The sequence below is a fragment of the Cavia porcellus genome, unplaced genomic scaffold (genome assembly GCF_034190915.1).
Source record: "Cavia porcellus strain 051 isolate PalLab524CR breed Dunkin Hartley unplaced genomic scaffold, mCavPor4.1 scaffold_1, whole genome shotgun sequence".
NCBI lineage: Eukaryota > Metazoa > Chordata > Mammalia > Rodentia > Caviidae > Cavia > Cavia porcellus.
In genome coordinates, this window is record NW_026947484.1 from 124,555,132 (window position 1) to 124,627,220 (window position 72,089).

Here is a 72,089-nt window from a genome sequence, read left to right on the forward strand (position 1 = left end):
CTTCAGTTTTGGCCGTGCTTATGAGACTCCTTCATGCTGAGGGATTGTGTCTAAGAGTAGTCCCTTTGGGCCTCCTTGGAGTTTGAATTAGATATTGACTCTGAGTGATCTTTCATCCTTTGTGCCATGCCATGGTCACAAACTGTGACAGGAAAGAAGCCTTTCCTTTTTGTCTATAGTCAGCAGGAATTACTTCTTTCCAACTTTTAATGAGCAAGTTTTAATGGTGTCGAGAGTAGACAGAAGGTAGTCACATCAGCCAGGGTCTGGCAGGACTCTGTTTAAGTACAGTTGGATAATTTGTTGTATTTGGCCTAGATTAATAAGATATTGTAAAAGTCTCACAGTTTCTGGGCCTACTATCATATCAAAAGGTAGATAATGCCTCCCATATAGTGTCTCAAATACACTCATATTCAAACCAGTTTTGGGGGTGTTGCAAACCTTCTTGAGGGGTACTGGCAACAACTGGAGCCAAGATTCACATGTATTTTCGCAATGTTTTTCCAGAGCTCACTTGAGGTTTTTATTGGTTCTGTAAATCTTTCTAGAAGACTGAGATCTCCATGTACAATGGAGATGATACTTTATTTCTAAATCATTTGCCATTATCTGAGTTATTTGAGAAATAAAAGAAGATACACTGTAACTCTTAAAGGACTAAATTCAAATCAGGGAATAATTTCCTTGAGGAGCACTTTGAATAACTCCATAGCCTTTGCTGAACATGTAGAAAAAGCCTCAGTTCAGCTCGTAAAATTGTAAGTTACTGCCAATATCTGTTTAAAGCCTCCATATGGTGGTGTATGGGTAAAGTCAGATTACCAATTTCCAAAAGGTATATCCCTTTCTTCTGTACAGGTTCTCAGAAGAGTTGTTTGAGGTTGGCAGAGTTGTTATAAGCACAGAATGGGCAAGATTTACAGATGTGTCAAGAGATTACCACCGGTCCTGTTATAGGCAGCTGAGTTAGTTAGAAACTATAGGCAGTGAGACAAGACGAGGTCCTTGAAGGAGCTGGTGCAGAAGCCCAGATATCTTGCAACTGTGGTGGAGACAGACACCTCCTTCTGTGGGCCAAGACTCAAGACAAAAGTTCAAACAAATACATCCATACTGATATTCTAAATAGTTCCTTATCACTCTGAGGAAGTCAGGAGTCACCGTTCCATTCCTTAGGGAAGAGCCACTGCTAAGAATGCCTACTTTCTACGTAACTCATTTCCCCATTTGTCCAAAATTTAATCAATTTTACCTGAACATTTAATCTTATTGGTTCACCACAGTTCTGTTGCACCTTATGCCCATCTGTCTTGTGAGTTTCTAGTTTCCCCACTGGAACCCGTTTTACCCTGTGATTTTACTCTATAAAAGTCACTAGAAAGACAGAGTTCCTGGCAACTCTTTGGGGATCCCCCCCTCTCTCCTTCTCCATCTCCCTCTCTTGCTCTCTCTGACAGAAGCTTTCTTTCTTAATATATTTTGTTCTTAACCTCTGTTGTTCCTAAAATTCATTCTTTGATTTTAGAGAACATGAACTCATGCCAGACACAGTAAATTGCGAGTTTATTGTCCTATATCATTACTAGTCCTGTGAAAATTCAAGTAACTATTTGCTATATAAGGACCTCTTCCCATGTAGAAAGAATAACAAAGAGTTTATATAGAGCTCCATCATTTCCCTTCAGGAAAGACAATTTATTTTCTGAACACCACGATAGTCCCTTTATGATTTCCCCTTGTCCTAAGGCCCATTTACCTTTCTGTGGGTACAGACTGGTTTTAATGACCTCACATAAATTGGAAAAACTTTAGCATGTTGAGGGGTTATAAGGCTACTTTTTTATTTCAAAAAGAAAGCAAAACAGAGAAAAGGGTAGAAATGATACAGAATTTCAAAAAACAACATTAAGAAATCATCATTAGTTGATATATTACATATTGCCATCTCAGAAGTGTTATTCAAGTTACAAAATCAAAGCATAAAAAAGGACAACAAAATTATGACAGTACAAACCATTCTGTTTTATGAACTATAAAAAACTTAGTAGTATGGTTATCTATCTCACACACTTAAACATATATTCAGTTATATGTGTATACCTACAGATTGTTCTTTCCTTTCCTCTGATGAAGATATATAAATGGCAAATTAATACATGAAGAAATGTTCACCATCATTGGTCATTTGTGAAATGCAAATTAAAACAGTATTGAGATTTCATCTCATTCTAGAAAGAATAGCTGCCATCAAGAAATCAACTAATAACAAATGTTGGCAGGGCTGCGGGGAAAAGCGAAACTTCTCCACTGTTGGTGGGAGTGTACACTGGTGCAGCCACTGTGGAAATCAGTATGGTGATTCCTCAAAAAACTAGGATTGCAAGTTCAACCCAACCCAACGATTCTTCTCCTGGGTACTTTTCCAGAAAAATTGAAAAGTTCATGTCACAGTAATATATGTGCACCCATGTTTATAGCAGCATAATTTGTAATAGCTAAATCTTTGAAACAACCAAAATGCCCATTAACTGCAGAATGGATAGAAAAGATGTGGTATTTTTATACAATGTAACATTACTCATCCATAAAAAGGATGATCTTTGGCTTTTATAGGTAAATGGAGGCAACTGGAAATTATCCTCATAAGTGAAACAAATCAGACTCATATTTGTAAATATTGTATTGTCTCTCTAGTGTAAAAATAATAAAAAATGAAAGAGTAATAATATTCAAAATGTATAATAGATATTGTAATAATGAAAGGGAAAGTAAGTGCGCTAAAGGACATAATTGTATGTAAGTTTAAGTGTGTAAGATAGCCATATAACTAGGTTTTTGTTGGATCACTGAACAGAATGGTTTACACTGTCAGTTTGTCCACTTTGTATGCTTTGATTTTGTAACTTGAACAACTATTTCTAAGATGACAATATGTAATTTATTTCTTATTATATTATTAATATATTTTTTGAAACTGCATTATTTCTAACCTTTTTGTCAGTTTGCTTTTTTCTCTAAATAAAAAAATATAAACTTGTACATATATATCCATAAGATTTGTTTGAGGAATCACCATACTTATTTCCACAGTGGCTTCACCAGTCTACACTCCCACCAACAGTGGAGAAGTGTTGCTTTTTCCCCACAGCCCTGCCAACATATGCTATCAGTTGATTTCTTGATGGCAACCATTCTTTCTGGAGAGAGATGAAATCTCAGTGCTGTTTTAATTTGCATTTCTCAAATGACCAGTGATGGTAAACATTTCTTCATGTATTTATTACACTTTTGTATATGTTCCCTTGAGAAATTGTGTTCATCTCAGATGTCCATTTTTGGAGAGGGTCTTTGAATTAGGGGGGTTTGATGTTTTTCAATTCTTTATATGTTCCAGATATAAGTCCTTTGTCTAAGGGAATATTGGCTAAAGTTCTTTCCCATTCTGTTTACTTTTCACTGTGTTGGTGATTTCTTTTGAAGTGCAAAGACTTTTTAATAATGCGAGATACCAGGTTTTGATTCTTTGAAGTATTTTCTATGAGGCTTGGGTTTTATTTATGAATTCTCTGCCTACAACCATGTATTCAAGATTTCTATCTATTTTGTTTTTCAATAGATTTAGTGTTTCTGTTTTAATATTTAGATCTTTTATTCATTTTGACTTTAGTTTAGTGTATGGTGATAGACATAGGTCTAGTTTAGTCTCAGCATGTGGAAAACCAATTTTTCCAACATCTTTTATTAAAGAGGATATCCTTTTTCCAGTGAACATTTAGGCCCTTTGTCAAATATAAGGTGGTTGAGCATCTTTGTAGTTGCGTTTGCATCTCCTAATCTGTTCCATTGATATTCAGGTCTATTTCTTAGCCAGTACCATGTTGATTTTATCACTGTAGCTTTGTAGTACAATTTCAAGTCAGAAATTGAAATGTCTCCTGCCTTGCCTTTGGTGCCCAAAATCACCTTTGTTATTCTAGGTTTCTTCTGTTTCCAAATGAATTTTTGGAGTCTTTTCTCTAGATCTGTAAGGCATGTTAATGGTATTTTCACTGGGATTGCATTGAATCTGTATAACAATCTTGGGAGTATGGCCATTTTCACAATGTTGGTTCTTCCTAACCAGTAGCAAGGAGTATCCTTCCATTTTCTAATATTCTCTTCAAGTTCCTTGTTTTGAATAATATAATTTTCATGATATAGTTCTTTTACATTTTAGTTAGGTTGAATCCTAAGTGTTTCATTTTTTTAGATGCTATTGTGAAAGGCACTATTTCCATAATTTCTATCTCAGTGAGATTTTTGTGTGTGTACAGGAATGCTATGGATTATTGAGTGTTGACTTTGTATCCGGCTATGCTACTGAATTTTTTTATTACCTCTAATAGTCTTTTAATGGAGTTTTTTGGGTCCCTATATAAAGTATCTTGTCATCAGCAAATAGTGATGTTATCTTCCTCCTTTCTTATCATTATTCCTTTTATTGATCTCTCTTGTCTGATTTTTCTGGCTAATATTTCCACAACTATATTGAATAGGAATGGTGATAGTGGACATTTTTGTCTTGTTCCTGATTTTAGAATGAAAGCTTTCGTTTTTGTCCATTTAGTATAATGTTGGCTATGTTTGTGTATTAGTCAGGGTTTTACTAGAGAGAATAGGTATAACATGAGATATACAGATGTAAAAGAAACAACAAATTTGGCTTATGATGATCAGTTACAGAGTCCACTGAGGAAGTGTGCAGAGGCTGTCTACACACTGGAGGCCAAAGGATTCAATCCAAGGTCTGGAGTTCACCCTAGTGTCTTGTGCAAGTCCACACTAGCAGGTTGATGGGTCTGTGACAGAGGCTGAAGTGTCTATGATGAAAGGCTGAAGAATCTACATGGGAAGCCAGGAGATGATGTCCAAACTAAAGGCCTGCAGACTGGAGCTTTAAACTAGTTCCAGATACACACAGACATGCGTATAAAGGCTCCTAACATGCTGTAACTGTCCTTTGTACAAATGGAAATGCAATAATTTCCCTACCAGAATACACACTGTAACTTTTCTTTGGTTGATGGTTACTCTTATCAGTTTATAACCTTAATATAACACAAGTTTAACAATTCCCCAAAAAACAGCATTAAATCTAACATTATGTTACATTAAAATCACATTTGAGGAGAAATAGTAATCATAATCATCTTTTCTGTAACTGATCACGGGGTCATAGCTGATATTTAGAACTTCCTTCTTCCACTACCCATTCTGTATTCTCTTGGCCTTCAGCAAGCACCTCAGCATGTCTAAGTTCTTTCCCTGGGGGAGTGACCCATATCTTCATTCCTGAAGGTTCTGGACCACTTGTTACCTTTCTGGATTAGGTTGCTGTAATTTTCCACTAACCTTAATGACAGAGGATGGTAGTACTAAAAGGCGTCTAAGGAATCTCCTGCACTCTACATATATTCTTCTTTTCTTCCATTGTGGAGTAGTAATCCAACTTCCCCTTGGTAGTCTGGGTCAGTCACCCCGGCCAAAACTGTGACTCACTTTTTAGCTTATTTCCTCAGAGGCATTAAGAGACCAAAATGACCAGGAGGAAGTCTTAGCTTCCAGTTCAGTGGTACCATTGTTGTGCTTCCTGGTATAAGCCTTCCATCCTCCTGAACCAAAACTTCTAGGCCAGCCAAATGTGAAGTCATGGGGACAGGAAGCAAAAATTTTTCTAGCGGATCACTATGGGTAATGGTGAGTGGCACCATTCCTAATTCCACCCCTTAATTCCCGGAACCATGAATCCTGGCTATGGGAGACACAGTGCCATATAATGGATGTTGATTTAAAGCATATACAGCTTGTTGAAGTACCTTACCTCAGCCTTGCAAACTGTTGCCACCTAGCTGGCACTGTAAGGCCATTCCATCTTTCTATCAATCCAGTTGCTTCTGGATGGTAAGCGACATGGCAGGACCAGTGAATTTCATGAGCATGAGCCCACTATCTCACTTCTTTAGTTGTAAAATGTGTTCCTCGGTCAGGGGCAATGCTATGTGGAATTCCATGATGGTGGATACGGCATTCTGTGATTCCATGGATGGTAGCTTTAGCAGAAGCATCATGTACAGCAAAGGCAAAGCTATATTCAGAATACATATCTATGCCAGTGAGGACAAAGTGCAGTCCCTTTCATGATGGAAGTGGTCCAATATAATCAACCTGCCAGCAAGTTGCAGGTTGATCACCTCAGGGAATACTGCCATATCGGTGACTCAGTATTGGTCTCTGCTGCTGCCATACTGGGCATTCAGCAGTAGCTGTAGCTAGATCAGCCTTGGTGAGTGGGAGTCCATGCATATCCTCCATCCCTACACCCATGGACACTCTGTTCGTAGGCTCATTGGGCAATGACTGGGGTGGCTGAAGAAGGAAGTTGGCCACTGTCCAGAGAATGAGTTATCTTATTCATTTGATTATTAAAGTGGTCTTCTGCTGATACATTTGGTGAGCATTTACATGGGAAACACATATTTTTACATCTTTTCCCCATATAAAGAGGTCTATCCATATACCTTTTCCCCAAATATCTTTGTCACCAATTTTCCAATTATGTTCCTTCCAAATTTTTGACCATCTGGCTAGACCATTGGCTACAGCCCATGAATCAGTATACAGTCTCACATCTGGCCATTTCTTCTTCCAGGAAAAATGTACTACCAAGTGCACTGCTCAAAGTTCTGCCCACTGTGATGATTTTCCTTCACCACTGTCTTTTAAGGATATTCCAGAAAGGAGCTGTAATGCTACAGCTATCCACTTGGGGGTGGTGCCTGTATAACGTGCAGAGCCATCCATAAACCAGGCCCTAGCCTTCTTGTCCTCTGACAACTGATCATATAGTACACCCCACAAGGCCATAGTTGCATGCTGGGTAACTGAAGGCACCATAGCAGGTATAGGAGCCATAAGGATCTGGGCAATGTCATCATGTAATTTACTTGTAACTTCCAGGCCTGCCCTGGCTAGGTCATGAATATACCGCTTCTATTCAATGATAGACTGTTGCTGTGCACATCCAACTTTATGACTTGGTAGGTCAGATAATACCCATGCCATGATTGGCAACTCAGGTCACATGGTGACTTGGTGTCCCATAGTCAAGCATTCAGGTTCCACTAGGGCCTAGTAGCAGGGCAACAGCTGTTTCTCAAAGAAAGAGTATTTGTCTGCAGATGATGGCAAAGTGTTACTCTGAAATCCCTAAAGGTCTCTGCTGTAATTCACAATGGGGGCCTGCCAGTGACTCCAGCCAGCATCTTTATTTGTTACTGACACCTCAAGTATCGTTGGATCTTTTGGATCATATGGTCCCTATGGAAGAGCAGCCTTGACTTGTACAGCCTTTTCCTGTTCTGAGCCCCACTCAAAATGAGCAGTTTTCTGAGTCACTCGGTAAATGGGATGGAGTAAGACACCTAAATGAGGAATGTGTTGCCTCCAAAATCCAAATAGGCCCACTGAGCATTGTGCCTCCTTTTTGGTTGTAGGGGAATCCAGATGCAACAATTTATATTTTACCTTAGAAGGGATATCTCTACATGCTCCACACCACTGGATTCCCAGAAATTTCACTGAGGTAGAAAGACCTTGAATTTTTGTTGGATTTATTTCCCATCCTCTGGCTCTCAAATGCCTTACTAACAACTCCAGTGTTGTTGTTACCTTCTGTTCACTAGGTCCCATCAGCATAACATCATCAATGTAATGGACCGGTGTGATATCCTGTGGCAGAGAAAAGCTATCACGATCCCTTCAAACCAAATTGTGATGTAGGGCCGGCGAGTTAATATACCCCTGAGGTAAGACAGTGAAGGTATATTGCTGGCCTTGTCAGATAAAAGCAAATTGTTTCTGATGATCCTTATGGATAGGTATGGAGAAAAAGGTATTTGCCAAAGCGATAGCTGCATACCAAGTTTGCCAGGAGATGTTAATCAGTTCAAGCAAGGAAACCACATCTGGTACTGCAGCTGTGATTGAAGTCACCACCTGATTCAGTTTATGGTAATCTGTGGTCATTCTCTAAGACCCATCTGTCTTTTGCACAGGCCAAATGGGGGAATTAAATGGAGATGTGGTGAGCACCACCACCCCTGCATCCTTCATGTCCTTGATCATGGCAGTAATCTCTTGGATCCCTCCAGGAGTGTGATACTGCTTCTGGTTTATTATTTTACCAGGCAAAGACAACTCTAGTGGCTTCCACTTGGCCTTCCAAACATGATAGCCCTCACATTACAGATTGGGTAACCAATGTGAGGATTCTGTCAAGTACTAAGTACATCAATCCCAATTATACATTCTGGAACAGGGGAAATAACTACAGGGTGTATCTGAGGACATATTGGACCCACTGTAAGTCGGACCTTTGCTAAAACTCCATTGATCACCTGGCCTCCATAGGCCTCCACTTTTACTGGAGGGCCACAGTGATGTTTTGGATCCCCTGGAATCAGTGTTAGTTCAGAACCAGTGTCCAGTTGTCTGAGAAATGTCTGATCATTTCCTTTCCCACAGAGGACAGTTACTTAGACAAAAGGCCTTAGGTCCTTCTGAGGAAGGATGGGAGTAAGACTAACAGTGTAAACTTTTGACTCATCAGAATCCTTTTCCAAGGGGACCAGGCCTCCCCATCATTCAAGGGGTTCTGGGTCTGTAAACTGGCTCAGATCTGGGAAATGGTTTAGGGGCCATGATTCTCTATTACCATGATTTGATGTAAGGTTCTGTTTATTTGCCTGTAAATTTTTTTGATTATATAAATCTAGTAAAATTTTTGTAGGCTTCCTGTCTATTTCACTTCTAGGAACACCATGGCTAATCAGCCAATGCCAGAGATTTGCATGTGTCAAATTATTCTGGTCATTGTTCCATTTCTGCTGTCCCTTTTGGTAATTATGTGGACCCTGCTTTTGGAGATTATGTGTTGCCACTTGACCTCTGCCACTCCAAGCCCATTGCCCTTAAATGTCCTAGTTGAGTAACCTAGGTCCCCACTGTAAGGTCTGGCATGCAAAGAAGAGCAATAACAGGGCCCTCCAGGGATGCTGGTTCTCCCCTCACAAATCTGTTTCTCAAGGTGCTTGTGAAGGGTATGTTTTCTGGATCATCCCAATGTGGAGGATTAGGTTTAACTTGACAGATCCACACTAGCATTCCCATTTCCCTGACCCTTTGAATCCCCTCATCAATAGTAAACTATGGAATATCAGGCATCTCCAACTCAGTCACAGTAGGCCATCTTTTGATACATATGTCTGCCAACCATCCAAATAAACTATTAACTTTCTTCACTCCATGAGTTATGATGTTAAATTCAGAATCCCTACTTAATGAGCCCATGTCAACAAATTCAGCCTGATCCAGGTGTACTTTTTTGCCACCATTATCCCACACTCATAAAATCCAGTCCCATGCTTGCTCCTCAGGCCTCTGCCTATAAGAGTTGGAAAACTCAAGAAGCTCTTTGGGAGTATAGTGAACCTCTTCATGGGTCACACTGGATATCATCTCACCTTTAGGAGATTTTTGTGATTTGAGCCTGGTTATGGGCCTGGAGGCAAAAATGGGTGTTGAGGGTAGGTCCTGAGAAGCATCAGCATAATCTTGTTTTGTCAGCACAGTATTAGCTTCCAGAAGTATACTAGAACCCTCCAACACAGCAGAGGGTAGAGATGGTGATGCCTTTGCCACTTCAAGTGGGGAAATCTCTCCTTCAGGCAAGATAACTTCATAAGCATACTGAAATTCAGTATCTTTAATTTTGTCAGAATCCTCTCATATATCTCCATCCAATTTATAGGATCCTATTCTTTTCCAACAGTGCCTTCACCTTTGATTCAGATACTTTTCAAGGCTGAGCATTAAATTTCTAGTGCAACCAATCAAATTATGAGGGACTGTGTTTGGGTTTCTGCAATCTCAGCCTTGCAGCTAAAAGAGAGGAAACTTTCACTCATGATACACTGAGAAACTTTTAAATTTCTTATCTGTTTCTGGAGATGGGATTTTTCCTTCATTAGTTTTTCTAAAGAGGCTAAGTCCAACCATCCAGCATCATTATATTGTCTACTCTGCCAAAGATATTCAAAATTAGTTTTTACAGAGTCACTAAATTTCTGACATCTCACAACTGGTGCATTAGGATAATCAAATGAATCTATGAGACATATGATTTTAAACAGTTCATACCAAGGATTATCAGTATATTCCACAGAAGTACAAGCGGAGGCCTTGGTGTCTTCAGGTCTCACCAAATTGCAGAACCAACTCCAGGAACCTCTAACACTATTAAAGAATGCCATTATTCTAATTCTGTTTCTCTAGGATCAGTACTAAAATCTGTATTAGTCAGGATTTTACTAGAGAGAGCAGATATAACATGAGGTATACAGATGTAAAAGAAACAACAAGATTGGCTTACGATGGTCAGCTACAGAGTCCAATGAGGAAGTGTGCAGACGGTGTCTATACACCAAGGTCTGGAGTTCACCCTAGCATCTTGTGCAAGTCCACACCAGCAGGCTGATGGATCTGCAACAGAAGGCCAAAGGCTCAAATAATGAAAGGCTGAAGAGTCTACACTGGAAGCCAGGGGATGACATCCAAACCACAGGGGAAGACTGGAGTTTCTCCCAAGAATAGAATGCATTTACCCTTCCTGCTTCCCTTTTATACCTTCATGTGATAAGACACCCTAGGGTGGGTCTTCCACACCCTTGTGTGTAGAGTTGCTAAGCCCATTTAGTTAAACTTCTGAATGTCTCAAATTGACACAATCAATCAACCACTACTGTTTGTCATAGATGGCCATTATGAGACTGAGGTAGATACCATCTAATCTGAGTTTCTGTAGGGTTCTTATCATGAACAAGTGTTGGACATTATCACAAGCTTTTTCTGTGGCTATTGAGTTGATTTTGTGGTTTTTATTTCTGGCTCTGTTAACGTGGTGTATTACATTTATTGATTTGCATCTGTTAAACCATTCCTGCATTCCCGGAATAAATCCCACTTGGTTGTGATATATAACTTTCTTGACTTGCTGCTTTCTGTTTGTCAGTATTTTATTGAGAATCTTTGCATCAATGTTCATTAGTGAGATTGGCCTATAGTTCTTTTTGGTTGGGTCTTTCTCTGGTTTTGATGTCAGAGTAATATTTGCCTCCAGGAATGAGTTAATGTGGATTGTTTCCCTTTCAATTTCATTGAACAGTTTAAGGACTATTGGCATTATATATTCTAAGTTCCTTGTAGAATCCATCTGTGAATCCATCAGGACCTGAGTTTTTCTTTTTCTTTTTCTTTCTTTCTTTCTTTTTTTTTTTTTTTTTTGTCTTTTTCGTTTTTATCGGTACCAGGGATCGAACTCACAACTGCCTGCTTGCAAGGCAGGCGCTTATGCCGCTGAGCTAAATCCCCGGCCCCCCTGAGTTTTTCTTTATTGGTAAGTTTTTGATCACATTTTCAATTTCAGTAGTTGATATTGAAAAGTCAATCACTGATATTAAAAATTATTACATCTTTTTGATTGGGCTTTGGTAGTTCATATGTTTCTAGAAATCTGTCCATTTCCTCTGTGAGTAGAGATTTTCAAAGTAGGTGTCTATGATCTTTTGAATTTCCATGGGATCTGTAGTAATTTCTCTCTTTTCAGTCCTTATTGCATGAATTTGAGCTTTTCTTTCTTTTTATTGGTAGGGCTGGCTAGAGATTTATGAATTTCGTTTATTCTCTCAAAAAACCAGCTCTTCGATTCATTAATTCTTTGTATTTTTTTGTTTCAATTGCATTAGTTCTATTTTGATTTTTATAATTTCCATTTGTCTATAGACTTTGGTTTCAACTTCTTCTTCCTTTCCTAGAACTTGACATGTAGCATTAAGTTGTTTATTTGTCTTTGTTGCATTTTCTTCATATGACAATTTAGTGTTATATATTTCATAGGACTGATTTTCATTGCATCGCACAGGTTTTGATATGTTGTATCTGCACTTTCATTGAATTGTATGTATTGCTTTACTCCTTTAATTTCAACTGTAACTCACTGGTTGATCAGAGGGTTGTTAGTTTATATATATATATATAATCATGTATATAGGCAGGTTTTGCAATTTCTTTTGCCATTAATTTCCAATTTCAGTGCACTATTGTCAGATAATATGCATGGGATAAATTCAATCCCTTTGCATTTAGTTAAGAATGTTTTATGGATTAGTATGTAGTCTATTTTGGAGAATGCACAGTGAACAAGAATGCATATTCTGATGTGACTTGATAGAACATGCTGTACAAGTCTACTAAATTGATGGGTTCACAAGTGTGATTCAGTTCTGTTATTTGTTTGCTGATCTTCTGTCTAGTTGATCTTTCTCTTTGTGTCAATGGAGTGGTAAGGTCCCCCATTACAATTGTGCCCTTGTGTATTTGGTTTTTCATGTCCATTAGTATTTCTCTTATATAGTTGGGTGCTTCTGTATTTGGCGGATATATATTTATAATTTCTAGTTCTTCCTCTGGAATTTTTCCACTAATGAGTATGTAGTGACCTTCTTTATTTCTTTTAATCATTTTAGGTTGGAATTTCACATCATCTGAAAATAGAATAGGTATCCCTGTGTTTTCTGAATTCATGTTGCACGGAATACTGTTTTCCATCCTTTGACTTGTAATCTATGAGTTTCCTTTTGAGTCAGATGTGCTTCTTGTTTACAACAAAGTGTGAGATCCTGTTTCTTGATCCATTCTGTCAATCTATTTCTTTGGATAGGTGAACTGAGGCCATTTACATTGATGGATATAACTGATATATGCTGGCTCATCTTTGTCATGTTCCTGTTGTTGGTTGTCTACTTTTCCCCCTTGTTTAATTGCTTGCTCTGTCTAGTGGTTTCTTTCTGTTGTTGTGCTGGAGAGTGTGGACATATTTATCTTTACCTAGTATGTTTTTCAATACTCTTTCTAGGGTTGGTTTGGTGGACATGAATTTCTTCAGTTTTTTTTTTTTTCATGGAAATATCTTGTTTCTCCATTAAATTTGAAAGACATTTTTACTGGATACATAAGTCTGGGTTGAAAGTTGTTTTCTTTTAGGGCTTGAAATACTTAATTCAAAACTCATCTTAACCTGAAGGCTTGTGCTGAAAAGTCTGCCATTATTCTAGTGAACTTTCCTTATTAGACAAGTTGTATCTTTTCTCTCACAGCTTTTAACATGAGGTTCCAGAATGGTGGCAACATAGAGAAGCTTTTCTTCACAATGAGGATCACAGAGCTCAATGATCCAGCCCCTACAGCCAAGAGAGAGAAAAGCCTGGCTACTGCTCCAGCTGGAAGCAAAACTTGGCTGCATCCACAGGGCACTGATTTTAGGTGCAAGAAAAATACACAAATTCTGAGGGTAAGATGGTTTCCATCTTGAATTGCAAAGAGCCCCTGAGAGGGCAATTTGTAAAGATGTAAGGGTGAAGCCAAAGATGCAATGGAGACCCCCAAGTTTGGAAAAGCCAGGAACGTGGATCATCCAAGGAAAGCTGAAAAAAGTGAGCAGAGAGGGTTTAAGAGAGAAGCTACAGGAACTGATATCCCTGGAAGTGCTGTGAGGGTGGAGTCATCCAAGCCTTTTGGAGCTTGCAGCTAGATTGCTTCAAATGCTGAGCATGGAACTCTAGGACTTAATGTTTGTCTTACTGGATGTTGGACTTGCTTTGTTTCCAATGCTTTATAGTCACCTGCTTGTAACTTTTGGAATGGTAATGTTTATCTTGTGCTTTTGCATTTCAGAAATGTTTAACCTTGTTTCATTTGTACAGGGTGTTACAGTTAAGAGTTTGCCATAGATCTCGGAGGAGACTTAGGACTTGGACTTTTTAGCAATGCTGAAGCTGTTAGGACTTTGGCAACTCCTGGAGGTGGAATAAATGTCTTTTGAATAAAGGATGTGCATGATCCCTGGGGTCCAGGGGTGGAATGTCATGGTTTATGTCTGTGGCCCCCAGGCCTCATGCATTTTCACTGTGCATTTGTGATTGATTCATTGTCTAGTGCTTGGATTAATGGTGTCAGTGCTACACCCACATAGGGGTGGAGCAGGATGTAATGTAATGGCAGGAAGAAGATTTGTCTCACTCTCTTGCTGGTTTCTGCCTTGCTGTTTGCAGCCACCATGAACTGCGGTCCTGCCATGCCACCCTAACTTGGGGCCAACTGACTATGGACTGAAACTTCCAAAAACTGTAAGAAATAAATCTTTCCTTTCCCAGCTTGGTGCATCAGCACCAAGTTTGTCTCAGCAACAAGCAAAAAGTAACTAAGACACACTGTTCACACACTCTACTTAAAAAAGGGTAAACTATTTTATCTTTCTGGTTCACCAGAATGCTTGATGTTTTTCTCATAAAAAGAAACTTGAGGATCCACACCATGCTGGAACGTAGGACTCTGGGAAGCCAAGCCAGCACCTCCCCTCCCTGTAAGCGGAGGCAGGGTGGCAGCCTGCAGCCCTTCCAGGGGGAGAACTAGCAGTGTCTCCTGAGATCCACACCATGCTGGAACTTAGGACTCTGGGAAGCCAAGCCAGCACCTCCCCTCCCTGTAAGCGGAGGCAGGGTGGCAGCCTGCAGCCCTTCCAGGGGGAGAACTAGCAGAGTCTCCTGAGATCCACGCCATACTGGAACTTAGGACTCTGGGAAGCCAAGCCAGCACCTCCCCTCCCTGGTAAGCGGCGGTAGTTTAGCCCACTGCGGCCCTTCCAGGGGGAGAACTAGCAGTGTCTCCTGAGATCCACACCATGCAGGAACTTAGGACTCTGGGAAGCCAAGCCAGCACCTCCCCTCCCTGTAAGCGGAGGCAGGGTGGCAGCCTGCAGCCCTTCCAGGGGGAGAACTAGCAGTGTCTCCTGAGATCCACACCATGCTGGAACTTAGGACTCTGGGAAGCCAAGCCAGCACCTCCCCTCCCTGTAAGCGGAGGCAGGGTGGCAGCCTGCAGCCCTTCCAGGGGGAGAACTAGCAGTGTCTCCTGAGATCCACGCCATACTGGAACTTAGGACTCTGGGAAGCCAAGCCAGCACCTCCCCTCCCTGGTAAGCGGCGGTAGTTTAGCCCACTGCAGCCCTTCCAGGGGGAGAACTAGCAGTGTCTCCTGAGATCCACGCCATGCTGGAACTTAGGACTCTGGGAAGCCAAGCCAGCACCTCCCCTCCCTGTAAGCCGAGGCAGGGTGGCAGCCTGCAGCCCTTCCAGGGGGAGAACTAGCAGTGTCTCCTGAGATCCACGCCATGCTGGAACTTAGGACTCTGGGAAGCCAAGCCAGCACCTCCCCTCTCTGTAAGCCGAGGCAGGGTGGCAGCCTGCAGCCCTTCCAGGGGGAGAACTAGCAGAGTCTCCTGAGATCCACGCCATGCTGGAACTTAGGACTCTGGGAAGCCAAGCCAGCACCTCCCCTCCCTGGTAAGCGGCGGTAGTTTAGCCCACTGCAGCCCTTCCAGGGGGAGAACTAGCAGTGTCTCCTGAGATCCACACCATGCTGGAACTTAGGACTCTGGGAAGCCAAGCCAGCACCTCCCCTCCCTGTAAGCCGAGGCAGGGTGGCAGCCTGCAGCCCTTCCAGGGGGAGAACTAGCAGTGTCTCCTGAGATCCACGCCATGCTGGAACTTAGGACTCTGGGAAGCCAAGCCAGCACCTCCCCTCTCTGTAAGCCGAGGCAGGGTGGCAGCCTGCAGCCCTTCCAGGGGGAGAACTAGCAGAGTCTCCTGAGATCCATGCCATGCTGGAACTTAGGACTCTGGGAAGCCAAGCCAGCACCTCCCCTCCCTGGTAAGCGGCGGTAGTTTAGCCCACTGCAGCCCTTCCAGGGGGAGAACTAGCAGTGTCTCCTGAGATCCATGTCATGCTGGAACTTAGGACTCTGGGAAGCCAAGCCAGCACCTCCCCTCCCTGTAAGCGGAGGCAGGGTGGCAGCCTGCAGCCCTTCCAGGGGAAGAACTAGCAGTGTCTCCTGAGATCCACGCCATACTGGAACTTAGGACTCTGGGAAGCCAAGCCAGCACCTCCCCTCCCTAGTAAGCGGCGGTAGTTTAGCCCACTGCAGCCCTTCCAGGGGGAGAACTAGCAGTGTCTCCTGAGATCCATGCCATGCTGGAACTTAGGACTCTGGGAAGCCAAGCCAGCACCTCCCCTCCCTGTAAGCGGAGGCAGGGTGGCAGCCTGCAGCCCTTCCAGGGGGAGAACTAGCAGTGTCTCCTGAGATCCACGCCATGCTGGAACTTAGGACTCTGGGAAGCCAAGCCAGCACCTCCCCTCCCTGTAAGCCGAGGCAGGGTGGCAGCCTGCAGCCCTTCCAGGGGGAGAACTAGCAGAGTCTCCTGAGATCCACGCCATGCTGGAACTTAGGACTCTGGGAAGCCAAGCCAGCACCTCCCCTCCCTGGTAAGCGGCGGTAGTTTAGCCCACTGCAGCCCTTCCAGGGGGAAAACTAGCAGTGTCGCCTGAGATCCACGCCATGCTGGAACTTAGGACTCTGTGAAGCCAAGCCAGCACCTCCCCTCCCTGGTAAGCGGTGGTAGTTTAGCCCACTGCAGCCCTTCCAGGGAGAGAACTAGCAGTGTCTCCTGAGATCCACACCATGCTGGAACTTAGGACTCTGGGAAGCCAAGGCAGCACCTCCCCTCCCTGTAAGCGGAGGCAGGGTGGCAGCCTGCAGCCCTTCCAGGGGGAGAACTAGCAGTGTCTCCTGAGATCCACGCCATGCTGGAACTTAGGACTCTGGGAAGCCAAGCCAGCACCTCCCCTCCCTGGTAAGCGGCGGTAGTTTAGCCCACTGCAGCCCTTCCAGGGGGAGAACTAGCAGTGTCTCCTGAGATCCACACCATGCTGGAACTTAGGACTCTGGGAAGCCAAGCCAGCACCTCCCCTCCCTGTAAGCGGAGGCAGGGTGGCAGCCTGCAGCCCTTCCAGGGGGAGAACTAGCAGTGTCTCCTGAGATCCACACCATGCTGGAACTTAGGTCTCTGGGAAGCCAAGCCAGCACCTCCCCTCCCTGTAAGCGGAGGCAGGGTGGCAGCCTGCAGCCCTTCCAGGGGGAGAACTAGCAGTGTCTCCTGAGATCCACTCCATACTGGAACTTAGGACTCTGGGAAGCCAAGCCAGCACCTCCCCTCCCTGGTAAGCGGCGGTAGTTTAGCCCACTGCAGCCCTTCCAGGGGGAGAACTAGCAGTGTCTCCTGAGATCCACGCCATGCTGGAACTTAGGACTCTGGGAAGCCAAGCCAGCACCTCCCCTCCCTGTAAGTGGAGGCAGGGTGGCAGCCTGCAGCCCTTCCAGGGGGAGAACTAGCAGTGTCTCCTGAGATCCACACCATGCTGGAACTTAGGACTCTGTGAAGCCAAGCCAGCACCTCCCCTCCCTGGTAAGCGGTGGTAGTTTAGCCCACTGCAGCCCTTCCAGGGGGAGAACTAGCAGTGTCTCCTGAGATCCACACCATGCTGGAACTTAGGACTCTGGGAAGCCAAGCCAGCACCTCCCCTCCCTGTAAGCGGAGGCAGGGTGGCAGCCTGCAGCCCTTCCAGGGGGAGAACTAGCAGTGTCTCCTGAGATCCACGCCATGCTGGAACTTAGGACTCTGGGAAGCCAAGCCAGCACCTCCCCTCCCTGGTAAGCGGCGGTAGTTTAGCCCACTGCAGCCCTTCCAGGGGGAGAACTAGCAGTGTCTCCTGAGATCCACGCCATGCTGGAACTTAGGACTCTGGGAAGCCAAGCCAGCACCTCCCCTCTCTGTAAGTGGAGGCAGGGTGGCAGCCTGCAGCCCTTCCAGGGGGAGAACTAGCAGTGTCTCCTGAGATCCACACCATGCTGGAACTTAGGACTCTGGGAAGCCAAGCCAGCACCTCCAATCCCTGTAAGCGGAGGCAGGGTGGCAGCCTGCAGCCCTTCCAGGGGGAGAACTAGCAGAGTCTCCTGAGATCCATGCCATGCTGGAACTTAGGACTCTGGGAAGCCAAGCCAGCACCTCCCCTCCCTGGTAAGCGGTGGTAGTTTAGCCCACTGCAGCCCTTCCAGGGGGAGAACTAGCAGTGTCTCCTGAGATCCACACCATGCTGGAACTTAGGACTCTGGGAAGCCAAGCCAGCACCTCCCCTCCCTGTAAGCGGAGGCAGGGTGGCAGCCTGCAGCCCTTCCAGGGGGAGAACTAGCAGTGTCTCCTGAGATCCACACCATGCTGGAACTTAGGACTCTGGGAAGCCAAGCCAGTACCTCCACTCCCTGGTAAGCGGCAGTAGTTTAGCCCACTGCAGCCTGTCCATGGAGAGAACTAGCAGTGTCTCCTGAGATCCTCGCGCTGTTGGAGCGTAGGTCTCTGGGAAGCCAAGCCAGCATCTCCCCTCCCTGTGAGTGGAGGCAGGGTGGCAGCCTGCAGCCTTTCCAGGGGGAGATCTAGCAGTGTCTCCTGAGATCCACACCATGCTGGAACTTAGGATTCTGTGAAGCCAAGCCAGCACCTCCCCTCCCTGTAAGCGGAGGCAGGGTGGCAGCCTCCAGCCCTTCCAGGGGGAGAACTAGCAGAGTCTCCTGAGATCCACGCCATGCTGGAACTTAGGACTCTGGGAAGCCAAGCCAGCACCTCCCCTCCCTGGTAAGCGGCGGTAGTTTAGCCCACTGCGGCCCTTCCAGGGGGAGAACTAGCAGTGTCTCCTGAGATCCACACCATGCAGGAACTTAGGACTCTGGGAAGCCAAGCCAGCACCTCCCCTCCCTGTAAGCGGAGGCAGGGTGGCAGCCTGCAGCCCTTCCAGGGGGAGAACTAGCAGTGTCTCCTGAGATCCACACCATGCTGGAACTTAGGACTCTGGGAAGCCAAGCCAGCACCTCCCCTCCCTGTAAGCGGAGGCAGGGTGGCAGCCTGCAGCCCTTCCAGGGGGAGAACTAGCAGTGTCTCCTGAGATCCACGCCATACTGGAACTTAGGACTCTGGGAAGCCAAGCCAGCACCTCCCCTCCCTGGTAAGCGGCGGTAGTTTAGCCCACTGCAGCCCTTCCAGGGGGAGAACTAGCAGTGTCTCCTGAGATCCACGCCATGCTGGAACTTAGGACTCTGGGAAGCCAAGCCAGCACCTCCCCTCCCTGTAAGCCGAGGCAGGGTGGCAGCCTGCAGCCCTTCCAGGGGGAGAACTAGCAGTGTCTCCTGAGATCCACGCCATGCTGGAACTTAGGACTCTGGGAAGCCAAGCCAGCACCTCCCCTCTCTGTAAGCCGAGGCAGGGTGGCAGCCTGCAGCCCTTCCAGGGGGAGAACTAGCAGAGTCTCCTGAGATCCACGCCATGCTGGAACTTAGGACTCTGGGAAGCCAAGCCAGCACCTCCCCTCCCTGGTAAGCGGCGGTAGTTTAGCCCACTGCAGCCCTTCCAGGGGGAGAACTAGCAGTGTCTCCTGAGATCCACACCATGCTGGAACTTAGGACTCTGGGAAGCCAAGCCAGCACCTCCCCTCCCTGTAAGCCGAGGCAGGGTGGCAGCCTGCAGCCCTTCCAGGGGGAGAACTAGCAGTGTCTCCTGAGATCCACGCCATGCTGGAACTTAGGACTCTGGGAAGCCAAGCCAGCACCTCCCCTCTCTGTAAGCCGAGGCAGGGTGGCAGCCTGCAGCCCTTCCAGGGGGAGAACTAGCAGAGTCTCCTGAGATCCATGCCATGCTGGAACTTAGGACTCTGGGAAGCCAAGCCAGCACCTCCCCTCCCTGGTAAGCGGCGGTAGTTTAGCCCACTGCAGCCCTTCCAGGGGGAGAACTAGCAGTGTCTCCTGAGATCCATGTCATGCTGGAACTTAGGACTCTGGGAAGCCAAGCCAGCACCTCCCCTCCCTGTAAGCGGAGGCAGGGTGGCAGCCTGCAGCCCTTCCAGGGGGAGAACTAGCAGTGTCTCCTGAGATCCACGCCATACTGGAACTTAGGACTCTGGGAAGCCAAGCCAGCACCTCCCCTCCCTAGTAAGCGGCGGTAGTTTAGCCCACTGCAGCCCTTCCAGGGGGAGAACTAGCAGTGTCTCCTGAGATCCATGCCATGCTGGAACTTAGGACTCTGGGAAGCCAAGCCAGCACCTCCCCTCCCTGTAAGCGGAGGCAGGGTGGCAGCCTGCAGCCCTTCCAGGGGGAGAACTAGCAGTGTCTCCTGAGATCCACGCCATGCTGGAACTTAGGACTCTGGGAAGCCAAGCCAGCACCTCCCCTCCCTGTAAGCCGAGGCAGGGTGGCAGCCTGCAGCCCTTCCAGGGGGAGAACTAGCAGAGTCTCCTGAGATCCACGCCATGCTGGAACTTAGGACTCTGGGAAGCCAAGCCAGCACCTCCCCTCCCTGGTAAGTGGCGGTAGTTTAGCCCACTGCAGCCCTTCCAGGGGGAAAACTAGCAGTGTCGCCTGAGATCCACGCCATGCTGGAACTTAGGACTCTGTGAAGCCAAGCCAGCACCTCCCCTCCCTGGTAAGCGGTGGTAGTTTAGCCCACTGCAGCCCTTCCAGGGAGAGAACTAGCAGTGTCTCCTGAGATCCACACCATGCTGGAACTTAGGACTCTGGGAAGCCAAGGCAGCACCTCCCCTCCCTGTAAGCGGAGGCAGGGTGGCAGCCTGCAGCCCTTCCAGGGGGAGAACTAGCAGTGTCTCCTGAGATCCACGCCATGCTGGAACTTAGGACTCTGGGAAGCCAAGCCAGCACCTCCCCTCCCTGGTAAGCGGCGGTAGTTTAGCCCACTGCAGCCCTTCCAGGGGGAGAACTAGGAGTGTCTCCTGAGATCCACACCATGCTGGAACTTAGGACTCTGGGAAGCCAAGCCAGCACCTCCCCTCCCTGTAATCGGAGGCAGGATGGCAGCCTGCAGCCCTTCCAGGGGGAGAACTAGCAGTGTCTCCTGAGATCCACACCATGCTGGAACTTAGGTCTCTGGGAAGCCAAGCCAGCACCTCCCCTCCCTGTAAGCGGAGGCAGGGTGGCAGCCTGCAGCCCTTCCAGGGGGAGAACTAGCAGTGTCTCCTGAGATCCACTCCATACTGGAACTTAGGACTCTGGGAAGCCAAGCCAGCACCTCCCCTCCCTGGTAAGCGGCGGTAGTTTAGCCCACTGCAGCCCTTCCAGGGGGAGAACTAGCAGTGTCTCCTGAGATCCACGCCATGCTGGAACTTAGGACTCTGGGAAGCCAAGCCAGCACCTCCCCTCCCTGTAAGTGGAGGCAGGGTGGCAGCCTGCAGCCCTTCCAGGGGGAGAACTAGCAGTGTCTCCTGAGATCCACACCATGCTGGAACTTAGGACTCTGTGAAGCCAAGCCAGCACCTCCCCTCCCTGGTAAGCGGTGGTAGTTTAGCCCACTGCAGCCCTTCCAGGGGGAGAACTAGCAGTGTCTCCTGAGATCCACACCATGCTGGAACTTAGGACTCTGGGAAGCCAAGCCAGCACCTCCCCTCCCTGTAAGCGGAGGCAGGGTGGCAGCCTGCAGCCCTTCCAGGGGGAGAACTAGCAGTGTCTCCTGAGATCCACGCCATGCTGGAACTTAGGACTCTGGGAAGCCAAGCCAGCACCTCCCCTCCCTGGTAAGCGGCGGTAGTTTAGCCCACTGCAGCCCTTCCAGGGGGAGAACTAGCAGTGTCTCCTGAGATCCACGCCATGCTGGAACTTAGGACTCTGGGAAGCCAAGCCAGCACCTCCCCTCCCTGTAAGTGGAGGCAGGGTGGCAGCCTGCAGCCCTTCCAGGGGGAGAACTAGCAGTGTCTCCTGAGATCCACACCATGCTGGAACTTAGGACTCTGGGAAGCCAAGCCAGCACCTCCAATCCCTGTAAGCGGAGGCAGGGTGGCAGCCTGCAGCCCTTCCAGGGGGAGAACTAGCAGAGTCTCCTGAGATCCATGCCATGCTGGAACTTAGGACTCTGGGAAGCCAAGCCAGCACCTCCCCTCCCTGGTAAGCGGTGGTAGTTTAGCCCACTGCAGCCCTTCCAGGGGGAGAACTAGCAGTGTCTCCTGAGATCCACACCATGCTGGAACTTAGGACTCTGGGAAGCCAAGCCAGCACCTCCCCTCCCTGTAAGCGGAGGCAGGGTGGCAGCCTGCAGCCCTTCCAGGGGGAGAACTAGCAGTGTCTCCTGAGATCCACACCATGCTGGAACTTAGGACTCTGGGAAGCCAAGCCAGTACCTCCACTCCCTGGTAAGCGGCAGTAGTTTAGCCCACTGCAGCCTGTCCATGGAGAGAACTAGCAGTGTCTCCTGAGATCCTCGCGCTGTTGGAGCGTAGGTCTCTGGGAAGCCAAGCCAGCATCTCCCCTCCCTGTGAGTGGAGGCAGGGTGGCAGCCTGCAGCCTTTCCAGGGGGAGATCTAGCAGTGTCTCCTGAGATCCACACCATGCTGGAACTTAGGATTCTGTGAAGCCAAGCCAGCACCTCCCCTCCCTGTAAGCGGAGGCAGGGTGGCAGCCTGCAGCCCTTCCAGGGGGAGAACTAGCAGAGTCTCCTGAGATCCACGCCATGCTGGAACTTAGGACTCTGGGAAGCCAAGCCAGCACCTCCCCTCCCTGGTAAGCGGCGGTAGTTTAGCCCACTGCAGCCCTTCCAGGGGGAGAACTAGCAGTGTCTCCTGAGATCCACACCATGCTGGAACTTAGGACTCTGGGAAGCCAAGCCAGCACCTCCCCTCCCTGTAAGTGGAGGCAGGGTGGCAGCCTGCAGCCCTTCCAGGGGGAGAACTAGCAGTGTCTCCTGAGATCCACACCATGCTGGAACTTAGGACTCTGGGAAGCCAAGCCAGCACCTCCCCTCCCTGTAAGCGGAGGCAGGGTGGCAGCCTGCAGCCCTTCCAGGGGGAGAACTAGCAGTGTCTCCTGAGATCCACACCATGCTGGAACTTAGGACTCTGGGAAGCCAAGCCAGCACCTCCCCTCCCTGTAAGCGGAGGCAGGATGGCAGCCTGCAGCCCTTCCAGGGGGAGAACTAGCAGTGTCTCCTGAGATCCACACCATGCTGGAACTTAGGACTCTGGGAAGCCAAGCCAGCACCTCCCCTCCCTGGTAAGCGGCAGTAGTTTAGCCTACTGCAGCCTGTCCATGGAGAGAACTAGCAGTGTCTCCTGAGATCCTCGCCCTCTTGGAGCTTAGGTCTCTGGGAAGCCAAGCCAGCATCTCCCCTCCCTGTGAGTGGAGGCAGGGTGGCAGCCTGCAGCCTTTCCAGGGGGAGATCTAGCAGTGTCTCCTGAGATCCACACCATGCTGGAACTTAGGATTCTGTGAAGCCAAGCCAGCACCTCCCCTCCCTGTAAGCGGAGGCAGGGTGGCAGCCTGCAGCCCTTCCAGGGGGAGAACTAGCAGAGTCTCCTGAGGTCCACGCCATGCTGGAACTTAGGACTCTGGGAAGCCAAGCCAGCACCTCCCCTCCCTGGTAAGCAGCGGTAGTTTAGCCCACTGCAGCCCTTCCAGGGGGAGAACTAGCAGTGTCTCCTGAGATCCACACCATGCTGGAACTTAGGACTCTGGGAAGCCAAGCCAGCACCTCCCCTCCCTGTAAGCGGAGGCAGGGTGGCAGCCTGCAGCCCTTCCAGGGGGAGAACTAGCAGTGTCTCCTGAGATCCACGCCATGCTGGAACTTAGGACTCTGGGAAGCCAAGCCAGCACCTCCCCTCCCTGGTAAGCGGCAGTAGTTTAGCCCACTGCAGCCCTTCCAGGGGGAGAACTAGCAGTGTCTCCTGAGATCCACGCCATGCTGGAACTTAGGATTCTGTGAAGCAAAGCCAGCACCTCCCCTCCCTGTAAGCGGAGGCAGGGTGGCAGCCTGCAGCCCTTCCAGGGGGAGAACTAGCAGAGTCTCCTGAGATCCACGCCATGCTGGAACTTAGGACTCTGGGAAGCCAAGCCAGCACCTCCCCTCCCTGGTAAGTGGCGGTAGTTTAGCCCACTGCAGCCCTTCCAGGGGGAGAACTAGCAGTGTCTCCTGAGATCCACACCATGCTGGAACTTAGGACTCTGGGAAGCCAAGCCAGCACCTCCCCTCCCTGTAAGCGGAGGCAGGGTGGCAGCCTGCAGCCCTTCCAGGGGGAGAACTAGCAGTGTCTCCTGAGATCCACGCCATGCTGGAACTTAGGACTCTGGGAAGCCAAGCCAGCACCTCCCCTCCCTGGTAAGCGGCAGTAGTTTAGCCCACTGCAGCCCTTCCAGGGGGAGAACTAGCAGTGTCTCCTGAGATCCACACCATGCTGGAACTTAGGACTCTGGGAAGCCAAGCCAGCACCTCCCCTCACTGTAAGCGGAGGCAGGGTGGCAGCCTGCAGCCCTTCCAGGGGGAGAACTAGCAGAGTCTCCTGAGATCCACGCCATGCTGGAACTTAGGACTCTGGGAAGCCAAGCCAGCACCTCCCCTCCCTGGTAAGCGGCAGTAGTTTAGCCCACTGCAGCCCTTCCAGGGGGAGAACTAGCAGTGTCTCCTGAGATCCACACCATGCTGGAACTTAGGACTCTGGGAAGCCAAGCCAGCACCTCCCCTCCCTGTAAGCGGAGGCAGGGTGGCAGCCTGCAGCCCTTCCAGGGGGAGAACTAGCAGTGTCTCCTGAGATCCACGCCATGCTGGAACTTAGGACTCTGGGAAGCCAAGCCAGCACCTCCCCTCCCTGGTAAGCTGCGGTAATTTAGCCCACTGCAGCCCTTCCAGGGGGAGAACTAGCAGTGTCTCCTGAGATCCACACCATGCTGGAACTTAGGACTCTGGGAAGCCAAGCCAGCACCTCCCCTCCCTGTAAGCGGAGGCAGGGTGGCAGCCTGCAGCCCTTCCAGGGGGAGAACTAGCAGTGTCTCCTGAGATCCACACCATGCTGGAACTTAGGACTCTGGGAAGCCAAGCCAGCACCTCCCCTCCCTGTAAGCAGAGGCAGGGTGGCAGCCTGCAGCCCTTCCAGGGGGAGAACTAGCAGTGTCTCCTGAGATCCACGCCATACTGGAACTTAGGACTCTGGGAAGCCAAGCCAGCACCTCCCCTCCCTGGTAAGCGGCGGTAGTTTAGCCCACTGCAGCCCTTCCAGGGGGAGAACTAGCAGTGTCTCCTGAGATCCACGCCATGCTGGAACTTAGGACTCTGGGAAGCCAAGCCAGCACCTCCCCTCCCTGTAAGCGGAGGCAGGGTGGCAGCCTGCAGCCCTTCCAGGGGGAGAACTAGCAGTGTCTCCTGAGATCCACACCATGCTGGAACTTAGGACTCTGGGAAGCCAAGCCAGCACCTCCCCTCCCTGTAAGCGGAGGCAGGGTGGCAGCCTGCAGCCCTTCCAGGGGGAGAACTAGCAGAGTCTCCTGAGATCCACGCCATGCTGGAACTTAGGACTCTGGGAAGCCAAGCCAGCACCTCCCCTCCCTGGTAAGCGGCGGTAGTTTAGCCCACTGCAGCCCTTCCAGGGGGAGAACTAGCAGTGTCTCCTGAGATCCACGCCATGCTGGAACTTAGGACTCTGGGAAGCCAAGCCAGCACCTCCCCTCCCTGTAAGTGGAGGCAGGGTGGCAGCCTGCAGCCCTTCCAGGGGGAGAACTAGCAGTGTCTCCTGAGATCCACACCATGCTGGAACTTAGGACTCTGGGAAGCCAAGCCAGCACCTCCCCTCCCTGTAAGCGGAGGCAGGGTGGCAGCCTGCAGCCCTTCCAGGGGGAGAACTAGCAGAGTCTCCTGAGATCCATGCCATGCTGGAACTTAGGACTCTGGGAAGCCAAGCCAGCACCTCCCCTCCCTGGTAAGCGGTGGTAGTTTAGCCCACTGCAGCCCTTCCAGGGGGAGAACTAGCAGTGTCTCCTGAGATCCACACCATGCTGGAACTTAGGACTCTGGGAAGCCAAGCCAGCACCTCCCCTCCCTGTAAGCGGAGGCAGGGTGGCAGCCTGCAGCCCTTCCAGGGGGAGAACTAGCAGTGTCTCCTGAGATCCACACCATGCTGGAACTTAGGACTCTGGGAAGCCAAGCCAGCACCTCCCCTCCCTGGTAAGCGGCAGTAGTTTAGCCTACTGCAGCCTGTCCATGGAGAGAACTAGCAGTGTCTCCTGAGATCCTCGCCCTCTTGGAGCTTAGGTCTCTGGGAAGCCAAGCCAGCATCTCCCCTCCCTGTGAGTGGAGGCAGGGTGGCAGCCTGCAGCCTTTCCAGGGGGAGATCTAGCAGTGTCTCCTGAGATCCACACCATGCTGGAACTTAGGATTCTGTGAAGCCAAGCCAGCACCTCCCCTCCCTGTAAGCGGAGGCAGGGTGGCAGCCTGCAGCCCTTCCAGGGGGAGAACTAGCAGAGTCTCCTGAGATCCACGCCATGCTGGAACTTAGGACTCTGGGAAGCCAAGCCAGCACCTCCCCTCCCTGGTAAGCGGCGGTAGTTTAGCCCACTGCAGCCCTTCCAGGGGGAGAACTAGCAGTGTCTCCTGAGATCCACACCATGCTGGAACTTAGGACTCTGGGAAGCCAAGCCAGCACCTCCCCTTCCTTTAAGCGGAGGCAGGGTGGCAGCCTGCAGGCCTTCCAGGGGGAGAACTAGCAGTGTCTCCTGAGATCCACGCCATGCTGGAACTTAGGACTCTGGGAAGCCAAGCCAGCACCTCCCCTCCCTGGTAAGCGGCAGTAGTTTAGCCCACTGCAGCCCTTCCAGGGGGAGAACTAGCAGTGTCTCCTGAGATCCACACCATGCTGGAACTTAGGACTCTGGGAAGCCAAGCCAGCACCTCCCCTCCCTGTAAGCGGAGGCAGGGTGGCAGCCTGCAGCTCTTCCAGGGGGAGAACTAGCAGAGTCTCCTGAGATCCACGCCATGCTGGAACTTAGGACTCTGGGAAGCCAAGCCAGCACCTCCCCTCCCTGGTAAGCGGCAGTAGTTTAGCCCACTGCAGCCCTTCCAGGGGGAGAACTAGCAGTGTCTCCTGAGATCCACACCATGCTGGAACTTAGGACTCTGGGAAGCCAAGCCAGCACCTCCCCTCCCTGTAAGCGGAGGCAGGGTGGCAGCCTGCAGCCCTTCCAGGGGGAGAACTAGCAGTGTCTCCTGAGATCCACGCCATGCTGGAACTTAGGACTCTGGGAAGCCAAGCCAGCACCTCCCCTCCCTGGTAAGCGGCGGTAATTTAGCCCACTGCAGCCCTTCCAGGGGGAGAACTAGCAGTGTCTCCTGAGATCCACACCATGCTGGAACTTAGGACTCTGGGAAGCCAAGCCAGCACCTCCCCTCCCTGTAAGCGGAGGCAGGGTGGCAGCCTGCAGCCCTTCCAGGGGGAGAACTAGCAGTGTCTCCTGAGATCCACACCATGCTGGAACTTAGGACTCTGGGAAGCCAAGCCAGCACCTCCCCTCCCTGTAAGCGGAGGCAGGGTGGCAGCCTGCAGCCCTTCCAGGGGGAGAACTAGCAGTGTCTCCTGAGATCCACGCCATACTGGAACTTAGGACTCTGGGAAGCCAAGCCAGCACCTCCCCTCCCTGGTAAGCGGCGGTAGTTTAGCCCACTGCAGCCCTTCCAGGGGGAGAACTAGCAGTGTCTCCTGAGATCCACGCCATGCTGGAACTTAGGACTCTGGGAAGCCAAGCCAGCACCTCCCCTCCCTGTAAGCGGAGGCAGGGTGGCAGCCTGCAGCCCTTCCAGGGGGAGAACTAGCAGTGTCTCCTGAGATCCACACCATGCTGGAACTTAGGACTCTGGGAAGCCAAGCCAGCACCTCCCCTCCCTGTAAGCGGAGGCAGGGTGGCAGCCTGCAGCCCTTCCAGGGGGAGAACTAGCAGAGTCTCCTGAGATCCACGCCATGCTGGAACTTAGGACTCTGGGAAGCCAAGCCAGCACCTCCCCTCCCTGGTAAGCGGCGGTAGTTTAGCCCACTGCAGCCCTTCCAGGGGGAGAACTAGCAGTGTCTCCTGAGATCCACGCCATGCTGGAACTTAGGACTCTGGGAAGCCAAGCCAGCACCTCCCCTCCCTGTAAGTGGAGGCAGGGTGGCAGCCTGCAGCCCTTCCAGGGGGAGAACTAGCAGTGTCTCCTGAGATCCACACCATGCTGGAACTTAGGACTCTGGGAAGCCAAGCCAGCACCTCCCCTCCCTGTAAGCGGAGGCAGGGTGGCAGCCTGCAGCCCTTCCAGGGGGAGAACTAGCAGAGTCTCCTGAGATCCATGCCATGCTGGAACTTAGGACTCTGGGAAGCCAAGCCAGCACCTCCCCTCCCTGGTAAGCGGTGGTAGTTTAGCCCACTGCAGCCCTTCCAGGGGGAGAACTAGCAGTGTCTCCTGAGATCCACACCATGCTGGAACTTAGGACTCTGGGAAGCCAAGCCAGCACCTCCCCTCCCTGTAAGCGGAGGCAGGGTGGCAGCCTGCAGCCCTTCCAGGGGGAGAACTAGCAGTGTCTCCTGAGATCCACACCATGCTGGAACTTAGGACTCTGGGAAGCCAAGCCAGTACCTCCACTCCCTGGTAAGCGGCAGTAGTTTAGCCCACTGCAGCCTGTCCATGGAGAGAACTAGCAGTGTCTCCTGAGATCCTCGCGCTGTTGGAGCGTAGGTCTCTGGGAAGCCAAGCCAGCATCTCCCCTCCCTGTGAGTGGAGGCAGGGTGGCAGCCTGCAGCCTTTCCAGGGGGAGAACTAGCAGTGTCTCCTGAGATCCACGCCATGCTGGAACTTAGGACTCTGGGAAGCCAAGCCAGCACCTCCCCTCCCTGGTAAGCGGCAGTAGTTTAGCCCACTGCAGCCCTTCCAGGGGGAGAACTAGCAGTGTCTCCTGAGATCCACGCCATGCTGGAACTTAGGATTCTGTGAAGCCAAGCCAGCACCTCCCCTCCCTGTAAGCGGAGGCAGGGTGGCAGCCTGCAGCCCTTCCAGGGGGAGAACTAGCAGAGTCTCCTGAGATCCACGCCATGCTGGAACTTAGGACTCTGGGAAGCCAAGCCAGCACCTCCCCTCCCTGGTAAGCGGCGGTAGTTTAGCCCACTGCAGCCCTTCCAGGGGGAGAACTAGCAGTGTCTCCTGAGATCCACGCCATGCTGGAACTTAGGACTCTGGGAAGCCAAGCCAGCACCTCCCCTCCCTGTAAGCGGAGGCAGGGTGGCAGCCTGCAGCCCTTCCAGGGGGAGAACTAGCAGTGTCTCCTGAGATCCACACCATGCTGGAACTTAGGACTCTGGGAAGCCAAGCCAGCACCTCCAATCCCTGTAAGCGGAGGCAGGGTGGCAGCCTGCAGCCCTTCCAGGGGGAGAACTAGCAGAGTCTCCTGAGATCCATGCCATGCTGGAACTTAGGACTCTGGGAAGCCAAGCCAGCACCTCCCCTCCCTGGTAAGCGGCGGTAGTTTAGCCCACTGCAGCCCTTCCAGGGGGAGAACTAGCAGTGTCTCCTGAGATCCACACCATGCTGGAACTTAGGACTCTGGGAAGCCAAGCCAGCACCTCCCCTCCCTGTAAGTGGAGGCAGGGTGGCAGCCTGCAGCCCTTCCAGGGGGAGAACTAGCAGTGTCTCCTGAGATCCACACCATGCTGGAACTTAGGACTCTGGGAAGCCAAGCCAGCACCTCCCCTCCCTGTAAGCCGAGGCAGGGTGGCAGCCTGCAGCCCTTCCAGGGGGAGAACTAGCAGAGTCTCCTGAGATCCATGCCATGCTGGAACTTAGGACTCTGGGAAGCCAAGCCAGCACCTCCCCTCCCTGGTAAGCGGCGGTAGTTTAGCCCACTGCAGCCCTTCCAGGGGGAGAACTAGCAGTGTCTCCTGAGATCCACACCATGCTGGAACTTAGGACTCTGGGAAGCCAAGCCAGCACCTCCCCTCCCTGTAAGCGGAGGCAGGATGGCAGCCTGCAGCCCTTCCAGGGGGAGAACTAGCAGTGTCTCCTGAGATCCACACCATGCTGGAACTTAGGACTCTGGGAAGCCAAGCCAGCACCTCCCCTCCCTGGTAAGCGGCAGTAGTTTAGCCTACTGCAGCCTGTCCATGGAGAGAACTAGCAGTGTCTCCTGAGATCCTCGCCCTCTTGGAGCTTAGGTCTCTGGGAAGCCAAGCCAGCATCTCCCCTCCCTGTGAGTGGAGGCAGGGTGGCAGCCTGCAGCCTTTCCAGGGGGAGATCTAGCAGTGTCTCCTGAGATCCACACCATGCTGGAACTTAGGATTCTGTGAAGCCAAGCCAGCACCTCCCCTCCCTGTAAGCGGAGGCAGGGTGGCAGCCTGCAGCCCTTCCAGGGGGAGAACTAGCAGAGTCTCCTGAGATCCACGCCATGCTGGAACTTAGGACTCTGGGAAGCCAAGCCAGCACCTCCCCTCCCTGGTAAGCAGCGGTAGTTTAGCCCACTGCAGCCCTTCCAGGGGGAGAACTAGCAGTGTCTCCTGAGATCCACACCATGCTGGAACTTAGGACTCTGGGAAGCCAAGCCAGCACCTCCCCTCCCTGTAAGCGGAGGCAGGGTGGCAGCCTGCAGCCCTTCCAGGGGGAGAACTAGCAGTGTCTCCTGAGATCCACGCCATGCTGGAACTTAGGACTCTGGGAAGCCAAGCCAGCACCTCCCCTCCCTGGTAAGCGGCAGTAGTTTAGCCCACTGCAGCCCTTCCAGGGGGAGAACTAGCAGTGTCTCCTGAGATCCACGCCATGCTGGAACTTAGGATTCTGTGAAGCAAAGCCAGCACCTCCCCTCCCTGTAAGCGGAGGCAGGGTGGCAGCCTGCAGCCCTTCCAGGGGGAGAACTAGCAGAGTCTCCTGAGATCCACGCCATGCTGGAACTTAGGACTCTGGGAAGCCAAGCCAGCACCTCCCCTCCCTGGTAAGCGGCAGTAGTTTAGCCCACTGCAGCCCTTCCAGGGGGAGAACTAGCAGTGTCTCCTGAGATCCACACCATGCTGGAACTTAGGACTCTGGGAAGCCAAGCCAGCACCTCCCCTCCCTGTAAGCGGAGGCAGGGTGGCAGCCTGCAGCCCTTCCAGGGGGAGAACTAGCAGTGTCTCCTGAGATCCACGCCATGCTGGAACTTAGGACTCTGGGAAGCCAAGCCAGCACCTCCCCTCCCTGGTAAGCGGCGGTAATTTAGCCCACTGCAGCCCTTCCAGGGGGAGAACTAGCAGTGTCTCCTGAGATCCACACCATGCTGGAACTTAGGACTCTGGGAAGCCAAGCCAGCACCTCCCCTCCCTGTAAGCGGAGGCAGGGTGGCAGCCTGCAGCCCTTCCAGGGGGAGAACTAGCAGTGTCTCCTGAGATCCACACCATGCTGGAACTTAGGACTCTGGGAAGCCAAGCCAGCACCTCCCCTCCCTGTAAGCGGAGGCAGGGTGGCAGCCTGCAGCCCTTCCAGGGGGAGAACTAGCAGTGTCTCCTGAGATCCACGCCATACTGGAACTTAGGACTCTGGGAAGCCAAGCCAGCACCTCCCCTCCCTGGTAAGCGGCGGTAGTTTAGCCCATTGCAGCCCTTCCAGGGGGAGAACTAGCAGTGTCTCCTGAGATCCACGCCATGCTGGAACTTAGGACTCTGGGAAGCCAAGCCAGCACCTCCCCTCCCTGTAAGCGGAGGCAGGGTGGCAGCCTGCAGCCCTTCCAGGGGGAGAACTAGCAGTGTCTCCTGAGATCCACACCATGCTGGAACTTAGGACTCTGGGAAGCCAAGCCAGCACCTCCCCTCCCTGTAAGCGGAGGCAGGGTGGCAGCCTGCAGCCCTTCCAGGGGGAGAACTAGCAGAGTCTCCTGAGATCCACGCCATGCTGGAACTTAGGACTCTGGGAAGCCAAGCCAGCACCTCCCCTCCCTGGTAAGCGGCGGTAGTTTAGCCCACTGCAGCCCTTCCAGGGGGAGAACTAGCAGTGTCTCCTGAGATCCACGCCATGCTGGAACTTAGGACTCTGGGAAGCCAAGCCAGCACCTCCCCTCCCTGTAAGTGGAGGCAGGGTGGCAGCCTGCAGCCCTTCCAGGGGGAGAACTAGCAGTGTCTCCTGAGATCCACACCATGCTGGAACTTAGGACTCTGGGAAGCCAAGCCAGCACCTCCCCTCCCTGTAAGCGGAGGCAGGGTGGCAGCCTGCAGCCCTTCCAGGGGGAGAACTAGCAGAGTCTCCTGAGATCCATGCCATGCTGGAACTTAGGACTCTGGGAAGCCAAGCCAGCACCTCCCCTCCCTGGTAAGCGGTGGTAGTTTAGCCCACTGCAGCCCTTCCAGGGGGAGAACTAGCAGTGTCTCCTGAGATCCACACCATGCTGGAACTTAGGACTCTGGGAAGCCAAGCCAGCACCTCCCCTCCCTGTAAGCGGAGGCAGGGTGGCAGCCTGCAGCCCTTCCAGGGGGAGAACTAGCAGTGTCTCCTGAGATCCACACCATGCTGGAACTTAGGACTCTGGGAAGCCAAGCCAGCACCTCCCCTCCCTGGTAAGCGGCAGTAGTTTAGCCTACTGCAGCCTGTCCATGGAGAGAACTAGCAGTGTCTCCTGAGATCCTCGCCCTCTTGGAGCTTAGGTCTCTGGGAAGCCAAGCCAGCATCTCCCCTCCCTGTGAGTGGAGGCAGGGTGGCAGCCTGCAGCCTTTCCAGGGGGAGATCTAGCAGTGTCTCCTGAGATCCACACCATGCTGGAACTTAGGATTCTGTGAAGCCAAGCCAGCACCTCCCCTCCCTGTAAGCGGAGGCAGGGTGGCAGCCTGCAGCCCTTCCAGGGGGAGAACTAGCAGAGTCTCCTGAGATCCACGCCATGCTGGAACTTAGGACTCTGGGAAGCCAAGCCAGCACCTCCCCTCCCTGGTAAGCGGCGGTAGTTTAGCCCACTGCAGCCCTTCCAGGGGGAGAACTAGCAGTGTCTCCTGAGATCCACACCATGCTGGAACTTAGGACTCTGGGAAGCCAAGCCAGCACCTCCCCTCCCTGTAAGCGGAGGCAGGGTGGCAGCCTGCAGCTCTTCCAGGGGGAGAACTAGCAGAGTCTCCTGAGATCCACGCCATGCTGGAACTTAGGACTCTGGGAAGCCAAGCCAGCACCTCCCCTCCCTGGTAAGCGGCAGTAGTTTAGCCCACTGCAGCCCTTCCAGGGGGAGAACTAGCAGTGTCTCCTGAGATCCACACCATGCTGGAACTTAGGACTCTGGGAAGCCAAGCCAGCACCTCCCCTCCCTGTAAGCGGAGGCAGGGTGGCAGCCTGCAGCCCTTCCAGGGGGAGAACTAGCAGTGTCTCCTGAGATCCACGCCATGCTGGAACTTAGGACTCTGGGAAGCCAAGCCAGCACCTCCCCTCCCTGGTAAGCGGCGGTAATTTAGCCCACTGCAGCCCTTCCAGGGGGAGAACTAGCAGTGTCTCCTGAGATCCACACCATGCTGGAACTTAGGACTCTGGGAAGCCAAGCCAGCACCTCCCCTCCCTGTAAGCGGAGGCAGGGTGGCAGCCTGCAGCCCTTCCAGGGGGAGAACTAGCAGTGTCTCCTGAGATCCACACCATGCTGGAACTTAGGACTCTGGGAAGCCAAGCCAGCACCTCCCCTCCCTGTAAGCGGAGGCAGGGTGGCAGCCTGCAGCCCTTCCAGGGGGAGAACTAGCAGTGTCTCCTGAGATCCACGCCATACTGGAACTTAGGACTCTGGGAAGCCAAGCCAGCACCTCCCCTCCCTGGTAAGCGGCGGTAGTTTAGCCCACTGCAGCCCTTCCAGGGGGAGAACTAGCAGTGTCTCCTGAGATCCACGCCATGCTGGAACTTAGGACTCTGGGAAGCCAAGCCAGCACCTCCCCTCCCTGTAAGCGGAGGCAGGGTGGCAGCCTGCAGCCCTTCCAGGGGGAGAACTAGCAGTGTCTCCTGAGATCCACACCATGCTGGAACTTAGGACTCTGGGAAGCCAAGCCAGCACCTCCCCTCCCTGTAAGCGGAGGCAGGGTGGCAGCCTGCAGCCCTTCCAGGGGGAGAACTAGCAGAGTCTCCTGAGATCCACGCCATGCTGGAACTTAGGACTCTGGGAAGCCAAGCCAGCACCTCCCCTCCCTGGTAAGCGGCGGTAGTTTAGCCCACTGCAGCCCTTCCAGGGGGAGAACTAGCAGTGTCTCCTGAGATCCACGCCATGCTGGAACTTAGGACTCTGGGAAGCCAAGCCAGCACCTCCCCTCCCTGTAAGTGGAGGCAGGGTGGCAGCCTGCAGCCCTTCCAGGGGGAGAACTAGCAGTGTCTCCTGAGATCCACACCATGCTGGAACTTAGGACTCTGGGAAGCCAAGCCAGCACCTCCCCTCCCTGTAAGCGGAGGCAGGGTGGCAGCCTGCAGCCCTTCCAGGGGGAGAACTAGCAGAGTCTCCTGAGATCCATGCCATGCTGGAACTTAGGACTCTGGGAAGCCAAGCCAGCACCTCCCCTCCCTGGTAAGCGGTGGTAGTTTAGCCCACTGCAGCCCTTCCAGGGGGAGAACTAGCAGTGTCTCCTGAGATCCACACCATGCTGGAACTTAGGACTCTGGGAAGCCAAGCCAGCACCTCCCCTCCCTGTAAGCGGAGGCAGGGTGGCAGCCTGCAGCCCTTCCAGGGGGAGAACTAGCAGTGTCTCCTGAGATCCACACCATGCTGGAACTTAGGACTCTGGGAAGCCAAGCCAGTACCTCCACTCCCTGGTAAGCGGCAGTAGTTTAGCCCACTGCAGCCTGTCCATGGAGAGAACTAGCAGTGTCTCCTGAGATCCTCGCGCTGTTGGAGCGTAGGTCTCTGGGAAGCCAAGCCAGCATCTCCCCTCCCTGTGAGTGGAGGCAGGGTGGCAGCCTGCAGCCTTTCCAGGGGGAGAACTAGCAGTGTCTCCTGAGATCCACGCCATGCTGGAACTTAGGACTCTGGGAAGCCAAGCCAGCACCTCCCCTCCCTGGTAAGCGGCAGTAGTTTAGCCCACTGCAGCCCTTCCAGGGGGAGAACTAGCAGTGTCTCCTGAGATCCACGCCATGCTGGAACTTAGGATTCTGTGAAGCCAAGCCAGCACCTCCCCTCCCTGTAAGCGGAGGCAGGGTGGCAGCCTGCAGCCCTTCCAGGGGGAGAACTAGCAGAGTCTCCTGAGATCCACGCCATGCTGGAACTTAGGACTCTGGGAAGCCAAGCCAGCACCTCCCCTCCCTGGTAAGCGGCGGTAGTTTAGCCCACTGCAGCCCTTCCAGGGGGAGAACTAGCAGTGTCTCCTGAGATCCACACCATGCTGGAACTTAGGACTCTGGGAAGCCAAGCCAGCACCTCCCCTCCCTGTAAGCGGAGGCAGGGTGGCAGCCTGCAGCCCTTCCAGGGGGAGAACTAGCAGTGTCTCCTGAGATCCACGCCATGCTGGAACTTAGGACTCTGGGAAGCCAAGCCAGCACCTCCCCTCCCTGGTAAGAGGCGGTAATTTAGCCCACTGCAGCCCTTCCAGGGGGAGAACTAGCAGTGTCTCCTGAGATCCACACCATGCTGGAACTTAGGACTCTGGGAAGCCAAGCCAGCACCTCCCCTCCCTGTAAGCGGAGGCAGGGTGGCAGCCTGCAGCCCTTCCAGGGGGAGAACTAGCAGTGTCTCCTGAGATCCACGCCATGCTGGAACTTAGGACTCTGGGAAGCCAAGCCAGCACCTCCCCTCCCTGGTAAGCGGCAGTAGTTTAGCCCACTGCAGCCCGTCCATGGGGAGAACTAGCAGTGTCTCCTGAGATCCTTGCCCTGTTGGAGCTTAGGTCTCTGGGAAGCCAAGCCAGCATCTCCCCTCCCTGTGAGTGGAGGCAGGGTGGCAGCCTGCAGCCTTTCCAGGGGGAGATCTAGCAGTGTCTCCTGAGATCCACGCCATGTTGGAGCTTATCTCAATCTCTCCCTTATTCTTTAAAAAAATTATTTTGTTATTTCTTATGTTTTTTAATTAAGGGGAAAATTTTTTTAAATTAGCATATATTATAGTAATTCTTTTTGATTTACTGTTAACTTGTTTTGAAGTCCTGTGGTGCTCCCACGATCTTGTTTTGACTGATTAGACTCTGTTCCATTCTATATGATAGTATCAAGTTTGAGGGTATAAGCACCTACTTTGAAGGCAATAAGATTCACTAAGATGCCCATTCTGGTTTGACTGTTGTCTCCTTTGGAAGTCCTGTAATGTTTACAATGCCTAAGTTTTATTGGTATTGTTCTCTACTGTTTTGTCCAACTTTATAATATCTAATGAGATAGACTATTCTTTTTAAGGAAACAAGAGACAACTTTGATAACCATTGTTGATAACCTTGTACTCTGTTCTCCATCATGTGCTATGTCTATCCTTGGTTTTGAGTGACAGCTTTGTTTTCCATATTTGACTATATTCTCTCCCCCCCCCAAAAGTAATAAGAACTAGGAGTAATAAAATCCAAAATGTGTAAATTTTGTTGTAAAAAAGAGAAGGAAAAAAAAAGAGCTCTATGGATATAACAGCAATTGTGTTTAGGGGTGTTAAATAGCTGACTATATTAATGTTTTTGGATCATTGAACACAGCTGTTTGCAGTCTCTCTGTTTGAATGTTCACTTTGTATTCTTTGATACTGTGATTTGAGCAACTATTTCCAAGATGATAATATGTAATCTATTAGCAGGTGATTTCTTACTATTATGTTTTTTTTTTGTAGTTCTGTATTATGTGTACCCTTACACCACTTTGTTTTGTTTTGTGTTTTTCTCTTTTTCCTCTTAAATAAAATTAAAAAAAAAAGTTACTATAAAAAAAAAAAAGAAACTTGAGGTTGTCTATTAATTCATATTATATGAAGTTTTTGCTCCTTCTTCATCTTCTGGTGTCTCAAGTGGTTTGAATTTTATCCTGCAGAAGTGAATCCAAATATTTCCTGTATTTTAATGACAATAGAAGTGGGTGATAATATGTGAGATCTTACATTAGGCAATATTTTCTTAAAGACTTTGCTACTGGCTATGTCTGAGTATCCCTGAGGCTGAAATAATTTAGCCCCCTCCTTTGAAATAAGTATGTAGTTCACTGACTCCTATCGTAGTAAAATATTTTCAGGCTATTTCCATAAAAGAGGCATAAGAAAGATTTATTAAAGGTAAATAATTACATGAGGTACCCCAGAGCAGAATGTGGGTGCTCAAAGACGTGAGGTACAATATAGTTGTATGTTTTGGAAGTTGAATATCTGTGGAATTTGATAATCTATAGTCTTAGTTTTAGGCTTAGTATTAGTGGATGGGAGAGGATAGCCTACCTCTAGTGAGTTAACGGTTTAGTCCTATGAAAAATCCTCAAAAGGTGGTCCATTTTTGGATGAAAATACTATTTGCAAGTCACACAGAATGGACAGACCCATTTATAGTTGATAAGGGAGTTGCCTACATTTGCTGTTTTGAGAGAAGGAAAAAAATAAACTGAATGTTTATTATGAAGCTATAGGGTTTTTTTTAAAGTTCAAGTTCTAAAATTTCAGTTTTCTTGTCTCTTTTACTTACCCACTTCTCATTTGCCCTTTACTTCATTATGGTTATTCAATAATTAATGCAATATATGGATTTTCCAGATGTAGTTTCAGTTTTGGAGCTTTTTTCTAATATCTGGATCTGACTGACTGACAAAATAATGCCTTAGGATAAACTGAACTTCTCTAGACTCAGAGTCTTAAATTAGTATATTTTCAGAGGTCCTTCTCAAACCAAAGCTGAAAAGAAACTGTTTTCTCATTGGGCCCTTGACAGACCTAAACTTATAGGAGTTTACAGATTTGGCCCTCCCTTGTCATGCAACAAATAAAGTGGTCTTAAGGTATAACTTTCATTTAGCTTCCCCACCACCTGTGTTATAATTCCACTCAGGCCCTTCTTGAGTCCCAAATAATTCCATAGTTGGCTAATTATCAGTAGACAAAGCTGTGAAGACTTAATCATTTTCTTGCTTTGTTTCCTTTATAATTCTGTTCTTTTCTGCTGCTGAGAAATGAAAAAGTATGCATTGGATTTCGCAGCAGGTCAGAATAAAAGCCATCATTAAGATTCAAAAACCATCAACAAACTTCAGAATTATCAGAGAATCTACCCAATTTCTGTTTGCACTGTTGAATATGTGTACATAAAAAGGGTGCTCCCATGAGGACTGTATCATCAAAGAGATAGAGAACTGTTGGGCTTAGTTGTTGAGTTCCCTGAGTCTAAGACTGTATGGTAAATAGATTCAGATGTGGTGTGGACTTGACTGAGGAGACTGCCTTTATCTGCTAAGGGTATGGTCAGTGCAAGTTGTTGAAGAGGTAGTCTGTGGGAAGGAGGAGTTGACAGGTGACAGTCTTCAAGACTGACAGATGACATCTTCTGGAGTACAGATCAGGTAAAGGGCCATAAGTGCTCAAACATGATGCACCTCTGACCATTTGTCTTGCTCATTATGGTAGAGTTATAATTGAAATACAGTGTGATATTTCAGGCTACCAAGGTCTTATGGTTTGTATTTGGATGACACCCCCCAAAGACTTATGCAGTCATGGAGGTGTGCCTTTTGGAGGTGAGCTTCTACAATTTGTTACTTATTCATGGTTCAAAGCTGAAATTATGGGTTTGAGTGCTACACCTGCCTTGGTATTGGTATCTTACATATAATATGAGTGACAGAGTTTTCTTCTGTGCTCCTCCTGTTTTCTTCCTGCTGCTTTTGCTGTCTTCCAGCCACCATGAACTGTTGCCCCTCTTCCCTGCTCCCCTGCCTTGGAGCAGTTGATTATAGACTAAAGTATCCACAACTGTGAGACAAATAAGCTTTTCCTTCCTTAATTTTGGACATCAGATATTTTGTGTTAGAAAAGAGAGATATTTAACCAAGACCCAAAGGGTGTCCATGTTGTATTTTCTTTAAGTGGATAATAGGCCATTTGCTGCAGAAATATAAGGTGATCTCTATGAAGGGTCTTAGTGTGGAGCTTGTACAGTACTTAAGATATCTGAGAAAGGATTCAGATAAAATAGATGAAGATAAAATAAATCTCTTTTGTAATAGGAAAAGCAAAAATTATGATCTAGGTTTAGCCTCCCATGGTTTAACTTGGTCAGGTTGCATTTTTCTTTCAGGTCAGGTTACACTTTTTCCTTCAGAAGTTTAACCTGGCATGCCATTTCCTTCCAGGAGTTTAAGAGACTATAAATGGGATACTTTACTAGATGAATGTCCCTTAGCCAATTTAAGGGAATGAGACATCCCTACAGAAAACTCTATTTACTAGGTAGCCATAAAACATATGCATGTGGTAACAGAGTTTCAAAATAAAAGTCAGGCATTATGTCTTTTCAGACGGCAGTATAAATTTACAGCCACAGTTATTGCAATGAAAGCAAAACTTGAGTAAAAAGAAGAGCAAACCATGATTAGCCTATCCCAACTCTTACCAGGTGGGCTTTGGGACTTAAAGGAGATGAGTCGACTAGTCAGCTCTACTGCTACTCACTTTTGTAGCTGCCAGTGGCAGCCAGTCAGAGAACAGAAACAGGCAGCAGGAGTTTTAAATGAATCAATTAATTTCCCTTCCCATTTAGGAAGACACTGTACTCTTCAACCTTGTTTTCTTGAGTTATTCAGAACCAACAACTAAGCAACTGAATCATTCTGATACATGAAAGTCTGTGAGGAAAAGGGAATCAGGAAAAGAGATCAGAGACTACTTAAAAAACCTATGAAAAGGAAGCATTCCACATGAGTCCATGCCCCACAGGGAGAAAGAAACTCCCTTGGAGCTGAACAAAGGTCTGCCTAAATTCAGAGAAGTTACCCTGTATGCCATGGGGAAAAGTGACAGTTTGGGTAGGCTAGGTTTGTATCTCTCTATCCCCTACAAATAGTGGGCAGCTATACCAAAGCATTTGTTTACAGGCAGCCTTCTTCCCTGTTCCAGTGACCATTTCCTTTGCAATGTCCAGCTTATGAGCATCCTTGCTAAAGCGTGTGTCACAGCCTCCATGGAAGATTTTCCACATTGTGTGGATCAACAATGGAATATAGCCTGCTGCTTGGCAAGGCCCTATTCATTCCCTATAAGTAGAGAAACCTTTTGTTCCACAATCTAGTCTTTTCCACACAGCAATTGTTTTGCCTCTCCTCTCAGAATTTCATTTTTTGCTTGGAAAGGGGAAGAGAGAGTATCTCCCCACAAAATGGAGAATTATCTTTCTTGCTGACTTGATTATCTGGCTACCCACTTCTTCGAAGGATATCTGGGTTGTTATACACCTTTAATGTCTGGTGAGATCTCCTGAGTTTGGTAAAGTTATCCCGTCTGGCTTGCTAAATGCTACAGTTGAGTTGGCCAAAAATTGGTCTAGGTTCTTGTGTATGATGAGGAAAGGGTGGCCATGTGTATATCTTGTACTATGTAATAAGTAGCTACATTTAGTGAAAATCAGATGACTGCACAAAACCACTGCGCAAGCTCTTCTCTGAGTGTCCAGTAGTCAGTGTGTCTCACTCAGCACTGCAGTGTTGACTACCCCCACTCCCAGAGAAGGTCTAAACCAGCCAAAATCCTCATTTAGTTCTCTGATTAAAACCAGAGAAATCTACAACATTCTTGTCTGTGGAGAGACAGAACCATCCCTTGTGAGGAAACTTGGAGGACTTGGATGTCATGGGTGAGCCAATTCAATTACTTACAGATGTACTGGTAGCATGTTCTCTTTAGACTTTCTTGTTTGGAATTCACTCCTTTGGATCTAGAGACACAACTGAAGTAGAGGGAACCCCTAATTGAAGCTTCTTTACTTTCCTGACTTGTCATTTTGAAGGTCAAATGTTTATCACTGAGTTTTTAATTTTTCTGTGTTGCTCTACTCCCTTCCTAGGAAGAGATTTACTACAAAATTGGAGGCAATGTTAAATTTAAGCAAAGGCCAAAATGTATTTTTACTTGTTGGGACTAAGTCAGGTCTCTCTAATCCAATTAATCAAAGTGGGGAATCCTGCTATATAGTATAATAGAATACATGGTAGAGTAAATTCAGTCATGTCAGTATAAAATTAAAAGGCCCTACTGGATTTCCTAATCAACAGCAATGATCAATCAAATATAGACTCTCTTGTCGGCAACTTTCTTAAGCATAGTATTTAGCAGCTTTCTAGTTACCTTGCAATACTCCTATTCTTGCTGTATTAAAGGCTTGAGGAATATATAAGATAATACAAGACCTCTGTCTTATTAACGAGGCTGTAATACTCGAGTCTGTAATGAGGGTGGATTCATATTCAATTCTCTCCCAAACTGCAGGAGACACAAACTGGTTCTCAGAATTAGACATCAAAGATACATTCTTTCTATTGTACTTTATCCAGACTGCCAGTATGTCTTTGAACAAGAAAATTCCTTTGGACAGTTCTCCAACAGGATTTTACAGATAACCCTCACAATAGAAAAATAGAGTTAAAGAACCTAGATCTTACACAGGAAACCATCACACAGTATCTAAGTGGTATTCTAATCTGTAATCCAACTTGAGAATTACCTAATCATCTGCTATCTCAAATCACAGTTTGCTACAGAAGAAGCTATATTATCACAAACAAATGGCTCAGATATCCTTTCAGAAAGTCTAATTCTTGACATACATTCTTATATCTAGGGAACAACAGCTGCTTAGAGACCAGATGCAGGATATCTGTGATCTCAGGCCTTCTGGCACCAAATAATAGCTTCATTCCTTTCTGGGAATGGCCAGTTTCTGCCAGATCTGGTTGCCTAAATTTGGACTATGGAAAAGCCTTTATACAAACTTGCCAAATGTCCTTAGTCTGTGTCCCTGGAATGGAAAAAGGGAGTGATAATGCTTTTTTGAGAAATAAAACACACTTTTATTCAGACTTCAGCCCCGTAATATCTGACTTGAGAAAACCCCTCCTCTTCATATCAGAAAAGAGGAGTTACTTTGGGTGTGGGACACTAAGGCTAGAATAAGAACTCTATCCAAAGGTATGTTTTTCAAAACAGTTATATGGACTGTCTGCTGCATGACTACCCTGCCTGAGGGCAGTAGCGACTACTGTTGTGCTGTTAAAAGAATAAATTGAAAAACTAGCTTTGGGGTACAAAATAGAATTCATGAGTCTCCATTAGGTTAGAGTCATTCTTGAGATGAAGAGTTACTTATGGTTAATAGGGGAGTGGCTTACCAAGAATATAGTCATGATTTTCAGTCTCTCAGAGGTTACAGTACCAACTTGCCCTGCTATTAATCCTGCCTCCTTGATTCCTACAGGCTAAAAAGTGATCCATTCTTGTAAACAGGTAATTTCCCAGACCTGTGCAAGCAGGCAGGACTTCAGTGACCTGCCACTCTACGACCCTGATAAAGTATCATTCACTGACTCAGGCAGGACATTGAAAGAATATTGTGAAGTTGTCAGTTGACAGTAAGTCATCGGTACCAAATCCCTTCCTCTACTTACCTCTGCTCAAAAAGCAGAGCTTTTTGATCATACATCAGAGGTGTTCCTAGACAAGTCATGTGGTAGAGGCTCTGAACTTCTCCCAGCAAGGTGCAAGGTGCTGGCACCACACTCCAAAACCTTGCTGTATGGAGAATGTAAGCTCTGCCCAGCTTGTTATCCCAGCACAATCCATCAGGGGAATGTCTGGCCAGCCTCACAGATCACAGAGGTACTGAGTCCAGCCCAGCCTGGAGCTCCATAGCCACCAATCAAAGAGCAAGCAGCCTAGCTAAATGGGTCCTGGAGAATTTGAGCTCTGCCCGTTAGAGACAAAGGCCCCAGTGCCATAGTTCAGGGGTGCATTCCAGGTAGCCACACAGTGGGTCACAGAGGTTCTGAAGTCTGGCCAGCTATGAGCAAAGCCCCAGTACTATAAACCAGAGGTGTGTCAAGAATAGCCGCATGGACCAGAGACTCGGAACTCCTCCCAACCAGGCATAAGACCCAAACAGTGCCACACTCTGGGAGTGCACTTCCCCTAGCCACTTGGGTCCCAGAAGGTTTATTTTTTTAAATTTTATTTTAGGAGAAAAAGAAAAAAAAAAAAGAAAAAGGGTACAAGTAATACAGAATTTCAAAAAATATATACAGTAGGAAATCATTAGTTAATAGTTACTTATTGTCATTTTAGAAATTGTTGTTCATGTTACAAACTTAAAGCATATAAACTAGACATTCAAACAGTGAGACAGCAAACAATTCCGTTCAATTATCCAACAAAAACTAAGTAATATGGTTATCTTATATGCTTAAATATACATGCAGTTTTATCCTTTAGAGCACTTTCTTTTCTTCTCTTTTTTACAATGAAAATTACACATTTTGGGTTTTATTGCTCCCACAGTTCTTATTAATTTTTTTCTGAAGAGAATAAAACCAAATGTGACATAACAAAACAGAGTCAGTCAAATCAAAAGGATGGACATAGTACATAATATAAAAACAGAATACAAGGTGATCAACAATGGTAACCATAAGGCCTCTTGCTATCTAAAAAATAATTGCTTATATCATCAGTTATAATAAAATTGAATGAAACAGTAAAGAACAAAACCAATAAAACCAAAACATTGGAGACATTACAGGACTTCAAAAGAAGATAATAATCAAATCAGAAGGGGCAAAATAGTGAATCTTATTGTCTTCAAAGTTGTTGCCTATACCCAAACTTGGTACTATCAAGCAAAACAGAATAAAGTCAGTCAAAACAAGATGATGAGAGCAATACAGGGTTTCAAATCAAGTTAGTAGGAAATCAAAGTGGGTTACTATAATGTATCCTGCTATTTTTATTTACTTTTCTCTTAATTAAAAAGATAAAAATAAATAAATAAATAATTAAAAAAGGAGATTGAGATAAAAGAGGACATAACAACAAAACAGCACAGGTCAGAACATAACAATTTAAGCAACATAGTGTTTCACCACAAGATACCCCGACATAAAGGAAGTTATCATAGTGTCTCTCTCCTTGAAATATTTGAGTATAACTTCATATACTGTAGCATCAAACATATCAAGACAATGTAAAGCCATTCAAGAGAATGACAGTATTATAGGGTATTTAGAACCACTAACATAAAAGTTTCTATATAATCTCCTTGTCTATAAAAGTTTTTGTTTATATTATCACATATAATAAAATCCAATAAGATACAACATGTTAAGACCAAAGGAGACAGAAGAACAAAAGCTTGATGAGACTTCAAAACCAGATGATATTAAATCAGCACTAGCTATTAGGAAGTCTTGTTTTCTCCAAAATAGCTGTTCATACCATCACAGACAATAAAATCAAACAGCCTAGAATAAAACCATTCCAATTAATGAATGAAAACATTATAAGGCTTCAAAGCAATATAATGAGGAATCATGATTGCCACATATGTTGTGTATTGTTATCATTTCTTACAATAGGGAAACTATTTGGTATTTATACATGTGGGTTTGATTTATTTCACTTATGAGTATAGTATTAAGCTGCACCAATTTATTTATAAATATCTCAATGTGATCATTCTTTATAGCTGAGTAGTACTCCATTGTATAAAAATACTATCTTTTTTATCCCTTCCTCAGTTGATGGACACTTAGATTGTTTCCAAGATCTGGCTATTACAAATTGTGCTGCTATAAACATGGGTGTACATATATCTCTGTGGTACCATGCTTTCAGTTTTTCTGGGAATATGCCTAGAAGTGGAATAGCTGGAACAAATGGGACTTCCAATCCCAGCTTTTTGAGAAATCTCCAGACTTACTTCCACAATGTCTGCACCAGTCTACACTCCCACAAACAGTGCAGGACAGTTTCTTTTTCCCTACCACCTCTCCAGAATTTGTTGTTGTTGGTTTTCTTGACCCTGGCCATTCTTTCAGGAGTGAGATGGAATCTCAGTGTGGTTTTAGTTTGTATGTCTCTCATGAGTAATGATGATGAACATTTTTTCATGTATCTATTTGCCATTTGTATTTCTTCATCTGAGAATTGTGTATTGATCTCAGATGCCCATTTTTGGGTTGGATCTTTGAATTTTGGGGGTCTGATTTTTAAAATTCTTTATATGTTTTAGACAGAAGTCCTTTCTCTGAGGGACAGTTCACTAAGGTTTTTTTCCAGTTTGTGGGCTTTCTTTTCACTATGCTGGAGATTTCTTTTGACATTTAGAAACTTTTTCATAAGACGTGACCGCAGTTATTGATTCTGGGAAGTATTTCCCATGTGGTTTGAGCCCGGTTCATGAATTTTCTACCTACCCATATGTCTTCAAGATTTTTACCCAATTTGTCTTCCAATAGATTTAGTGTTTCTGTTTTAATATTCAGATCTTTGATCCATTTATATTTTAATTTAGTAATTTAATTTAATTTAGTGATAGGCATGGGTCTAGTTTTAGTTTTCGGCATATGCATATGGCGAGCCAGTTTTTCAAACAGCATTTATTAAAAAGACTGTCCTTCTTCCAGTGAACATGCTTGGCTCTTTTATTAAAGATAAGGTGGTTGAGTGTGTTTTTAGTTGTGGTTGAATCTTCTAATCTATTCCATTGATCTTCAGCTCTGTTTTGATTGCAGCACCATGTTGATTTTACTACAGTTGCTTTGTAGTATAACTTCAAGTCAGGGTTGTGATGCCTCCTGCCTTGCCTTCACTGCTTAGAATTGTCTTTGCTATTCTAGATCTCTTCTCACTCCAGATGAATTTTAGGAGTGATTTGTCTAGATCTATGAGGTATGTTGATGGTATTTTATTGGGATTGCATTGAATCTGTATAACAGTTTTGGGAGAATGGTCATTTTCACAATATTTATTCTTCCTATCCATAAGCAAGGGATGTCTTTCTACTTTCTGAGATCCTCTTGAATTTCTTTTTTCAGGGCATTAAAATTTTTCTTGTATAGGTCTTTCACTTCTTTCATGAGAGTAATCCTAAATATTTCATTTTTTTGGTTTCTAGTGTAAAGGGCGTGGCTTCTCTTATTTTTGTTTCTGTGATCTTGTTGCTATTGTATAGGAATGCTGTTGATTTTTGAGTATTGATTTTGTATCCAGCTACCTTGCTGAATTTATTTGTTGTATCTAAGAGTCTTTCAATGGGGTTTTTGGGGTCTTTTTATGTAGAGTATCATGTCTTCTGCAAAGAATGATAATTTAACTTCTTCTTTTCCTATCTTTACCCCTCTTATTTCTCTCTCTCTTGTCTAATTGCTCTGGCTAGTATTTCCAGTAGTATATTAAATAGGAGCAGTGATAAGGGACATCCTTGTCTTGTGCCTGATTTTAAAGTAAAGACCTTCAATTTTTGGCCACTTAGTATGATACTGGCTGTTGGTTTGTTGTAGATGGCCTTTGTTATATTGAGGTAAGGACCATCTATTCCAATATTCTGTAAGTTTCTTATCATAAAAGAATGTTGGAGCCTATCAAAAGCTTTTTCTGCCTCTATATAATTGATTATGTGATTCTTACTTTTTTTTAATATGGTGAATAACATTTATTGATTTACATATGTTGAACCTTCCCTGCATACCTGGGATGAATCCCACTTGATCATGGTGTATAATCTTCTTGATGATTTGCTGCATTCTATTTGCCAATGTTTTATTGAGGATTTTTGCATCTGTGTTCATTAGGGAGATTGGTCTGTAGTTCTCTTTTTTAGTTGGGTCTTTCTCTGGTTTTGGTACTAGAGTAATATTTGCTTCCAGGAATGACTTAGGAAGGATTGTACCCCTTTCAACTTCATTGAACAGTTTGAGAAGTGTCAACATTAAGTCTTCTTTATACTTTTTGTAGAATTCTGCACTGAATCCCTCTGGGCCTGGGCTCCTCTGTGTAGCTAAGGACTTAACTACATTTTCAATTTCATTGGTAGAAACTGTTTGTTATTCAGCAGTTTTACATCTTCTAGACCTAGCTTTGGTTCTTCATGTTTCTAGGAATCTGTCTATTTCTTCTGTGTTATCGAACCTTTGAGAGTAGAGGTTTTTGAAATAGGTGTTGATGATCTTCTGTATTTCTACAGAGTCTGTAGTGATTTCACCTTTTTCATTTCTTATTGCATGAATTTGAGTTTTTTCTTCCCTTTTTAAAATAAATGTAGCTAGGGGCTTATCAATTTTATTTATTCATTCAAAGAACCAACTGTTTGATTCATCGATTCTTTGGATTGCTTTCTGAGTCTCTATTGCATTGATTTTTGCTCTGATTTTTATAATTTCCTCTCTTCTTTTGGCTTTGGACTTGGCTTGCTCTTCTTTTTCTAGATGTTTGAGGTGTAACATCAGGTTGATTATTTGTATTCATTCTGTTTTCCTGATATGGGAATCAGTGCAATAAATTTTCCTCTGAGGACAGCTTTCATTGCATCCTACAGATTCCTGTAAGTTGTATTTGTATTTTCATTTTTTGTAGGTAGTTTTTAATTTCTTCTTTAATTTCCCCCATGACCCACTGATTACTCAAGAGTGTGTTATTCAGTTTCCTTGTTTTTGTGGGATTTTTGAAGTATCTTTTATCATTAATTTCTAATTTCATGGCACTATGATCTGATAGTAGGCAAGGGATAATTTAAACTCTTTTGCATTTATTTAAATATGCTCAGTGATCTAATACATGGTCTACTTTAGAGAATGACCCATGTACTGCTGAGAAGAATGTGTATTTTGATGTTGTTGGGTGGAACACTCTGTATATGTCTATCAAGTCCATTTGTTCACAGGTATGATTCAGTTCTGTTATTTCTTTGCTGATTTTCTGTTTGGTTGATCTGTCCTTTGGTGTCAAATGTGTGTTAAGGTCTCCTGTTATAATTGTGTTACTGCTAATTTGGTTTTTCCTTTCTGTTAATATTTGTTTTATATAACTGGGTGCTCTCGAATTTGGTGCATGTATATTTAAGATAGTTATCTCTTCCTCTTGAAGTTTTCTGCTAACCAATATGTAGTGGTCCTTTTATCTCTTCTGATCATTATTGGTTTGAAGTTTACATTGTCTACAAACTGAATAGCTATCCCCACTTTTTTGGGGGGTTCCTGTTGCATGATATATTGTTTTTCATCCTTTGAATTTAGTCTGTGAGTATCCTTTTGTGTTAGATGAGTTTTTTATAGACAGCATATGGTTGGATTTTGTTTTTTGATACATTCTGCCATTGTGTTTCTTTTAATTGGTGCACTGAGTCCATTTACATTAATGGTTATAACTGTTATATGTTGGCTTATTGTTGACATGCTATCTTTCTGCTGTTGAATCTTTATCATTTTGTTCTGTTTAATTTTCTGCTTTGCTTAGTGGTTTTTTTCCTAAGTGTATCTAAACTGTCTTTCAGTATTTTTTGTAGGGTTGGCTTGGTGATCATGAAGTTCTTCAGCTGTTCTTTGTCATGGAAGTATCTTATTTCTCCATCCATTTTGAAGGACAGTTTTTCAGGGTACATCAGTCTAGGTTGAAAATCATTTTCCTTTAGCATCTGAGATACTTTGCTCCATGTTCTTCTTGACTTCATTGTTTGTGTTGAGAAGTCAGCAGTGGTTCTGATAGGCTTTCCTTTATATGTGATCTATCTTTTTCTTTCTGAAAGCTTTTAGTATTCTATTCTTATGTTGGATTTCTGGGATGGTGATTATAATATGCCTGGATGTAGTTTTATTTTGGTTATGGCTATTTGGAGTTCTATATGCTTCACTAATCCTAATGTCAGTTTCCAATCTCATGTTTGGAAATTTTCAGCTCTGACTTCTGTGAATAGCTTTTTGATATTATTTGTGCTGTTCCCTTCTTTTTTATTTATTTCTATTAATCTTATGTTGTTTTTCTTTGCATCATCTTACAGCTGTTGAATTGTTATTTCCTGATTCCTTGTTTTTTTCAAAAGATCTTTCCTTTCCTGTTCAATAGCTGCAATCTTGTCTTTAAAGTCTGAAATTCTATCTTCACTTTGATTGAAGTGGTTTGGACAATTTTCAATGGAGTTTTTGATTTCATGTATGTCCCTTTGTATCTGCTTCATGCATTCTGTTTGTTTCTTAAATTGTTCATCGAGGGATTCCATCATTTTGGTTTTTTCCTCTAATTTTTTAACTGTGTCTTCTATAGATGTGTTTAGCATCTCTTTTATTACTTTTATCATTTCTTCTTTTACCTGGGAGATTATTTCTAGTTTGAATTTCTTTAAAGCTTCCTGGAGTTGCTTCTTTATTTCAGTTGCTATTATTACAGGTATTTCAGGTGTATGGCATATATTTTCTTTTATTTTTATGGTTCCTAGGGTTTCTTGGGATGGGCTGGAGGTTTGAGATTTCATTTTGGTCTTTCATTTTTTCATTTTCCTATATTTCTGTGTTTCAAGTGTTTTTTTAAAGCTTCCCCTGGATTTTTAAAAAAATCCTCTCCTGTGCCCTAAGCTCCTAGGACTGAATGGATGTTGCTGAGTGTGGTCCAGGTGGGCCCTCAGGCCCTCCTGTGCTACCTTCAGTGTTCCATGTAGCTGGGAAGGCACCTACCCACTGTGGACAATGGGCTAAAGCTCTCCCCAGGCAAAGACCAATGCTCTGAAACTCACTTCACCTGCTCTCCACTCCCATAATTGAAGAAGGTCATGGGGTAATCTACTCAGGCTGTAAAACCTCCTAACTTGAGTTTAAAGTAGCTGGGCTCTGGGTGGCTCATTGAGCTCTGGAAGCAATGATCTTAAACAATGTCCCAGGCTCAGGATGGCACGCGGACTTACCCCAGATGTGAGCTGAATTTCCCAGTTCCCAATTCCAAAGAAGGTCGCTGGGCATGTCCTGGGCAGGCCTGAAACCTGCCAGGCAAGCACAGCCTAGTGTGGCTGTGCTCTGGGTGGGTCCTTGAGCTCTGGGAGCGATGATCTGAACACAGTCTCCTGGGATCTGAATGGGAGCAGACTCACCCCAGCCACCAGCTGAATTTCCAAGTTCCTGGTTCTGGAGAGGGTCGCTGGACATGTTCTGGGCAGGCTTGAAACCTGCCAGGCAAGCACAGCCTAGCATGGCTGGGCTCTGTGTGGGCCCTTGAGCTCTCAATCCCATCCAATTAGGGGCAAGAACATTCTTAGGGAGTGCACGCTTACTAGCTACACAGAGGATCAGAGCTCTCCCCAGACCAAAATGCCAAAATAATCTATCAGGGGAATGCCTGGCCAGCCTCACAGGTCACAGAGCACAAGGCTCTAAACCACAGCTTGATAGAGTACTCTATCTAGCCATGGTGCTATGGGAGGGTGGAAACTCTGTCCAGCACAGCATTCCAGTGCAATCCATCTGGAGAGAGCCTGGTAAGTTGCATATGTACCAGAGGAAAATGACAAAATGAAAGAGCAGGATGCAGACTCAGTCCTCCAACCCACTGAGACTAAATCCAGGAGACACTAAAAGGTGAGACACTGGAAATTGTACAACTGAACTTTCTGAAATGCTATCAAATTAGGTAAAGAAACAACTTCATAAAGCTCTAAAGGAAATCAGACCAGAAATAATCTCCCAGGCCAAAAAAAATAAAAAAGAAAAAAAAAAGAAATGACAAACATTATGAAAGAAATGCTCTGTATACCTAAGGAGATTTAGATTTTTAAAAATGGAGGAACATAAGAAAATGATGGAAAACTTAAATGAATAATAAAAGATAAAATTAGAAGACATGAAACAAATTCAAAGGGATAGTCAGGAAATCAAAAATTCCATTGAAATCTGGGAAAAGGGTTGGAATTAGACTGAAGATAGATTCTCAGATTTTGAAGACAAGATGGACACTTATGAACATGAAAGAAAAGATATCTTAAAAATAATAAGGAATCAGGAAACAATTCAACAGCTATGAGATGATGCAAACAGAAATAATATAAGGCTGATGTTAAAAAATCAGGAGCTAGCACAAACAACACACAAAAGCTATTTACAGAAGTAATAGTAGAAAATGTTCCAAACATGAGTAAAGAATATGATTTACAGATAAATGAGGCACACAGAACACCAATTAACCATAACAAAAATAAATCTTCATACACTTATATAAATGTTAGGCTATGACCTGACCATAGTGCAATAAAATTGGAAATTAGTGAAAAAACACCCACCGGAATACCAGAAACACATTGAAATTAAGTGACACTCTCCTAAACAACCAGTGGGTCACAGAAGAAGTTACACAATATCTATAAGCAAACAAATCTGCAAATGCATCTTCCCAGAACCTGTGGGACATAGTAAAACAGTCCTCAGAGAAATATTCATAATGATAAACTCCCACATGAGGAAAATGGAATGAGCATAAATAAATAACACAATGGTGCACATTAATCTTGTAAAAAAAGAAGAGCAAGTCAAGCCCAAAGCCCAAAGAAGAGAAAAAATTATAAAGATTAGACCAGAAATTAATGCATGCATCAAAGAGTTGGTTCTTTGAAACAATAAATAAAATTGATAAAACCCTAGCCATCCTTATCAAAGAGAGGAAAGAATAAACTCAAATACATGAAATAAGTAATGAATAGAGAGAAATCACTACAGACCCTGTGGTAAAACAGATCATCAATGCCTAATTCAAAAATGTTTACTCTCGTAGGGTTGATAACACAGAAGAGATGGACAGATTCCTAGAAATGAATGAATTACCAAAGCTGATTACAGTTAATGAAATTGCAAATGTAATTAGGACATTACCAACAAAGAAAATATCAGGTTCTGATGGAGTCACTGCTGAATTCTACAAGGAATTAAAGGGTCCAATCAAATTCACTGGAAGAATGATAGCCTCTTTAATAAGTGATGATAGAAAAGCTAGCTTTCAATATGCTGAAAACTAAAACTAGACCCATGACTATCATCAAGCACTAAACTAAAACCCAAATGAAATAAAAAAATTCTAACTATTAAAACAGAAACTTTAAGTCTTCTGGAAGACAAAGTAGGTAGAAATCTTAATGATATAATGTTAGGCTCATGAACAAATGTGAAGCTGCACATGAAATACTTTCAAGAATCAACAGCTGGGATCTTGTCTTATTAAAAAGTGTTTGCATGCCAAAAGAAATTTCCAACAGAGTGAGAGAAAACACACTAATTGGGAAAGTATCTTAGCTAAGTGTTACTCAGACAAAGGACCTCTATTTAGAACTCATAAAAAGTTAAAAAAAAAAAGCAGGTCCCAAAATTCAAGGACCCAATCCAATAATGGCAACTGAGATGCATACACACTTCTCAGATGAAGAAATACAAATGTCAAATAAATATATGAAAAAATGTTCAGCATCATTGGCCATTTGAGAAATGCAAATTAATACAACTCTGAGATTCCATCTCACTCCAGAAATTAGTACAGCCAAGATCAAGAAATCAACCAATAACAAATGCTAGAGGGGCTGTGGGGAAAAACAAACTCTTTTTCCAGTGTTAGTAGGAATGTAGACTGGTGCAGCCACTGTGGAAATCAGTGTGGAGATTCGTCAAAAAGCTAGGATTAGAGATTCCATGTGACCCAGGTTTCCTGCTTCTGGACATTTTCCTAGAAGAACTGAAAACATACCAAAGTGATATATGTGCACCCATGTTTATAGCAGCACAATTTGTAATAGCCAAATCGTGGAAAGAAGCTATGTGCCTCTCAATCAAGGAATGCATAAAAAAGATGTATTTTTATACAACTGAGTACTACTCAGCAATAAATAATATAGCATCAAGGCTTTAATAAGTAAACGGATGAAACTTGAGAACATACTCATAAATGATATGTTAAACTTACATATGTAAATATTGTACTGTCTCCCTAGTGTAAGAAACTGAAAGAGCAAATATGATCCATAATATACAATAAATATATTGTAAGGGTAAGAAAATACTCAAGGAGGAAACATAACTGGGATGGGGAAAGGAGGAAAGGAAAAGAAAAAGAAAGATACATCAATTTGTATGTATGTACATATATATATATATATATATATGTATATATATATGTGTGTGTGTGTATGTGCATTTCTGATAATTAAAATGACTATACTACCAATTATATTAATTCTTGGAAAAGAAAAATTAATGCTTACATGATTAGACCAATTTTACATGTCTATCTCTAGTAATCTAAGCAACCCTTTTGAAGGTAACAATATGCGATATTCCCCTCATTATTAAATTCCTATCATCTTGTTTGGAAATCCTATACTGTTATTGGTTTGGGTTTGTTGTTGTTGTTATTTGTCTCTTTTGTTTTTTGTTGTTCTTTTCTGTGCCTTTTTTCTCTGAAATAAATAAACAAACAAATTAATTAATTAATTATAATACCGTTAGAAAGGTACTGGGCTGTCAAAGAACTCAGTTAAAGGTGAAGACATCAGAATTGTGGCTGGAGGTGCATCTGAAAAAGGCAAGACCTCAAGATAAAGTCACAAATGACTTATATACTTCCCTAAGAGACTAGTGGGAAATTTGATGATTGGTATTGCCAAATCCATTAAATTCAGATATAAGCCAGACACTTATGTGGGTGACCAAAACACCTGGGCCCATCCAATCCCCAAATATTCCTCTTGGAAATCACAGATAAACCAGTACTAATGATGTCAATCATATTCCCTTTCTCTGTGTTCTGCTTCCCTATTAGATCAATATTAGCTAAGAGGCTATCCCTGTAATCTTACTGATTGATTATATTTTGACCCACCTGATAACCTCTTTGTGAGTTTGCACTATAAAACAAATTCATGGAAAAACAACCTTGGCAACAACCCACTCCAGGACTCCACCTGTTTCTCCACAGTCATTCCTATTCTTTTGTCCTTCAGAATTTATGCATCGATTTCAGGATACATAAACTTGGCACATCTGACATCCAGCAGGTTGAGAATTACATTTCTCCTATATCAATCCTGTATCCATCTTTTAGCATTTCCTAATTCATATTGGACCCAAACACTATTGCAGGAATACATAAATTGTTCCTTTCTAAAATTAACAGAGTCAGATTATTTCCACTGATAAGGAACATGGCATAGTGGTAAGGTTAGTGACATGTGTGGGGTTCTGTTCATGGTGTTTTCCATGGTTCATTTTGGGGGAGAGAGAGAGAGAGAGAGAGAGAGAGAGAGAGAGAGAGGAGAGGAGAGAGAGAGAGAAAGAGAGATAGAGAGAGAGACAGAGAGAGAGAGACAGACAGAGAGAGAGAGAGAAAGAGAGATAGAGAGAGAGAGACAGAGAGAGACAGAGAGAGACAGAGAGAGAGAGAGAGAGAGAGAGAGAGAGAGAGAGAGAGAGAGAGAGAAGAGAAAGAGAGGGGAAAGAAAGAGGCAAGAGAGCAAGAGAAAAAGGACTAGGCATCAGACCTTTCAGATGCCATCCCATGCAGAAAGAGATCCACTGAGCCCATAAAGCATCCTTTGTAGTCTTAAAATTGCTGTGACACTAGTGACTTTTCTGGATAGAAAAATCCCCTTGAGTAATCTTTTAATCTTAGGACTCATTATAAAATTGTCCACTATGTCCTTCGACTTCTAGTGGCTCCCACAGAACTTCTCTGAGACTAGAGTGGAAGCAAGCCCCCAGGGCCTCTCATAGCCATTTAGGAAAAGCACCTTTTAAGAGATTAGGGCGGAGTCAATATTTTCGTTGTTGGCTTACTTTGAATAAAATAATGCTTTCTTAAGAGATCAGGGTGGATTCATTTGAGAAACAGTATCTCTTAAATTTTCCCTGATATTAAAAATTTTGATACTTTATTTATAGAAAGAGAAAAACCTCAAAAAATTTAAATATAGAACTACATGTCTCTACTTCTCTATATTCACTTACAGGTCAACTAAGTTGAGTTTTTACTGGTTGTTCTTGGATCTGCTCAGGTAGTCAGGCATATGTTTATAAATTATCTAAATTTCTATTAGAAGAAACAAAAAGGAGATCTAATCCAATTTGAAAGAAAAGAGGGAAGAAGCCTATATGGGTAGGAAGTCTTTCTAGGGGAGAGAAAAGAAAAGAAAAAAAATTAAACCAGTTGCTTAGTGGTGGAGGTGCTGTTCTTATCTCCCAGCCTGTGTGCCAGCTGACTCACAGGAAGGGCAAACTGGCTTCCTGTTACTCCTTCCAGGCCCAGAATGAATTTTGTGGCCCATGGGAAGGGAAAGTTGGCTTCTTATTACAACTCCCAGGCCCCACATGGTTTCTGCTGACTCAAGAGAATGGCAAATTGGCTTGTTTCTCCTCCAGACCCTGCATGGCTTGCACCTGGTTACATTTATTGGCGGTAGAAAAGAAACAAGCTCTATAGCTCAAAGCCTGGGTCACGTAAAAGTAGGAAAATAAGTACACTCTACAGAATGGCTACTATGAATGAACACAATAGCTGAGAGTTTAATTAAAGCTGTTCTTTTTGTATCACCCAATCCTCAGAATGATGTCAGGTCTAGGCCATGTAATTCCAAATTCCTCCAATTCTCATGAGAAGTCCGCATGTAGGACTTTGGGAACTGTTCTACACATGCATCCTGGGGTTTTGTAATTAGCAGGTCATCCCTCCTTTCCTAGCCAGCTTGCTACCCTCCAGTCTCCTGCCTCAATTTTATCTGATGAAGGATATGTTTGCATTGTTGTAATGGCCCAACAGCAGGATTCTGCATTGTTCTTTTTCTTGAAGTTAGCATCCTCCACTTTTGGCAAGTGGAAATAGTACAGCTCATCTGACTATAATAGATTGTTAAGGCAGAGCTAGTGTAGGCTTCCCATAATGTTCTATAAAGTGTTCCAATTGCCTGTGTGCTCTCAGGCACCTGTCTGCCAGCCTATCCTGAAGAATATCCTACTGCAGCCTTATATCATGCTAGAATCTGCTCCTTGCTCATGCTATGCTTTGTGGTCCAATTTATTCTTGTACCTGTTTGCTTATATATGATTCATGTCCTACTGAATTCCCAATTACTACTAACATTTTAGATGTTTGGCTTTAAAAAGCTCCTTACAACATTTTAGGCTTTATATAGGTTACTTCTTAATCATATATTTTAAAATTTATTCCCACACAAAATGTCAAATAAGTTCATTTGATGTTAATTTTTTTTGTAATTTTTGTCTTTAGATTAAATAGGTTAAGGCACAATTTGGACATGACTCTCCCAATATCCAACTTATCTGCCAGCAGAGGTATTGTTGTAACTTAACTCTGGTGCCTCTGGCAAACTCAGGATGTCTTAGAAGAGATAAGATGGAACACAGACTCCTGAAAGCACTTGGATATCTGAAAACACCCAAGCATTCACACTAATGCCTCAAGGATTTTGTTCACTGAGGCAAAAATATCCAGAGAAACTTTACCACTGATGTTTACTAAGATCTTCCCACCTAATGTCCTTTGACTTCCTTTAGGCTCTAGAAAAGAGCCTACTTCGCTTGGCTCCCTACAGATGGCCTTTTTGTCTTCTGTCTGCCCGTTTCCAGGCACAATAAATTCCATGTCACATTGCCTTTATCCAAGGCCTGGTGGTCTTGGCTAGTCTCTCCCTTGATCTGTTCCTACATCTGGAGCTGAAGCCAGAAGGAAACAAAGTCTCTCCAGGGAGTTTTACATTCTCTTGAACCTCCACCCCAGCTGAGACAACTCAGCAGCATCCGTAGACCTTGGTCCTTCCAACTCCTGCCACTATTATATGCCAGATCTCACTGAGTGTTTCATACCAGGTAAGTCCCAGTCTCCTTTTCCCTCCTTTGTCTTTCCTGCCTGCCTTTTGCTCTCCCTGATGTCAGAGACAGGCTTGTCTTGCTTTTCATGCTTTTTAAAGTCCAGCTCTTATATCAAAAAGCACACCGGGAAGGCTGCTTCCCTCTAGCATATGGCCAACCGCAAACACATTTGCCTTTCTCAGTTACTCATGTTTGCGGCTTTGGATCCTGTTAGAGACCTCCCCCGGAGAGCTGGCTGATCTACTATAACTCTCTGTACTCCAGAGGGGAACTATGCATTTTCCACTCTTCTCTAATCCCTGCTTGCCCACCTCCTGCAGAATTCAAACCTCTTCTACTCTCTCCTGACCTGCAGCCCAAACAGCTAGAAAACGGCTCTCAGTAACAAGAGTGTGATATTTTGATTTTTTCCATTTTGAAAAATAACAAATAATTAACAGGAGATAAGAGATTGTTTTTATTTCTTGATTGATGAATTATATCAGGTAATCATAATTGTCATTCCTGTTTGCCATTTATTGCACATTTTGTAACTCACATTTTGATTTCTTTTAAAGGAATGTTTGTTTTTGTGGAGCAGCTCTTGTACCCTTGTTTTATATATGTTACATTTAGACTTGCTTGAACTGTTTGACTTGTGACCACTGTAGTTTTTAATCTTATTTTAATCAGCATTGATAAATAATGTTAAAGTGCCATCTAGTGGAGTATGATATAATTCTGTAAAATGGGTCTTTTTATAAAATCTCATCTACATTCATCTCAGGCTTTTACCTATTCCTTATAGAATGCTAAAATGAAACAGTGATTACTCTGCCAGCTAGCAATTGCCTTTTGAGAAGCTGACATTCTCAAAGCAAAGAGCAGATTTCCCCAGAACTCTGTTGAACCACCATTGACACCAATGGCCTAGTGGAATGTTGGACAATTTTATTTTTTTCCCAGAGACAAATCTCTGACTGCATGGAACTGGTAAAAACTGAAAGGACAACTGAGGGTTCTCAGCTGGGGTAGCTCTCCTGTGAATTTTTTAAGGTCCTACTGTGGAAACTAGCTCTCAAAAGCCTGGAAGGGTAATCAAACAATCTCCACTTATCTATCCTTTCCACCTGTACTCCCCATGGAAGATGAAAGGCATGTCTTTCAGTGATCATCAGGTATCCTGTATCTCGGTGACATGAAATGATGCTGTTAGAGTCCTTTCAGAAGCTTCCATCAAGGGTCAAGCTACAGGTCTGGACTTTTCTCTCCACTAATAAGTTGCAAGTTAGAAACCCTAAAATTTCTTCTCCTTTCCCTTTCATCTCAACCCTCTCCTTTTCCCTCTCAAGCTTATTTCTCCCTGACTTTTCCCTCTTGTGTCTCCCTCCTGCCACTACCATTTACACTGAGGTACTCCCCAGGGGTCTGGCCATGAGCTGTCATCATCACATGTCAGACATATGTGCCAGGCCAAGGGTCAGGCTGCATGACCCAGTGCCAAATGCTCATGCTTGTCCTGTTCAACCTGTCCTGCCCAGAACCCACTGGCTGTCCTTATGGCCCTGGGACCCTGGAATAGGAGGTACACTCATTGCCATAGAGAATAAGATTCAACTGGTGCTCATATACACAACGAGACCAGAGTGCCTGTAATGCATTGTGCCCTTCTTCTGACATCTAGAAGCTGCCACAATACCTGCATACAGTCTACACCCATTCCTGAGACCAGCCCAGGTAAGAAAAATGTGAAACTGCAGGGCAGGCTCCTTGACCCACCCTGCTTGCTGTGGGCCATGTCCCTGGTTGTGCCCACCACCGAATTCCGGACCATGACATCCTCCAGTTGGTCTGCATCCAGTTGGTCTATCCCTTTCCTCCCTGCTGCCACCATGCTGTGGCTACCTGGCTCTACTTGCAAACTGATCCACGCCCAGCTTGAACCCACCCAGGGTGCCTCCCTAAGGCCTGCCCAGCCCCAAGGGTCAGGTGACTCTGCCCGCTGCTTCTCTAAACTTCAGTCATACTCTCACAACTCCCACTCATGTGTCTGCTACAAATCCTGTCTAGACTACTTACTCTCTTCTGCCCCTGTTGCTTCTCTTTTAGATTTCTCCCAATCAGCTGGAGTCTGAGCTCTCTCTCCATACTCTTAAAAGCCCAGATTTTCTCCAGCTTGCCAAAAGCTGACTTTAAACCACTTAATTAAAAATGTCCTTTTCACAGAGAGAGGTTAATTTGTAAGGCTAACAACTGTTTGCCTTTAAAAAAGGACTACAGCTGTCAAAATATTATACTTCTGCTTTACATCTGCTCACTAAGACTGATACAACTATAATCTTCTGCTCTGAGTGTTCAACAATGAAAGTTTAGAGGCCAGAACTAGAGAGATACTGGGCTAAAAGAAGAGCTAATTTGTTGGCTCCCATTCTTCAAGGTCAGCAGAGACCCAGGACATAAGAAAACATTTTCTACAAAATCTACAACTCAGATGAGTTACTCAATCTCCTGATAAGGGAGATTAATGGAAACACCTTCTCCCCCAAGAAGACAGAGATCAATAAAGATGTGTAGTGTTCCTAAGGAGAATCACCAAAAAAAGGTCTGATAATCAAGATCAGGACTCATTCTGGTTATCAATACTGACAGAGGAGCTGAGAGGCCACTTATCTGGTTCAAAGAGTAATGCCTAATGAGACTTACCTAACATGATATACAGTGAGCAGTAAATTTTAATTAACTCAGGTCTCATTGTAAGTTGGTTTTAAATACCCAGCAGAAAAGTATAATCAAAAGAAATAAACTTTTGTCATCTGTATATATGACCTACAAAATAACAATTGTTCACGGTAAAAAACACTTCGACTGGCTTCTTCCTCTGCAATATTATCTTTAATCTATGTCTATCTTAATAAATATATATTGGATATAATATCTTAATATATATTATAAATATATATATATATATGTATGTATGTATTTAATAGGGTAAAGTGTCCTTCTAACAAGACCATAAGAGAAAAATTGTGCCATTATAAATTTGAGTGCTATATGTATATATTCCTGATCCTTCTAACAGATCTAAGATTATTCAAGGTATTACATGACACATTAGGGCCATATCAGAATCTAAAGTTTTCTATACTTTGTTCTTATCATCTTTAAAAAAGGCTACAACTGTGACTTTCTAGTGAAACATTTTTTGGTTGCAGTTATTAGTCTTGTTGATTTTATTGTTTGGCCCATAATTACTTACCTGTTCTTTGGCTTTGTCTGCACCACTACTGTAGTCAGAGACACAATAGTTAAAAGTCAGGCTTTAAGATGACAACAACAACAGCAACAAAAACAACAACAACAGTTACATATTCCACAAGGAATGAGATAAATGATAGTACTTCCTCTAAAAAAGCTGAAGTAGACATCAATCACCTTAGCAGACACAAAACCCCTAGGTCATCAGATCTTCATCTAGCTGAAAAGTTTTTGGTATTTCTCATTACATGACTTACTTTTCATTAGACCGGTATTACCTAAACAACCCGCAGGACCATTTCTGTCAGTTCAGCCTTTCTCTTTTTCCCTTCTCTGGCCTCACCCCAAACCTCCATTATTTCCCCAGATCTGGACCATACGGTCTAGAATACTTCCTCTCCTTCCTTGACTATCAGTAAAACACCTCTCACCATTGCACTAAAAACCAGTCACTCTTATTCCTCCCAGGGTTAATCCTTGTTCGTGATCAGACTATGAGAGGGCTATAGGGTGGCTATACCACCCACTTGCTCCAATTATACCTTCTGGTCCCAAACAATTCTTCCAATTCTCCCTGTTCAAAAATGAATGGCACTTACAGATTAATGTAAGATCTCTACACTATCAGCCAGATAGTCCTTCTTATCTACCCTGTGGTCCCTAACCCATAGACCATTTTATCTTCTGTCCCCTCCATCTAATACCCATAACTCAATCCTAGATTTAGAAGATATCTTTTTTACTCCTCCTTACACTTTTCTCCATAAGGTATTTTTATTTCTTCCTTAGTCAGGTTCTTGCCCTTGATCTGATCACTTTACACCTGCAATGGTTTATGTCTGTGGCCCTCAGGCCTCATGCAATTGCATTGTGCATTTGTGATTGGTTCATTGTCTAGTTTAAATTGATGGTGTCAGTGCTACACCCATCTAGGGGTGGAGCCAGCATACAATGAAATAGCAGGAAGAAGGCATGTGTCTCTCTGTCTTGATGGTTTCTGCCTCGCTATTGGCACCTGCCATGAACTGCAGCTCTGCCATGCCACCCTGCCTTGGAGCCAACTGAGTATGGACTGAAACCTCCACACACTATAAGAAATAAACCTTTCCTTTCCCAACTTTGGGCATCAGGTATTTTGTTTCAGTGACAAGTAAAATGTAACTAAGACATCACCCATCTGTCACCTGCCTCATACAACATATTAATTGTGTCCTTCTGTGAAGCGCCTCTTACAAATTCTCCAGATGGGCCTCGTGGCTGCTTTCCTTAGCAGAAGCATTGATCTGTATAATCCCCTTCTCTTACTTTGGACCTATCTATTCAGACTTCTGTAGCAATTATTACAAGACTATATGTAAAGAATCTCTAATCAGTAGCTCTGCTCTTCTTCTCTCCTCAATATAGAACAGTTCCCCAAGGTTTTTCTTGCCACTAGGTTGACCACTCAGCCGATGTGCTACACAGGAGGCAGTCATAAGAAATGTCACTATCTTCCTTTTTCTTATTCTTCTTTTTCCTTTATGTTTATAACAACAAAAAGGTGGGACTGTAAGGCCTGATTTGGACATGGCTCTCCCAGTATCTAACCTGGCTGCCAATAGAGGCATTGTTCTTAGCTCAATACGTGTACTCTCAGCAAACATAAGGTATTTTAAAAGTGATAAAATGGAACATGGACTCTCTCAAGCACCTAGACATCTAAAGACACACAAGCACTCACAGTGGATGCCTGAAGAACTTTGCACATTGGGGCACAAACCATTCAGAGAACTTTGATCAGTGGTATTTATTAATATTTTTCTAACTAATGACCCTGCCTTTCTTCAAATTCTATAAAAATTCCACTTCTCTTGGCTCTCTACATTCTGCCTTTTCACCCTCTGTCTACCTGTACACAGACACAATAAATTCCATGTCACGCTGCTTTTACACAACCTAGTGGTCTTGGCTGACCTCTCCCTGCACTGTCCTTCATAGATAGAAGAAAATATTCCCATTTTCTTCCAATTCCCTTTTATTGAAACTAGAAAATTACAAGAAAAAAATCAAAATAAGGGAAAGTCATTCTATTCGTAATAAACGTAAAAATTTAAAGTCAAAACTATAAACTGTAAGGATAGCATAGAAATAGCAATAAGATTAAATTTGGAATAAGGTACAGAGAAATAGTATGTGTTTAAAATTTTTGAAGTTCTAAAAAGACCTAAACAGCTTTCATTTTAAACATAGAGCTACTGAGACGGGAAAGTGTTAGATATCTACAAATTATTTTCTGTAGTACAAGAGCAAATTAATGCCATAAAAAAGTCCATCTTTTCCAGATGAATTCAGTAAGTGTTAGAACACTTAACAAATGGCAAGGAGGTGGAGGTATAGCTCACCAGTACAAGCCAGAAGCTCATGCCTAGAAAGTGCAAGGTCATGAGTTCAATAAGTGGCAAGGAATGGCAAGGAGTATGTTTCATAATCAGTTTGTTAGACAAAGTTAATTCTGTTGTGTGATGATTAATGAAAGCAGTCTGCAAATATTTAGTTACTCTTTTACTGGTATAAGTCTTGAGATAAAAACTAGAAGGTTGTGATGTGGTGTGCCCTCCTTATCAGACTGATTTCTGGGAAAACGAACTGTTTTGGCAAAAGACGTTATCCTGAAGTGCACTTCGTAGTGGGTATCTGAGTAAAGATTAACCCTAGCTAACAGAATTAGAAACTACAAGAGTTAGTATCTCTCTTAAAAATTATATGACATTCTGAGACACAAATGGTAGATATTTTATAAGTTGAAGATTTTGTTGTGTGAGGTAACACGTAAGAACTTATTTGAGGAATAACAATTATTCTGACACAGACACGCATGCCTAATGCAAGGACATGGGGCTTTGACTACACTTTTGAGAGTATTGGAGTCAAATATGATCTATAGTTATCTGATCAGATAATCTACTAAACATGCATCATGGGGTTAAATATATCTTCACATCATTACATTATATTATTATATAAATAGCTTCAGAATCAGTCATATATTTTTACTCATTCTTCAAGAATAATGAGAAACGGTATGAAGGATTGAAAAAGAAGAATCTTGGCAGAGACGAAGCAAATTAGAAAAAGAGGATTTTGAGATACTACACAACAAAGAAGCTATTACAGTTTTTAGATCCATCCCACTCCCAAAGTACATATGCAAAACTTCAACTGGATAAAGATACCTACTCATAATGAGTAATATTAATGAAAAAGTGATTATGTAATTCTAAGATAAGGAAAGAAAATAAAAACACATTCTAATTTACTCCAAAATTAATAGCAGCATAGAATCAATATTATATTCTTAAAAACGAACAAAATAACTGGAAAATATGGCAACATACATAAAATACAGAGTATAATGATGGATGCCTATAATCCTAATTATTCAGGAGAGTCTTTCTGAAAGTAAAAAAATAAACAAAGGGGTTTAGCAAATATAGGTTTAATTAGACAAATATAGGTTTAATTCCTGACAATGAAAAGGAAAGAAAGAAAGAGAAAAAGAGATAGACAGAGAGATATACAGATGGACAGACAGACAGAGAAAGAGACAGACAGAAACAGAAAGATATACAGAGAGACAGAGACAGAAACAGAGAGAGACAAAGAGAGAAAGATTAAGAATTTGTAATTCAATAATGAAGAATACAAACAATTCAGCAAAAATATAATTGATTGAAAATAAAATGAGGTGGATAAAAAGTATAAGATTTTTTCAAATTTTCTTCAAATACTTGGAGAAAAATGATGAAATGAGAGATGGTAGAGTCTGTATCCCTGCCAAACAATCGTAACTATTGTCTATGGATTAAATAAAAGCTCTAGAAAGACTAAAAAAGTTGTGGAGACATAGTTGGGCAACAAATGGAGAATAAGTACCCCCCCCCGCCCAAACACACACAGGTTAGCCAGCCTGGCACACAGAATGTATTTGGAGACAGAAGGAAATATAGAGGCAAATATGTACCATGTGCGACTGCATCTCCCTTGGGCTACTTTGCAGCAGACACAAATAATTTTGTCACTGAGGTAATCAACACTCATCAGTACCACAACTTCCAAGGGATAAGGCATTAGTAAGTTTCCAATCCCCAGAAAATGTCAGCTTTGTGTGTTAAGGGTTAGTATAATTTGTTCTAGTCAAAATTTATGTTGGCACATTTTTTGCCTTGTGGCAGTATTGGGCATGATTACCTTTGAGAGGTATCAGGTGCTTTATAAAGAATTAAGGTTTTGCTTGGGAGTGAGCTTGTGTTTTTATGGAACTGTATTGGTTACGGTGACAGTGGGATTTTAGAATGTCTGCCATCTCTCCTCAACCTCATTGGAAACAATCTTTCTATTCTACTTCACCATACTGTGCTGCAGCTGGAGGCCCTGTCCAGATTCCAGTGTCATGCTGCTTGAACTTGTTAGTCACCAGAATCATGAGTCAAATAAGCCTCTTTTCTTTATATATTACTCATCTTTGTTTATTCTGCTATAGCAAATCGAAATGAACAAAGACAATATTCAAAGGAAACAAAATCACTATTGCCCATATTTGTGGCAGTATTATTTATAATAAGCAAGTTGTGGAGATTAAATGTCTTTTGACAGAAAAAATAGTTAAAGAGATTGTGATATGAAAATATTATAAATAATAAAACATTATTCAGCCTTAAAGAAGAAAAAAAATTATCCTAATTGCAGTATTGGAGGACATTACATAATGTGAATTAAACAAGACATAGATTAAAAAATAAATTTATAAACCAGTAAATTATTGTAATGAGAGGGAAAAAGTTCTGGAGACATAATATTCAACAACATAGTAACTATAATTGATCATAGTATGTAAAAATGCATTTGTATCATAAATTAACTTACAGAGTAAATACACACACATCTATCCACAGTAAACTGTTTGTAATAATGGATATTTTAATTCACTTGGGAAAATAATTTGACAATACATAAATATATGAAAATATATTGTGTGTACCTTGAGCATGTATAGTTTTTATTTTTGAACTATATTTCAATATGGTTTAAAATCACCTAATTAATTTTGAAGAGTAGAAAAAAGGATAAAATAAGGTATGAATATGTAGTTGAAATGCCATAGAAAAGCATGTTATAATATTTTAAAAAAAGGAGGAAAAACTATGGTAAAAACTTTGAGATAAGCATGGAGTGCCAGTATAAGATAGTACATAGGTTCTGGGCTCAGATCTCAGCACTTTGATACATGTGCTAAGTAACCTAAAAAAGGTACTAAATTTTTGACTTTTTATTTCTGTTTTTAAGTATAATAATAATTTTCCTAAATTTATTGTGAAACAATAAAGGTTCTGATACAGAATTTGGTAAATAGGAATTGTAAACCAGAGGGAAAAATGGAGAACTGTGCTAGGTCAGATGCACAGACAGTCAGAGCTCACACTCTGGGCTTAAGCTTTCATCTCTCAGGCACTGGGTTTTAGGGGCCCAGGACTTGGAAGGATACCAAAGGGGAGTTAGAAAGGCCAAGCACACAGGGGAGTGAGAAATGTTCTGGACAGTTTTAGGTCAGGCTTTCATGAGCCTAGCCCTGGAACTGACAGGAAGCATGAGCTATGGAGAGACCTGGAGAACAGTTGCAGCTGGGATTAACACACACAGGACTAGAATTAAATTTCTGGGTCAGTGTCAGCTGAAACAGTTCCCTTTCCACTTTCAGATTCTGTTCAAATTAGGGGCTGCAGGTGAGCTAGTAGAGTTGCCTGACATCAGGGAGCTAAGAGTACCAGAAATGGACTGAGAAGGATGCAGGTGAGGTAGCTGGGAAGAATACGGCAGGTTCATATCCTAAGAGTCTGAAACTGAGATTCCTAGAGATAGTGGCAGAAATTCCACACTATCATCCTAAACATAATGATTTCAAGAAAACAGCATTGACAGATCAGTCTGGAATATCTAGCCTAACCCACAGATCAGGATAATTTTTTTTCTATTTTCCCCTCTTTTTTTCTTCACTTATAGATATTTCTATAAACAGGGTTTGTTCTACTTATATGCAAATACTGTGGGTACAGCTATTTTGTATTAGTTCTTTGGTTTGGCTCCATAAAGCTATTTTGTAATGTTTTCTCACATCAAAGGTGGCTTTTTAGAAATGTCTTGTTTCAGTGTTCAAAAAAATTGTATAAAATTTCCTCATGTCTTTTGTCAGGCCCTATTTATATTTTCTTTCTCTGTTTTTTCTTTATACTTTTTTGCATTTTTTACTCTAAATCTCTATTTTTCTCTTTTTTGTTTTATATATCTTTTGCACATTCAATATATATATATATAATATTATTGAACTGAATGTGATTAATGTTTAATTTCTCTATCCAACTGTATTTTATTATTGTCTCTTTCCCTGAGATAGAAAAATAGCAGTGTTTTTTAAAGAAGCTTTTAACTATCAGATAATACACAATTAACTTCTCAAGTGTTGATGTTACTGGTAGTTATACTGTCCTCTCAAAGCAATGTTAGGGGCTGAACACAGTATCAAGAACTGACTGGAAACTTTCACATGGAGACAAACACATACTCCAAGGAACATCGTAAAACGAAAGCCACTTTCTCTTTATCATCATAAAGAAAGGACTTCCATATGATGGTACAAGAGACATCCTTCCTATACAGTCTGTAATTCTCAACACAGAAATAATACTGGAATAAAAAAGCAAGGCGACAAGATGTCTCCAAAAGTACTGAAATCCCTAAAATATGATCCCCAGATACTGAAGCAAATGAGATGCCAAATAATTAAAAACTTTATAATTAAAATGATCAAGGAAATGACAAATATTAACAAATGAATCAACAAGAGCTTAAAGGGGATAGAAATAAGCAGCTGAATGGATTAAGTATGACAATCCAATGTATAAAATATCATACCAGTAAATTAAATGAAGTTTCAAAAAGAACAAGTTTAAAATCTTGAAATGAAAATATCACCAACTGAAATAAAAAACTCAATAAAAAGTTTTGGTAAGATAAGATGAATCAGAAGACACAATATGGCTTGTATGTAAGGTAAATATATGAGAATTTTCACGTAACAAACAAGAAGAAACATCAAAAGAACTATTCAAGTATTCCTAGAGAAAGAAAAGGGAATGGATATACAGGAGAAATATATAAAAATCTACTCACTGAAATTATTGTAAAAAAATTCCCTTAATGTTTGATGAGAAGGAAATCCAAATAAAGGAGGCATTAAAATCCCAAGTGGGCATAGCCAGAAAAGGAACTTTCCCAAAAACATAGTGTTCAAAGTGCCAGAAATTGAGCTTAAAGAAAATTTAATGTTGCTAGAGTTAAGCAAAAAATTAATCATAAGAGCAAACCCATCAGGATAACAACTGATTTATCAATAGAAAATTTAAAAGGCAGGTGGGCTTTCAATAAAATTTTCAAGCCTTAAAAACTGCTTGTCAACCTAGAATACTATATTCTGCAAAAGTATCCTTCAAAGTTGAAAGAAAAATAAGGATGTGCCATGATAAGAATAAATAAATGTAATCTGTAATCACCAAACCAGCATTGCAGAAAATACTTAAGGGAATCCTAAATATGTAAACAACAAAAAATTAATGGCCACCATTTCAGCCTTGTAGAGAATCCTTAAAAAAATAATGATGAAAATAACAATCAGAAGAAACAAAAATTAAATCTCATTGGAAGAATAAACAAATCAAAAAGTTAAATGAATCCAGCTCTAGAAAAAAAGAAAATGACAAGCTCCAGTCTATACCTTTCAGTACTAATGATTAGAGTAGATGGTCTTAACTCACTAATTAAAAGGCAAAGTAGATGGTCTTACTTCACTAATTAAAAGTATGATAGTAGGGATAAAGAAAAAAACCAGACTATATATTGTTTGCAAGAAACAACCTCATATACAAAGATATACTCCAGTTCAAATTGAAGGGTGAAAAATTACACACCATGCTGGAATACAAAATAAAACAGGAAGAGCTATCAATGGGGGTGATCAAAATATACGGTGAATGTTTAAATAAAGAAATTAGTTACAGTAAGAGACTCATTACTATTTATTCCTTTCAAAACACTCAACCCAACTTGAACATACTTATGAGATTGTTTCTGTCACTTTCTGAAGCAATTGTGCAAATTCTATTTCATGAATGTCTTTTGTGGAATAAAAAGTACAATGATTGTTGCTGCTGAATAAAATCCAAAGGGAAAACAATTTTATTAAAAGAATTCAATTGTGCATTTATTCTTTTTACTTGTTGGACCTGGAAGCACGTGACTTGAGGACTTTCTCAAAGTCAAAACAATCATTTGAGTTCATTAAGGCAGCCATGACTATATAACTAATGTCATGAAACAAGACATCCAGAGCTACTTCAGAAAGTGGCAAGAATGATAGGATAAGTTCATTCAAAGCAAGGGGGAGGCTTTTAAAGGATTTAAGAGAAATCTGTATTTTACTGTAATAAATTTTTGAAGTGTGAACATCCATCATATTTTTTAATTTTATTTTGAAAGTGGTAAAATACAACAGAACAAGACAGAATAAAGCCAACTAAGATTGTACAGTGAAATTGGTGCAAAACTTTTCAGCAGGTTACCAGGATAACAGTAACAGGTATCACAGTATATTTTGTTATCTTTATAATAGTTGTTTTTTCAATCACATATATCAAAATGAGATGAAATACAGAACATTATAGAACTTATCAAAACAAAATATTGAATAGAGCAGTACCATTAATCAGAGCAGAGCAAAACAGTAATAAAAATATTTGCCTTCAAAGAGATAGTAGAAGGAAGTCCCCCTTATTTGCTATGGTCAACCTCCCAGGAGACGCTCAGATTTCTGGTTCCCATTTGCTAACGGGGGGGGGGGCGAGGCAAGAGAAGGGAGGGTAAAGGAAGTGGGATGTTTGACTCTAGGCTGTGCATCGGTAGGTTCACTATTGCTTAGCAGGGAGGCAGGCTGGTTGTTTGGTTTCACAGTGTCCTAAGTTCCAACATGGCGTGGATCTCAGGAGCTGCAGGTGGTTCTCCTCCTGGAAGGGCCGCAGTCTCATCCATCATATTTTTGAATCATATTTTATACGTCGGCATGACAAAGTAGATTTCAAATCATAACTAATAAAAAGAGACAAGAAGATTCCTATATCTTGTAGGAGGGAAAAATACATCAAGAAGAAATAACTGTGCACTAAATGTTAACACACTCAGTTGTATCAAACAAATATTACTTGATATAAAAGTTCACAGTAAAATCGTGGTAAGGAACTTCAATCTCCATGGTCAAAAATAGATCAACTAGACAAACAATAACAAGTAGATAACATTATTATGTAGTGTGATCAAACATAGTATAATTACTTAATTATTTTAATTAATACAATGAAAGCCACATTGTCATTAATCCCCCTCAATGTACTTTCTCTTGTTGTGAACACACTTATTTGAGTTCTGAAAGTCTTTCATGTTTCAGATTAGGTGAATAATAACAATACACCCTAATGTTTTTATTTGACAAAAAGTGCCATGAAATTTGCTTGATGATGGAAGATCAAATAAGAGCAGTTTACATAAAAATATATTTCTGTAAAAGACACATTGTCTTTCCTTTAATACATTCAAAATACTCCCCTTTGCCTCAAACACTCTTAGCTCATTATTCTTGGCAATATTTTCTTTCCCATAATGAATTTTTAAAAATCTAAAGATTCACTGCATTGTTCAATCACTTCAAGGGGTTGCTTCATTTACCATGCTACAATACTGAGAACCTTAATCAAGCTCTTGAAAAAAATAGGAAAAAAATCAGGCAATATACCTTTGACCTAATTAAAATATATGCAGACTTCTTAGAAGGCAATGATTGTAAAGGAGGGCTGGCCCAATATGGGATGCTTTTGCCAGTGTGTTACTTCCACAAAAATCCCATGTTGTGATCAATACCAAAAGTCATTAGATTGTTTAGGGGCAGAACAGTGACAGCTTTGTACACTTCTGTACTCTACATGATGTATCTGAATAAACATATGAGGATAAATACAAGTTAATATTAAAAGACATTCATGGAATTCAAGTGGCTACATAAATACAAGCAGATGAATTTTATGGAAGTTAATGCCAAGTACTGTGAAATCTTATCTGAATTCTACCATTTTAGGGCCTTTATTAGTTATTGTCCTACTTCAATTTATTTGCACCTGGCCTGGTTAATGTTTGCAAAACTTATGGCTTCTAGACTTCAGCAGTTACAAATCAACTTGATGTTCACTCACCAATTTCAACCTGTCCTGACTCAGTGTGTACTGCCAGGCTTGTCCCCAGGGACAGGCTATACTTCCTGTCTTGTCTTCCAAGGTTGAGTGGGATCAGTGTCCTTATGTCAGCAGAAAGCAGGCATAAGGAGATAGATTTTGCTTAGTTTTCTTCATGAGTATAGAGATGAAATCTATCAAGGCAAAACAAGAGATCAGGGACCACCATGAGGACAAATGACAGGTGCAGTGCTGGACCCTGATCTTGACCCTGTAATCTGTTAAAGTGTAATATGCAACATTCCTGCCACCTTACTCTTTTCATGTGTATCACATTTATCAAAACACGAGGTGGTCCAAAACTGTCAGACTGTTGGTGCACAGCATCTCTATGTATGAACTAAATGACGATTAATCCTTAACTTTTACAAGGAGAAAATTTCTTGCGAAAATATCGTACTCATGCCTAGAGGAAAATTTCCAGAATTTATCTCACTCCAGCAACAAGCTTGATCTCCATCCTCATTGGACTCCTTGTGTCCAACACGTCTTGCCTGCTCTTCTTTTCTGTTGTCACAAGGTCAGAAGATTCTGTTTTCGGCATCATTAGTATTATTGTTATATTTTCTTGTCTATTTTCTGTTCTTCCATTGCAATATAAATTCTCTCGGAACAAGAACTTACTTAGTTGTCATACTATCCGTCATGTCATTCTTTGGTAGCAAAACATCAAACTCATTGAATTCACTTTTTTTTTTCCTTTTGAGACTGGATCTCTCTATGTAGTTCAGGCTGACCTTTGAGCTCATTGTGGAGCCCAGACTGACCTTGAACTTGCAGTGATCCCAGCCTTCCAGTGCTGGGATAACAGAGGTGCACCACCACACTTGATGTTCATTCTTATTAAACAGCTTTTTGTCACTTATTCTATTAATCTTTTAGAGAATTTCAATAATTTAAATAGGAGAATATATGTGACTTATTTTTTAAAATCATTTTTTTTTTTTTTTTGTCTTTTTGAGACAGGGTCTCGCTATGTAGTTCAGGCTAGCCTGGAGCTCACTTCCTGCCTCAGCCGCCCGAGTGCTGAGATTACAGGCATGAGCCACCACGCCTGGCTGATTTATTTTATTTAGTAATTCATCTTAGTTACAGATATTTAGCTTTGGGGACAATATCACCATTGCCCCAAATCCTACTACTTCAGTCACATATTAAGCACACGATTTGATGTAGGAAGGAATTTAATTTTTCATTTAAAGAGTATTTAAGTCTCAAGTACTTTCCAGAATTTTTAGGAAGAAATTTAGTTAAGAATTTGGATTGGTAGAGAAAAATGACACTGGGCAGAATATCTTGCTTATTATTTAAAATATTACAAATATTGAAAACAGAAGGGAAATTCATGTTTTGAGCATAAATTCAGCTGGTTTTAATTGTTATTTTTCTACTTAGAGAAGGACATCACAAGTATCATCCAGTACTATTTAAATAACACATGAATAAGGACTGTCTGTACATATCGAATGCTAGATGTTTGAAAAGATTAAATATTCCTTCAGTAAGAAAAATCACTAACTTCTAGAAGAGCATTTTGATTATTTTCATGTGACATTTCAGAAATTTTCTTCAGCTGTTAACGTTATGATAATGTTTTTCAGATAATGAACAGGCTATACTTTAAGTATTTATTAACATTAATATTTGCCTTATGTAACATGATCTTTTTCAGGAATATAAATACCTCCTAGAAAGAACCCTGACAGCTTCACTACAAAATGAGATTGTTTTTGTTGCTTTGGGCCATCTGGCACTGCCGGGTTCAGTACACCCCTCATACAGGGATGCATGTCTATGTCCATTTGTTTGAGTGGCGTTGGGACCAGATAGCTTTGGAGTGTGAATAATACACAATTCCAAAGAGTTTGGAGGCATTCAGGTAAGTGCTGTTCACAGC

The 72,089-nt window shown here is 44.0% G+C and overlaps 2 pseudogenes; one reads left to right on the forward strand and one right to left on the reverse strand.

Moving 5' to 3' along the window:
• Positions 1 to 5,549: 5,549 nt before the first annotated feature.
• LOC100734309 (uncharacterized) lies at positions 5,550 to 58,467 on the reverse strand (annotated as a pseudogene).
• A 13,509-nt stretch (positions 58,468 to 71,976) lies between these two features.
• The window catches only part of LOC100734592 (pancreatic alpha-amylase 2a5-like), a 2,778-nt pseudogene continuing 2,665 nt past the window's right edge, over positions 71,977 to 72,089 (forward strand).